At 35.3% G+C, this 72,089-nt stretch overlaps 1 protein-coding gene and 1 pseudogene across 2 annotated transcripts; both read right to left on the bottom strand.

Moving 5' to 3' along the window:
• Positions 1 to 15,314: 15,314 nt before the first annotated feature.
• LOC117090434 lies at positions 15,315 to 16,705 on the bottom strand (annotated as a pseudogene). Its single transcript, XR_004440004.1, has one exon. The product of XR_004440004.1 is annotated as an elongation factor 1-alpha 1-like (transcript).
• A 741-nt stretch (positions 16,706 to 17,446) lies between these two features.
• On the bottom strand, positions 17,447 to 18,288 carry LOC117090435 (S-phase kinase-associated protein 1-like). The gene is made up of 2 exons (XM_033222747.1): positions 17,792 to 18,288; positions 17,447 to 17,493 (listed from the first exon to the last, which is right to left on the bottom strand). Exons 1-2 carry the CDS (start codon positions 18,219 to 18,221, stop codon positions 17,447 to 17,449), a joined length of 477 nt encoding a protein of 158 aa, XP_033078638.1. The 5' UTR covers positions 18,222 to 18,288.
• Positions 18,289 to 72,089: the final 53,801 nt, after the last annotated feature.

Raw genomic sequence — 72,089 nt, forward strand, 5'->3', positions numbered from 1 at the left:
AGATATTGAAAGTTATTGTAATTCTAAAGAAATTAGAGGTGATTCATACTGAGTCAGAACAGGTAAAACTAACTATGGAACATGATAGAAAATTCTGGAAGAGAGTCACAGAAATACTCTACAGAAACTGGTGTAAGTTATAGAGTGGTATAAAAAATGAGGAACAAAAACACAGACATTTTGGAAGCCCTTAAATACTCATTCAGGAAAAACATAGACTTATGAATAAATTGAAATTGCTGTATCTATGAAAAGTAAACAAATGAATAAATAAATTAGATTATTATCACAAATAGTTACAAATAGCAATATTACACACAGTTCTAATTAAACCTATCTAGAAATAAATTAAAGATAGATGTGGAGAACAGGAAAAAGAATAAATGAAATTAAGAAAATTCTTTTTATGGGATAGGATTGCTCATTTTAAAAAATCCATAAAAGAAAAATTGATTATATAAATTTTAAATTTTTGAATGACAAGCATATGAGAATATGTAAAAATTTACCATACACTGAGTTCATTAATGAAGCATATAATCCACAGAGGAATAGTACTCAGGATACACCATTAGTAAAATCAAAGCAAATAACAGCCAAATGAGCAAGTGATTTGCCTTGGCAATTCATCACAGGTGAACATGGATGGTCTATAAATATGTGGAGATAATTACAAATTTATTAGAACTTAAAAATACAAATGGAAACAACAATGAAGACTTTTAACACCCATTGGGTTAGCAAAGTTGAAAGTCTCCTGATGTCAACAGTCCAAAGGGATATGAAGAAATGGAAATGCTCTGAGTAAGTAAATTGTTAAAAATCTATAGAGATCCATTATGCAATATTTATTAAAGCTAAAAATGTATAAAAACCTGAAACTCAGGAAGCACATTTCTAGATATATAATCTAGGAAAAGATCTTGCTATATACAAGAATGTTTGTTGGTTTTAATGGTGAAATCATGAAACTGACTTAACAGAATTATAGGGAAATGACATATTCACACAACTGAATACAATACACTTAACAAAAATGCAGTAGATTTACATTAATCAACAAGATAGATACTTATTGAAAAATCCTAAGCAAATAATCTTTAGGTAATTTTAAAGCATATATAGTAAAAATATGAAAACATAAGTTCAGATGATGGCTTCTGCCCAAGAGAAACAGTGGGAAATCAGAGAACGGGGAATAAATGTATGTTTTAATTTGATCTATTGTACTTCGTTATGGAAGGAAGAAATGAAGGAAAGCAGAGACAGTGGAATGAAGCAGAAGAAAATTATTTGTGTCATAGATACAGGAGTGCATATAATATTTTTTACATGTCTGAAGTATATCATTACTTTAAAAATTCTTATACATAAGCCCTGTGTTTGCAGTATTCACATACTAAAAGTGTAGTTAAGACAAGAATGCAATAAACTGATACAAGTATTGGGGCTCAGAAAACAACATACCAAATGAAGGACTCAAAAACGTAAGTTTTTCTCTGAACTTCTCCTGTCCCACTGTCTCTGTCACATTCCTTCTCAAGGCTAATCATAGAAACTGGAATCTTTCTTGCCCAATACAGGTCATAGAAACCAGAACTCATTTTCCCCAAAGCCAGCCATAAATCCTAAAACTGTAACATTTCTATTTTCTATTTTTTCCTCCACCTTTCTATGTAATAACAGGCCATTAAAACTTATCTGACCAACTTTGTTTGACTGTAGGTCAAAAAAACCCATTCTGGAGAGGGTCCTGCCTCATATCCAGAAGAAAGAAATGCTGCACAGACAGGCCAAGAGGAATCTAGACAGACAGGTCTCAACGGAGTTTCCCCATTCCCTCTATTGCTTTAGATCACACCCTTTTATTCCAATCATCTTTCTACATGGCTGTTCACATTTCGTTGAACTTAAGCATACAAATGAACAATTTCCCTTATATCTTTGAATCTTCATTCTGAAGGCTCCCGTGCATGCAAATTGAATAAATTCATATATCTTTTCTCCAATTAATCTGCCTTTTGCAACTTGATTTTTCAGTGAAACTTTGGAGGGTCAAGGGGAACTTCCACTTTCCCCCTACACGAGTGTATATTCAACATACCTACAAACGTGCCGGGAACGACAATATCAACCCAGACTGGAGACTGGTCCAGGCTTATTCCGGAATAAGAGCAAGAAGATCACAGGTTTTTCTCTAGGTTTTAAGGAAGTAAAAAAGTTTAAGTTGGTAGTAGAAAGATGTTTGTCCTATAAATATTCAGATCAAAATGTCTAGCTTGGAAGATTGATTATGGACAAACTATTAAGAGACCCACTGTAATAAAGGACTTAATCGTATTGTAATGTGTAGGTATTTATAAATGAAATGTGCTAGAAAATGTGTTAGAAGCTTTTAGCTTACCATAAATTTAGATTTTTTTCCTAGTAAATTTTAAAGAGCTCAAATCCTATTGCCAAGTGAATAGTATATTAAAAGTAGTTGTTACACTTTTTCTGTGTATTTTGAAACAAAGTAAAGAACTTGCATTATATGTAATTGGCATAGCTTATTACAAAAATATGCTTTACCTCTCAGGTAGTATCACTATTCAATCGTTTATTTAAAACTTTATATTCTTTTTGTAGTATTTTTTATTCACATTACCATACTTTCTAACATTAAAATATTTTGAAATAAGTATCATTCCTACATTATCTGGAAATTTTGGATTCTGCAAAAGTAGGTCTTTTCAAGTGAACAATTATTTATGTTACATTGGTATGGATACCACAAATCTTGCATTTATGATTATTCTGTGTATGGCTTAAATTATAAGCTTTATCTCAATAAAATTTTGCTAAAAATGTGATTCATATTTTTATTTGTCTTAATTCTAACGTATAAAGGAGAAAAGTTTTCCAAAGTTCTGAGTGAACTGGTTATTTTTAACAATTGTGTAACCTGTATAAAGCTTTTAGTTATTAAACTACCTAGGTGTATAATCCATTCTAATAAATGTTTAATGACAAGATTTTCAAAAAAATCATATTATATCTACAATTATTATTATAAAAATATATCTATATATAATATCTCTATGTTTTATATATATGTCATGCTATACACACACACGTGCTTAAATATACATATATACATTTATGTATATGCTTTATAACAAATATTAGTAATATTAAGAAATTATAAATAGCAATGTATATACACAATATATCTGCCTTAAATTCCATATAGAAAATTAATTCTCATAGAATGTTTTCATCATTTTTCCTGAACTTTCATATGACTAACCAGCCTATAATTGCAACTGATAAATATTGACTAATGTTGTTGTTTACATTCATGAGTAAGACAAACATGAATTAATAAAGGCATATGTCAAAACTACACTTTTGTCAATGACGTCAACAATTTCTTTGCTGAATCAGGTAACAATTTCAAATGCTGGAAGAATATTTACTCAGTTTTTTGTGTTGTTGATAATGGAATGGCTATATCCACAACACACTTTTAAATTTACTCTACATTATTCACATTTTCCTCAATATTTTAAGTTTAGTCCGTCAACAAAACTATTCCCCTAGTTTAGCCTTTGCCTGTTTCCATGATGTATTTGTATTCTGTCCAGTTTCAAGCTATCAACTCAACTATATTGAAAATGGAGTTAGAGAGGGGTGGAGCAAGATGGCCGAATAGGAACAGCTCCAGTCTCCAACTCCCAGCGCGAGTAACACAGAAGACGGTAATTTCTGCATTTTCAACTGAGGTACTGGGGTCATCTCTCTAGGGAGTGCTGGACAATCGGTGCTGGTCAGCTGCTGCAGCCTGACCAGCGTGAGCTGAAGCAGGGCGAGGCATCGCCTCACCTGGAAGCGCAAGGGGGAAGGAAATCCGTTTTCCTAGCCAGGGGAACTGAGACACATAACACCTGGAAAATCGCGTAACTCCCACCCCAATACTGCGCTTTAAGGAAACAGGCACACCAGGAGAATATATCCCACACCTGGCCGGGAGGGTCCCACGCCCACGGAGCCTCCCTCACTGCTAACACAGCCGTCTGCGGCGATCTATCCGCAAGGCAGCAGCGAGGCTGGGGGAGGGGCGCCCGCCATTGCTGAGGCTTAAGTAGGTAAACAAAGCCGCTGGGAAGCTCGAACTGGGTGGAGCTCACAGCAGCTCAAGGAAACCTGCCTGTCTCTGTAGACTCCACCTCTGGGGACAGCCCACAGCTGAGGTCCAATAGGGAAAGCAGCGGGGGCGGTGCAGAGGCGAACGACTCTGTCTGACAGCTTTGGGGAGAGCCGTGGATCTCCCAACGCGGAGGTTGAGATCCGAGAACGGACAGACTGCCTGCTCAGGTGGGTCCCTGACCCCTGAGTAGCCTAGCTGGGAGACATCCCCCACTAGGGGCAGTCTGACACCCCACACCTCACAGGGTGGAGTCATCCCTGAGAGGAAACTTCCAAAGGAAGAATCAGACAGGTACACTCGCTGCTCAGCAATATTCTATCTTGGCAACCTCTGCTGCTGATACCCAGGCAAACAGGGTCTGGAGTGGACCTCAAGCAATCTCCAACAGACCAACAGACAGTCCTTCTGACTGTCAGACGGAAAACTATCAAACAGGAAGGACACCTATACCAAAACCCCATCAGTACGTCACCATCATCAAAGACCAGAGACAGATAAAACCACAAAGATGGGGAAAAAGCAGGGCAGAAAAGCTGGAAATTCAAAAAATAAGAGCGCATCTCCCCCTGCAAAGGAGCGCAGCCCATCGCCAGCAACGGATCAAAGCTGGTCAGAGAATGACTTTGACGAGATGAGAGAAGAAGGCTTCAGTCCATCAAACTTCTCAGAGCTAAAGGAGGAATTACGTACCCAGCGCAAAGAAACTAAAAATCTTGAAAAAAAGTGGAAGAATTGACAGCTAGACTAATTAATGCAGAGAAGATCATAAACGAAATGACAGAGATGAAAACCATGACACGAGAAATACGTGACAAATGCACAAGCTTCAGTAACCGACTCGATCAACTGGAAGAAAGAGTATCAGCGATTGAGGATCAAATGAATGAAATGAAGCGAGAAGAGAAACCAAAAGAAAAAAGAAGAAAAAGAAATGAACAAAGCCTGCAAGAAGTATGGGATTATGTAAAAAGACCAAATCTACGTCTGATTGGGGTGCCTGAAAGTGAGGGGGAAAATGGAACCAAGTTGGAAAACACTCTTCAGGATATCATCCAGGAGAACTTCCCCAACCTAGTAGGGCAGGCCAACATTCAAATTCAGGAAATACAGAGAACGCCACAAAGATACTCCTCCAGAAGAGCAACTCCAAGACACATAATTGCCAGATTCACCAAAGTTGAAATGAAGGAAAAAATCTTAAGGGCAGCCAGAGAGAAAGGTCGGGTTACCCACAAAGGGAAGCCCATCAGACTAACAGCAGATCTCTCGGCAGAAACTCTACAAGCCAGAAGAGAGTGGGGGCCAATATTCAACGTTCTTAAAGAAAAGAATTTTCAACCCAGAATTTCATATCCAGCCAAACTAAGTTTCATCAGTGAAGGAGAAATAAAATCCTTTACAGATAAGCAAATGCTTAGAGATTTTGTCACCACCAGGCCTGCCTTACAAGAGACCCTGAAGGAAGCCCTAAACATGGAAAGGAACAACCGGTACCAGCCATTGCAAAAACATGCCAAAATGTAAAGACCATCGAGGCTAGGAAGAAACTGCATCAACTAATGAGCAAAATAACCAGTTAATATCATAATGACAGGATCAAGTTCACACATAACAATATTAACCTTAAATGTAAATGGACTAAATGCTCCAATTAAAAGACACAGACTGGCAAACTGGATAAAGAGTCAAGACCCATCAGTCTGCTGTATTCAGGAGACCCATCTCACATGCAGAGACATACATAGGCTCAAAATAAAGGGATGGAGAAAGATCTACCAAGCAAATGGAGAACAAAAAAAAGCAGGGGTTGCAATCCTAGTCTCTGATAAAACAGACTTTAAACCATCAAAGATCAAAAGAGACAAAGAAGGCCATTACATAATGGTAAAGGGATCAATTCAACAGGAAGAGCTAACTCTCCTAAATATATATGCACCCAATACAGGAGCACCCAGATTCATAAAGCAAGTCCTTAGAGACCTACAAAGAGACTTAGACTCCCATACAATAATAATGGGAGATTTCAACACTCCACTGTCAACATTAGACAGATCAACGAGACAGAAAGTTAACAAGGATATCCAGGAATTGAACTCATCTCTGCACCAAGCGGACCTAATAGACATCTATAGAACTCTCCACCCCAAATCAACAGAATATACATTCTTCTCAGCACCACATCGCACTTATTCCAAAATTGACCACATAATTGGAAGTAAAGCACTCCTCAGCAAATGTACAAGAACAGAAATTATAACAAACTGTCTCTCAGACCACAGTGCAATCAAACTAGAACTCAGGACTAAGAAACTCAATCAAAACCGCTCAACTACATGGAAACTGAATAACCTGCTCCTGAATGACTACTGGGTACATAACGAAATGAAAGCAGAAATAAAGATGTTCTTTGAAACCAATGAGAACAAAGATACAACATACCAGAATCTCTGGGACACATTTAAAGCAGTGTGTAGAGGGAAATTTATAGCACTAAATGCCCACAAGAGAAAGCAGGAAAGATCTAAAATTGACACTCTAACATCACAATTAAAAGAACTAGAGAGGCAAGAGCAAACACATTCAAAAGCTAGCAGAAGGCAAGAAATAACTAAGATCAGAGCAGAACTGAAGGAGATAGAGTCACAAAAAACCCTCCAAAAAATCAATGAATCCAGGAGTTGGTTTTTTGAAAAGATCAACAAAATTGACAGACCGCTAGCAAGACTAATAAAGAAGAAAAGAGAGAGGAATCAAATAGACGCAATAAAAAATGATAAAGGGGATATCACCACCGACCCCACAGAAATACAAACAACCATCAGAGAATACTATAAATGCCTCTACGCAAATCGACTAGAAAATCTAGAAGAAATGGATAATTTCCTGGACACTTACACTCTCCCAAGACTGAACCAGGAAGAAGTTGAATCCCTGAATAGACCAATAACAGGCTCTGAAATTGAGGCAACAATTAATAGCCTACCCACGAAAAAAAGTCCAGGACCAGATGGATTCACAGCTGAATTCTACCAGAGGTACAAGGAGGAGCTGGTACCATTCCTTCTGAAACTATTCCAATCAATAGAAAAAGAGGGAATCCTCCCTAACTCATTTTATGAGGCCAACATCATCCTGATACCAAAGCCTGGCAGAGACACAACAAAAAAAGAGAATTTTAGACCAATATCCCTGATGAACATCGATGCAAAAATTCTCAATAAAATACTGGCAAACCGGATTCAGCAGCACATCAAAAAGCTTATCCACCATGATCAAGTGGGCTTCATCCCTGGGATGCAAGGCTGGTTCAACATTCGCAAATCAATAAACGTAATCCAGCATATAAACAGAACCAAAGACAAGAACCACATGATTATCTCAATAGATGCAGAAAAGGCTTTTGACAAAATTCAACAGCCCTTTATGCTAAAAACGCTCAATAAATTCGGTATTGATGGAACGTACCTCAAAATAATAAGAGCTATTTACGACAAACCCACAGCTAATATCATACTGAATGGGCAAAAACTGGAAAAATTCCCTTTGAAAACTGGCACAAGACAGGGATGCCCTCTCTCACCACTCCTATTCAACATAGTGTTGGAAGTTCTGGCTAGGGCAATCAGGCAAGAGAAAGAAATCAAGGGTATCCAGTTAGGAAAAGAAGAAGTCAAATTGTCCCTGTTTGCAGATGACATGATTGTATATTTAGAAAACCCCATTGTCTCAGCCCAAAATCTCCTTAAGCTGATAAGCAACTTCAGCAAAGTCTCAGGATACAAAATTAATGTGCAAAAATCACAAGCATTCTTATACACCAGTAACAGACAAGCAGAGAGCCAAATCAGGAATGAACTTCCATTCACAATTGCTTCAAAGAGAATAAAATACCTAGGAATCCAGCTTACAAGGGATGTAAAGGACCTCTTCAAGGAGAACTACAAACCACTGCTCAGTGAAATCAAAGAGGACACAAACAAATGGAAGAACATACCATGCTCATGGATAGGAAGAATCAATATCGTGAAAATGGCCATACTGCCCAAGGTTATTTATAGATTCAATGCCATCCCCATCAAGCTACCAATGAGTTTCTTCACAGAATTGGAAAAAACTGCTTTAAAGTTCATATGGAACCAAAAAAGAGCCCGCATTGCCAAGACAATCCTAGGTCAAAAGGACAAAGCTGGAGGCGTCACGCTACCTGACTTCAAACTATACTACAAGGCTACAGTAACCAAAACAGCATGGTACTGGTACCACAACAGAGAAATAGACCAGTGGAACAGAACAGAGTCCTCAGAAATAATACCACACATCTACAGCCATCTGATCTTTGACAAACCTGACAAAAACAAGAAATGGGGAAAGGATTCCCTATTTAATAAATGGTGCTGGGAAAATTGGCTAGCCACAAGTAGAAAGCTGAAACTGGATCCTTTCCTTACCCCTTATACGAAAATTAATTCAAGATGGATTAGAGACTTAAATGTTAGACCTAATACCATAAAAACCCTAGAAGAAAATCTAGGTAGTACCATTCAGGACATAGGCATGGGCAAGGACTTCATGTCTAAAACACCAAAAGCAACGGCAGCAAAAGCCAAAATTGACAAATGGGATCTCATTAAACTAAAGAGCTTTTGCACAGCAAAAGAAACTACCATCAGAGTGAACAGGCAACCTACAGAATGGGAGAAAATTTTTGCAACCTACTCATCTGACAAAGGGCTAATATCCAGAATCTACAAAGAACTCAAACAAATATACAAGAAAAAAACAAACAACCCCATCAAAAAGTGGGGAAGGATATGAACAGACATTTCTCAAAAGAAGACATCCATACAGCCAACAGACACATGAAAAAATGCTCGTCATCACTCGCCATCAGAGAAATGCAAATCAAAACCACAATGAGATACCATCTCACACCAGTTAGAATGGCAATCATTAAGAAGTCAGGAAACAATAGATGTTGGAGAGGATGTGGAGAAATAGGAACACTTTTACACTGTTGGTGGGATTGTAAACTAGTTCAACCATTATGGAAAACAGTATGGCGATTCCTCAAGGATCTAGAACTAGATGTACCATATGACCCAGCCATCCCACTACTGGGTATATACCCAAAGGATTATAAATTACTCTACTACAAAGACACATGCACACGTATGTTTATTGCGGCACTATTCACAATAGCAAAGACTTGGAATCAACCCAAATGTCCATCTGTGACAGACTGGATTAAGAAAATGTGGCACATATACACCATGGAATACTATGCAGCCATCAAAAAGGATGAGTTTGCGTCCTTTGTAGGGACATGGATGCAGCTGGAAACCATCATTCTTAGCAAACTATCACAAGAAGAGAAACCAAACACCGCATGTTCTCACTCATAGGTGGGAACTGAACAATGAGATCACTTGGACTCGGGAAGGGGAACATCACACACTGGGGCCTATCATGGGGAGGGGGGAGGAGGGAGGGATTGCATTGGGGAGTTATACATGATATAAACGTTATGCACATGTACCCTAGAACTTAAAGTATAATAAAAAATAAAAAATAAAAAATAATAAATAAAATAAATAAATAAAAAAAAAAAATAAAAAAAGCAAATGGTCACAGGAAAAAAAAAAAAAAAAGAAAATGGAGTTAGAAAGACGTATGCCTTACTATTCCATAGTATTCCTATAATGCAATAAACAAATATTTAAAAAAATCAAGAGCATAGATAATCGTAAAATGTAGTAAAACAATTAAGAAGTCATTTTGAGTACTTGTAATTATTTTGTTTTTAATTTATTTAATTAAAAACTTGTATGGTTTCATTTTTAATTGTATCTGAGTTTAATAACCACATTGCCAAATTCCTAAATACTTACCGATGAGTTCTTGCTAGCTGGTATAACTTGGCTTTGTGTGTACACACACACACACACACACATTCATGTATGTTTGCAGGGGCCTACAAACACACATACAATATTGTGCTCATATAATATCATAGTCAGTATTTACTGCTTCAATTTGTCTAAAATGTTATATTGATATTGTCTTATTGGTATTTCAATGTGTTTGCTAACCAGGTTTGCAATGACATGGGCAAATTAATTCATGAAAAAATTGAATTGTCAGTTATCCCAGTTTGATTCGGGTTGATATGGACAAATTAGAGGATGTAGACTTTATTTCATTATATATCATTAGTTAGGTCATCTGTAAGATATCCTCAAACACTGCTTTTCCCCCTTGCAATCTGCCGAAACCTTAGACATAAAGGAATTACCCCCACTGGAAAGGTAAGTTTCCCTACAGAGATATGTCCTCTGTCTGAAGTTTCAAATTGTGCCCTGCTGAACTGAATATTCTATGAACTATTAAGCACACCGTTATGATAAAAGAGCAATAGTCATTAAGGTCATTGCACTTGAGGCTTCCATTTGAACTTCTTTTGGGTTCAAGGCAAACAAAAATCTTTTGTTTTACCTACTTTCTTCCCCAGCCCAGAGGCAATGTAAGGGAGGATGAGAAATAAAACCCTTTCTCCCTAGATTTTTGAAAACTTTAAAATCTAATGATGGAAAAGGGCTGCAGTTTAAAACATGAAAGGTCAAGGTAGCCTACTAGAGACTCAGAGAATATATAACTTCTTATGGGAATCTTCCAGGCGTGAGATTATTCTGAGATTTCAATCTTATAGTTAAATAGTAATATATCAAAAAGATGGTGAAAATAGTTGCTTTATAAAATGTTGAGGAGTCAGTCATTTACCTCTCACAAAATGTCAGCAGCTTTATTCACAGACCTTATACTTAGGAAACTTAAGATATGAGTATTTAAGAAAACACCCTTCAAAAATAGGCAAACCTCCCTTTAAGATTAACTTGGAATGAAACATTAACTGAGTAATTTTCACAAAGCAACCATTTGTCTATTTTTAACCTCTGATAGAATCTATACAGAAACAAATGGGTTGTCATATTCATGCATCTGCCATCAGACAGTTACGTGTGTACAGTCTCAGGGGATATAATAAGAAATTCATCAGAGATTCTGAGAAGTTGAACTACAAACTAAAGTGTCCTGGATTCCATTCATCAATCAGCCCTGAGCCCTTGGCATCACTATTGATGTCTGATGTATCTGATGGTCTGGCCCACTATCAGGCAACCCTGGACACTTTTGTGCAGGTTCTACTCACTTTTCGCTAACAATGTTTTCCCTCAACTCTTGGCATCTTAGCTTTCTGCACTGAAGTCTTTTTACACACACTTCAATAGCTTATAAGTGTGGGGGAATTGATGAGATGGCCCTCAACCAGTGCTGAACTTGAGCTCTGCCTCCTGTCCTTTGGGTGGACAATTCTAAAAGGCATGCTATACTCTTCTTAGACTGAGCTCAATCACCAGCTGTCCACACTGGTCAACTTGATGAACTTTTCTTCCTTCCTTTATTCTCATCTCTCTTTTGACTCTCACTCCTGCTCTTTAGTGTTACTTCTAAATGCCATCTGGAAATAAATCAGACTCTGCTTTCAGGGGAACTCAAACTAAAATACAGTCAAACCATCATATATGTATTTGTTGCACAAGGTTTATCTCCAAGGGAATTCATTTTTTTTTTTTTTTCTGCACTCTCACCCTCATTGAAGAATAAAACCATCCTTACTTTGGTACTATATGTCATTTCTTTTTCTTCAGTAGTTGTACAGATTTCAGCTACTATTATGTTGGCCCCAATCTATCCATGTATGAAACTATGGAACCATCTCAACTTGCCCTATTAAGAATGCACTTCATCCTTCAAACTTTTTTGACTACTCTCCCCATCCAAGTTTTTCAAGTCTGTGTCCCTGGCCCTAGAAACTTTATTTGTATATGACAGCACGCAGATAAAGAAGTAGAATCACAGGAGATAAAACTAGACCACTGGTACTATCAAAAGTATCAGTTACATTCTGAGGGCAATGACCTTTTCTTTATGTCAAACATAAAGGAGAAATTCTAGTAGTGGCAATATGCTAAATCTTGTAAAATTTACTTAATCATTAACTCCGGAGAATAAATTGATCCCAGTGGCAAAACTAAAACATAAATTAACTGTAGAAAACTACAAAATATTTACCAGTAGTAACCTATTTTTGCTTTTCTTAAGAGAAACTGGCAACACATTTTTTAGTGACTCGAAGCTTCTTTTCTCTCGGTGATGCTGTATTCCACATATGTCCTTCTTTTTAAGAAAATATTTATTACCATATTGATAATTAATTTTTTATTATATATTATTTGCTGGAGTTTTTCTGTCTTTTAGGCTATTTTCTTTAGAATGTTATTATTCAGTTAACAAATATTAGTTGAGTGTCAACTAGGCACTAGTGACTGTATTATGTATTGGAAAACGCATATGAAAATAAATTTTGGATCTCAAGTCCTTCGTACTTTGGTAGGGGAGGCACATAGCAAACAGGAAATTTATATGTAACGTCTAAGGCCTCTATAATGTATAATGGAACCACGTGTAAGGATAACACAGCTGTGAGTTAAGCCACTCTACCTCTTTTTTCACTCTGCCTTTTGAGAGAGACGTTCTATCTAATAACTAGTAGCCATTAGTTATTTTTCCGGATTCTCCCTCCTCCCACCCTCCACCTTCTGAAAGGCGCTACCATGTGTGGTTCCCCTCTATGTGTCCATACGTTCTCATCATTTCGCTTCCACTTATAAGTAAAAATACGCGGTATTTGGTTTTCTGTTTCTGTCTTAGTTGTTCCTTTTTCAGAAAAAGAAATTTACATATTTCTACACTATACTAAAACACTGTTTCTTTTTCATTTTGTTTACATTTGAGATATCAACTCAACTCTGCATACATAGTTCTACTCTTAAATGCAATGAGGTAGACAAGAATACACATCTCCAATAAGGTAACATTTTTCCTAATATAGAGGAACTATATTTCTGTTAAGCAATTATTAGAAAAGATCCTCATTAAGTACTTATGTACAAACATGGAAATATATGTGCATTTTAACTCTTTAATTCTTATGCCAAACTGCTTGTTTATTTAGATGTATGAAAGTAGGTATGTTTTATTACCAAATATTATTTATTCAACACAATACATTTCTAAGTATAAAATGAAGATAATAGGACTAAAATATTTTTGAGAATATAATTTCAATGTTGGTGTAACTCAAAGCAATCTAATATACACCCTCGCACTGCATGTAATTGACTTTGGATTTGGGATGGGGAGAGACAGTTTCTTAAAATCGCAATAACTTTTAATAATTTTAATGCATTTTGAAAGGAGGAAATAGTATTTTTATAATGGTGAAAAATTGGATAATTTTTAGGAAAAAGAACTCTCCTTAATGTTTTTGCCACTGTGAACATCTTTAAAGGTGAGGAGATAGAGAGAGAGAGATGTTTAGAGAGACTCAGCAAATCTTACACAATAGTGCTGCAAATTTCTGAAAGAAGATGGTTGTAGTATCAGGTGTGCTTTGGGGGTTGGAAAAGTTACTTTCTTGTTTCTTGCAACCCGTTCCAACTACCGATTGTTCTTTTAAGACAATTTATAAAGGTAAACTGATATTTAATATTCCATATGTAAGAAATCTGAAACACTGAGAATTTTGCACAGAACATTCATGGCTAAAAGTCAGACGTCATCTGCTGCAGACTTAATGGGTAGTGATCTCACATGCATACACATATTTTATCTTCACATTTATTTTCTAATAGGCAGTCAAAGTGGAAAAATGGAAAACCAAATTAAAGAAAATTTATCTTCTACTATTCCAATAAGATAATTAAAACATTTACATTAAGGCAACGAAAGACACAGTTCATTGCTTCATTAGCGACTCAACAGAAATCATAATGATAATGATTATTTTGATACATATTCTTGATATAGATGAGCAGAATAAATATTTACCATCTATTTTTCTATTTATTCTGTTTATATGTTGATGTAGGCATATATTTTCTTGTTTAAGTAATTGTTCTCTGTCTTGTATTGGACTGTAGTGAACACTTAATTACGGAAGAAGGTATTTTTTTGTTGTTTGTTTGGACCAAAGACAGAAGTCAATTTTCCTTAAAAAGAAGAAACATTTAAAAATTTCACCGTCTTGGCATATGTAGAAAATATTAACAGCAAAGGGAGGGATAAGAAAGAAATCAAGAGTAAGCTGGGACAAGTAAGAGTAAAGATAATATTTGGTGGTAAGCAGATAGCTGAATGCATTACAGGCAATCAGTATCTTTCAAATAGTTAATAACTTCTCAAATAAAATATGAGTGTTGAGATATTACAGACAGATAATAGTAAAAATTGACCTAATTTGAACAATTACCCTTTATACCAAGAAAGGATTAGTAGACATATGGTGAGAGAGGGAGTCAGAGGAGAGAGAGGGAGAAAGAGAGGGAGAGAGAGAAAGAAACAGACTGATTAAAAATAGAGAATTAATTTTGAAGTCCATAAGCAAATCTTGTTAGTTCTGATTTCTTTTTTTTTTTTCTCATTAAACTTTGTTCTAATGGGTCTCAAAATTCTGTGACAGATTTTTGGTCAAGTTATTTCCATTAAAAAAGTACTGATTTTAGGCCAGGCATGGTGGCTCATGCCTGTAATCCTGGCAATTTGGGAGGCCGAGGTGGGTAGATCACCTGAGATCAGGAGTTCAAGATCAGCCTTGGCAACACGATGAAACCCCATCTCTACAAAAATACAAAAATTAGCTGGGCATGACAGCAGGTACCTGTAATCCCAGCTACTCAGGAGGCTGAGGTAGGAGAATCACTTGAACCCGGGAGGTGGAGGTTGCAGTGAGCTGAGATCATGCCTTTACACTCCAGTCTGGGCAACAGAGTGAGACTCTGTCTCAAAAAAAAAAAAAGTACTGAATTTAAAAACTAATAACTTAAAACTGCCACACACACACACACACACACACACGTGGTCCACAAAACATTCTGCTCTCCTTCTGAAGGTTTTACGATGCATTGTAATCATTAACCATTCTTTTACTATTAAACTTAAATGGCCAACGGAAACAAAAAGTTCTGAGATAGTTCTTTCACCACTGATTAAAACTGGGGTTGCAGGTACTAGGGATAATATTCACTAGCCTTCTGAGCTTTCTGGGCAGACTTGGTGACCTTGCCAGCTCCAGCAGCCTTCTTGTTCACTGCTTTCATGATACCCATGGCAACTGTCTGTCTCATATGACCAACAGCAAAGTGACTCAGAGGTGGATAGTCTGAGAAGCTCTCTACACACATGGACTTGCCAGGAACCATGTAAACTATGGCAGCATCACCAGACTTCAAGAATTTAGGGCCATCTTCCAGCTTTTTACCAGAACGGCAATCAATCTTTTCCTTCAGCTCAGCAAACTTGCATGCAATGTGAGCCGTGTGGCAATCCAGTACAGGGGCATAGCCAGCACTTATTTGGCCTGGATGGTTCAGGATAATCACCTGAGCAGTGAAGCCAGCTGCTTCCATTGGTGGGTCAGTTTTGCTGTCACCAGCATCGTTGCCACGACGAACATTCTTGACAGACACATTCTTGACATTGAAGCCCACAATGTCCCCAGGAAGAGCTTCACTCAAAGCTTCATGGTATATTTCAACAGACTACTTCAGTTGTCACATTGACTGGAGCACCATACCAGGTTTGAGAACACCAGTCTCTACTCAGCCAACAGAAACAGTACCAATACCACCACTTTTGGTAGACATCCTGGAGAGGCAGGCGAAGGGGCTTGGTAGTTGGATGAGTTGGTGGTAGGATGCAGTCCAGAGCGCCAAGCAGCATGGTTCCACTGGTATTGCCATCCCTACGGGTGGTTTTCCATCCCTTGAACCAAGGCATGTTAGCACTTGGCTCCAGCATGTTGTCACCATTCCAACAAGAAATTGGCACAAATGCTACTGTGTCAAGGTTGCAGCCAATTTTCATAACATTAAGTGCTAACTTCCTTAACGATTTCCTCATATCTCTTCTGGCCGTAGGGTGGCTCAGTGGAATCCATTTTGTTAACAATAACAATGAGTTGTTTCACCCCCAGTGTGTAAGCCAGAAGGGCATGCTCCTAGGTCTGTCCTTCTTGGAGATACCGGCTTCAAATTCACCAACACCAGCAGCAACAATCAGGACAGCACAGTCAGCCTGAGATGTCCCTGTAATCATGTTTTTGATGAAGTCTCTGTGTCCTGGGCCATCAGTGATACTCATGTGGTACTTACTGGTCTCAGATTTCTACAGGGAGATACCGATGGTGATATCACATTCACACTCAGCTTTCAGTTTATCTAAGACCCAAGCCTACTTGGAGGAGCACTTTCCCATCTCAGCAGCCTCCTTCTCAAATATTTGAATGGTTCTTTTGTCGATGCCAATACATTTGTAGATCAGATGGCCAGAAGTGGTGGACTTGCCTGAACCTAAGTGTCTAATTATGAGAGCATTGATATTAGTCTTTTCCTTTCCCATTTTGGCGTTTAGAGGTAGTTTTCTCTCCTCTCTCTCTCTTTTTTTCTCATGGGTTAAGTGTCTTTTTAACTGAAAAGCCAACAAACTGTCTAGTTACATTTCTCCCAAAAACCAGTAAACTGGGTAGTAACTGAGTCTCTAGGCAATATATTGAAAGCTAAGAGGATTCAAAATAAAATTAAAGAAAAAGAAAACAAGTCCTCAGATGCAATGAAGTGAGCCCTGCTACAAACACGTTAATCAGTACAGTGGTACTCCTTGACTGCAGGAGGCTGGAAGTCATTCTAGTAACTCCACTCAGAACATTTACTTCAAGAAGCCCTTTTCCAGTTTTCAACTCACGAATAAAGATAACATTTTGTTAATTCTAGTATAGAAAATTTTGTTTGCAAGTTGATTTATTTATAGTGCCAACTTTTAAAAGGTAGGCAGACATTGCTTTACAAAAAAAGAGGGAAAGGCCAAAATTCCACCTATAGAGAACCTACAGTTCAGTTTTATTCAGAACAAAGGAAAAAGAAACTTTTGATCATACTAGAAGAAACTCAGCCATAGGTTTGGAATCTGTACTCAAACTACACATGCAATTTGGACAATATTCTGCTAATACAATTGACTTGCAGCTGCATTTGTCTACTGTTTGTCTAATATTAACAATTATCAACAGAACAGGGCAACTAGTATTTGGAACAATCCTTACAGTGTTACAGAGTCAGGCATAATATTCCACTTCTCTTCACATCACTGATTCTCTTTGCGTACCTGGGCTCCCCCCTCTTCAGTAAAGTAATTTTTTTTTTAGACGGAGTCTTGCTCTGTCGCCCAGGCTGGCTGGAGTGCAGTGGCGCGATCTCGGCTCACTGCAAGCTCCACGTCCCGGGTTCACGCCATTCTCCTGTCTCAGCCTCTGGAGTAGCTGGGACTACAGGCGCCTGCCAGCACGCCCGGCTAATTTTTTTGTATTTTTTTAGTAGAGACGGAGTTTCACCGTGTTAGCTAGATCTCCTGACCTCGTGATCCGCCTGTCTCGGCGTCCCAAAGTGCTGGGATTACAAGCATGAGCCACCGCACAGGGCCCAGGAAGGTCATTTTTGATATTGAAGGTCTTGCAAATCTCTTCAGGAGTTTTTCTCTTGACCATATTGGCAACACTCTTGCAAGTAACATCAAGCAAACCTTTGAAGTCTAAGTAGTTTGCAGCCAGAATGAGTTCAAAAAGTGTTCCTTGGTCAACTTTCAGGAATTCTTGGTCCCAAACAGAGATATCGTCTGTTCGCTTTTCTTTGTCCTCATCATTTTCGGGAGGAGGAGGGTTATCCTTGTGCTGGGTGCGCCACTGAATGACCTTTTCAAATATTGCTGCATTAGCATTCGGTAGAGGAACCGGGTCATCATCTCCTTCATCATGCATTCCCAAATCTTCCAACATGGTCTTGATAGTCACAGATTGCTTGACAATTTCCACATCAACTTCAAATATCTCTCCACCAGAACTCTGCAACTTAATTGAAGGCATGGTGTTCTGTGTTAAGGAGATGGCCGGCGGGAGGCTGACGAGAGTTGGGAGGCGACAGCGAAGGAAGAGAAAGGCGGAGGAAGAAGCCACTACAGTGGCCCGACGCAGCATCTTTAGAGGTAGTTTTCAAGACACTTGCGCTCTGCCAGCAACCTGTTGCGAAAAAGTTAGTTCTGTTTTCGTATCTCACCGTTCTAGTCTTACCAGTTTTTCTTTCCAAGAATATTGCAATAGCATCCTAACTGGTCTGGTTGATTTATCACTTATTCTCCTGTGGTCTTTTATTTTCATTGTAACCAAAGGAATCTACTTACAACATAAATATATTGGCTACATCTAAATGCAAGGGAGGCTGAATATTAATGAGCATTGGTATTCTCATTCCCTGTTCTCTCTTATCTCCTGGGAAATTATTTTGGGTTCTACGTACCCATTCTTACAGCTTCTGTGTGCTTTGCACTTAGGACCTTCTTCAGAGGACTACCTTGTGTTCAGAAGTGCCAGCGCCTGACTACTGCAAAAGTGTGAATGTCCAGCTCTCTTACCTTAAAGCGGTACAGACTTTGCAATGTAATTTATATTACAGAACACGCAAAGAATTAGGATGAGGCGTTGATTTCACCTGAACTTGCACTTTTGTTTAGGTTTTCTGCTTCCCCCTCCTCCTTATCAGCTTCTTAATAAATCAGCTGCACAAGAATCCACAGCTCAGGTGAGTCGGACCTAAAGATGCACCCGTCTTTCCCCTCTGTTCCTGATACACGAGTTTCTCTGCTCTTCCTTGAACCTGCACCATGCCCCAACTTCCAGGACTTGTAGATGGTTTTCTTTCTGTCTGGAATGCCATTTTCCCACATGTCCACGCAGTTCACATCTTTACTTCCTTCGTGTCTCCACTCAAATATCACTTTTTCAGGGATGTCTTTCATGACCACTCTATGTTTGCTACCCTATCCCAGTCCATACATTTATCCCCACTTACCATTCTCCACAACATTCATCTTCATTTATTTATGTTTGCGAACTAAGTGTTTTCCACACGTGGGCATACATCCCATGTGTCTTCATTCCCCAGCTGCATTCTAGCACACAGAGCAAGAGCCTGATTACATAAAAGGCATTCAGCACATGTTTTAAAATGAAATGTACAAATGAGTAACTATGCAAAACTTAACTACACAGTAAACTGAATAAAATTTTTATTCTATAATTAAGCATTATGTTGCCTGTCTAATGTCCAAAATTAAAGAAATCCTAAATGAATGATTACAGATAAATATCTGGACTAGTTGTGCCTCAACAATTTATTGCAGAAATAATTGTCATCTTCATTGTAGACCTGATGAGCACCACATGCTATAGAATGTTACCTTAACCAAGCTGACATGGGAGCTGTGATAAATGTACTGCATAACAGTTTATGAAATCACAACTTCCGAAAATAGTACTGAACATTAGTTAAATACTCTGCCTGAAACATGCCAGAAAGTTGAATATATTTGCTGAAGATAAAATACATGGTACAGGGGTCCTCTCACAGAGCTTTGCACTGTTAAGAGAATAAAAACCTTTGTGACATAAAATAACCTTCAGAATTAAATTACAATACAAGGAATTGAAAGACAGTAAAACTTTCTCAATAGTTTTATGGGAATGAGCAAGCTTGGAAGAGAACGAGCTGTAAAGATAATGCTGAAGTAGTAAACGCATTAATAAATTAAAAGAGAAAGAGAATCAAAACATGAAATCAAGAGTGAATTTTAAAGGTAACTTGATCAGAACATGAGGAAAGGCCGCTGGAGACAGGAAGCTGCTAGAGAATGCTCTGCAGTCAGACTGCAGCTCTGGGTATATATTATCCTTTCTCTCTATTTTTTTTGTCCTGAAGAGACAGACGTCCTTTGTTACTGGTTTGACTGGCTCTGGGGAACACTAAAAACTGTATGGTAACCTGCAGTAAAGTTAAGTCAAGTTCTCTCTGAGAGACACAGAGTTACATGGAGTCAGGCTGTCTGTCCATTATTATCCACAATGTGAGTGCCTAAGTTTAATCTGAACAAGGGACTTATGACTGAACATATATCACTATATTGGCGTATCATATTGACTTTCTGATAATGTTCTAAAGCCAGTTGAGTAAGAGAGAGAAAATGCCACTGGGTACAAATTGTGGCATCAATTCTCTGCCAGACTGATCAATTGGATTTATATATTACCTCCAGCTACAATCTTAAAATCTATAGTTTTACTCTCTCTTCAGTGCACAGCTCACAGTTTAAATAATTGCAGATTCAAATGAATTTTAAAAGGATCGAACAGTCTTAAATTAAAAATGTGTGAACATTGTTGTTTTAACCACTCTTAATTATTTACTAATTTAACTCAATGGATTCACCTTTTCTCTCTTTCTCTCTCTCTCTTCACTGTTATTTCTTCCTTTCATTCTCTAAATCCTCTAAGAGCAAAGACTCCGTGGTCATCCTTCAAATAATTTATAATAATTTTAATCAATAAAACTAATATAATATATACATAGATTTACAGATACCTTCAACTGGCTTATCAAAAACTATCAGAAGTTCTGAATTACAAGTTCTTTGCCCTCAGACCTAACTGCCTCTCTCTTGTAATTATAATATTTGAAAATCCATTCATTAGATATCAATGTTGTATAAGAAAAATTAAAAATACATTTACTGAAAAATGCTTCCAGCAGAATAGAACACTGTAGCCCTTTTTTGAATGAAATCTTTGTACAAAATTGCAAAGCTCAGACAGTAACCCAAAATGTAATGCCACTTGCAGGAAATTCAACATGTGTTAGAAAAATTAGGCAAAAGCAAATAACATAAAGGTGATTTTAATGTGTCTCAGAATTTTTCTCCACATTTTGGATGTTAAGAAACATTACATGAGAAACAATCTTTTGTTAGAAAAAATATAAAATGTGAATAATTTCAAATTGCTTCAAATGCTGAGTTTTGGTAGCTTCATATGTCATAATTTAAACAGATGTTTTTTAGAATTATATTAATGATTCATATTTACTGAATATTTATGATTCACCAGAAAATATGCTAAGTCGTTAATATATGTTAATATAAACTGCTTTCATGAACATCCAGTACATTAGGGGTTCTTATCACCATTTTCCAGATCTATAAACATAGACCTAAAGAGATTAAATAGATTTCTACACTATAAGGGACATTGGACTAACATGGAAGACTCTACTCCCTAATAAATACTTAGAAATCCACAATTTTCAGAAACTGAACAGAATCTCACTAATGCCATGAGTCAATGCTGAAGCAAAAACAGCTCAATGGAGTCAATGGCTCTGTGTTTATGAAATAGATTTCCTCTTCATTAGAGATTTAGGATGAAATCCCTAAGGTCTCTGTCCAGTCAGAGATACAGACATAAAGGCTATTTTAATGTGTCTTAAAATTTTTCTCCACATTTTGGACATTAAGAAGCATTACATGAGAAACAATTTTTAGTTAGAAGATTGTTCCTCTATATCTAGTCAGAGCCAGATACAGACCTTAGGGATTTCATCCTAAATCTCTAATGAGGAGGAAATCTATGTCATAAACCTGTAGGATTATGAGCTCAATCTATTTACATTCAGTAGGTAATTATGAAGAGCTATGTTATTCATAAAAGGAGAACTAGGAAAATTAAAAGAAAAATACCTGTCAATTTCCTTTGGCCAAATATAAGTTGACAAAATAGAAATCTATTTCATAAACCTGTAGGATTATAAACTCAATCTATTTACATTAAGTAGATCATTACGAAGGCCTACCTTATTCATAAAAGGAGAACTAGGAAAATTAAAAGAAAAATATCTGCCAATTTCCTTTGGCAATGAAAATATAAACAGGCAAAAATGAAGAAATAAAATAGAACCCTCAGGTTAGTCCACTTCCTGTGTGGAATCCAAATTTACAACAGACACATACTGCCTAGCGATAAAGCAGGAAGGACAGTGAAGCCTCCCAGAATGAGTGCTTCCTAACCCAAGAAATGCAGGTTTCCTAAACCAAAACCAAAACCAAAACAAAATCTTCACAAGATAAACTCATAGCAATAACGCATACAAAGAAATGAACCATTATGAGAGAAAGTAAAATGATAAAAGAATCATAATATTTTCACACAAAGAATAGAAATAACAATAAAAAGGGATCAAAACATCATGTAGAAAACACAGGACAATGTCAAATTAGACTAGAATGATTTATAAAAGAAGCAAAAAATAGTCATAGAAATTACATAGTTTATTAGTCTGCTCAGGTTACCATAACAAAATACTACTGAATGGGTAGCTTAAGCAACACACATCTACTTTATTGCAGTTATAGGTGCTGCCCATCTAAGACTATGTTGCCAACATGGTTGGTTTCTGGTGAGACCTCTCTTTTCAGCTTTCAAATGGCACCTCCCATCTGTCATCACATGACATTTTCTCTGTGTTTGTGTCCAGAGAGAGAGCACCCACTCTGGTTTCTCTTCCTCTTCTTCTTTTTTTAAAAATAACTTTGTAGTATTTTATTATTTCGTTGTACAATAATTTAGGTAAACATGATTATATGATTTTTATGTGATTTCTAATTTTGTGATTTCAGATCATATTATAATTAATATTTTTAATTTTTAAAATGAATCCATAAATTTTACCTTAGGATAAAAATCCTACAATTGGGATTTCTAGGCTAAATGGTAAGAAAAAAGTTTGAATATATTGATATGCATTTGCCAAATTATCCCGAAAAATGTTTAACTCTTCCCAACAACGAACCTGTCTGACTGCTTTCCCTCACCCCATGCTCACAAAGGTCTTATCATTAAGAGCAAAAAAAAGTGTTTAGATTTAATACATTAAAAAATGTTATTTTATTGTGCTGTACTTTGTTTTAGCTTTTCATTTTCTCTCTCTCTTTTTATTGTTATACGTTATGTTCTAGGGCACATGTGCACAACGTGCAGGTTTGTTACATATGTACACATCTGCCATGTTGGTGTGTTGCACCCATTAACTTGTCATTTACATTAGGTATATCTCCTAATGCTATCCCTCCCCTCTCCCCCCCACCCCACAAAAGGCCCCGGTGTGTGATGTCTCCCTTCCTGTGTCCAAGTGATCTCATTGTTCAATTCCCACCTGAGAGTGAGAACATGTGATGTTTGGTTCTCTGTTCTTGCCATAGTTTGCTGAGAATGATGGTTTCTGGCTTCATCCATGTCCATACAAAGGACATGAACTCATCCTTTTTTATGGCTGCATAGTATTCCATGGTCTATATGTGACACATTTTCTTAATCCAGTCTGTCATTGATGGACATTTGGGTTGGTTCCAAGTCTTTGCTATTGCGAATAGTGTGGCAATAAACATACATGTGCATATGTCTTTATAGAAGCATGATTTATAATCCTTTGGGTATATACCCAGTAATGGGATGACTGGGTCAAATGGTACTTCTCGTTCTAGATCCTTGAGGAATCACCACACTGTATTCTACAATGGTTGAACTGGTTTACAGTCCCACCAGAAGTGTAAAAGTGTTCCCATTTCTCCACATCCTCTCCAGCACCTGTTGTTTCCTGACTTTTTAAAGATTGCCATTCTAACTGGTGTGAGATGATATCTCATTGTGGTTTTGATTTGCACTTCTCTGATGGACAGTGATAATGAGCATTTTTTCACTTGTCTGTTGGCTGCATAAATGTCGTCTTTTGAGAAGTGTCTGTTCATAGCCATTGCACACTTTTTGATGGGGTTGTTCGTTTTTTTCTTGTAAACTTGTTTGAGTTCTTTGTGGGTTCTGGATATTAGCCCATTGTCAGAGGAGTAGATTGTAAAATTTTTCTCTCATTCTGTAGGCTGCCTGTTCACTCTGATGGTAGTTTCTTTTGCTGTGCAGAAACTCTTTAGTTTAATTAGATCCCATTTGTGAATTTTGGCTTTTGTTGCCATTGCTTTTGGTGTTTTAGACATGAAGTCCTTGCACATGCCTGTGTCCTGAATGTTACTGCCTAGGATTTCTACTGGGGTTTTTATGGTTTTAGGTCAAGCATTTAAGTCTCTAATCAATATTGAATCAATTTTTGTGTAAGGTGTAAGAAAGGGATCCAGTTTCAGCTTTCTACTTATGGCTAGCCAGTTTTCCCAGCACCATGTATTAAATAGGGAATCCTTTCCCCGTTTCTTATTTTTGTCAGGTTTGTCAAAAATCAGATGGTTATAGATGTGTGGTATTATTTCTGAGGACTCTGTTCTGTTCCATTGGTCTATATCTCTGTTTTGATATCAGTACCATGCTGTTTTGGTTACTGTAGTATAGTTTGAAGTCAGGTAGCATGATGCCTCCAGCTTTGTTCTTTTGGCTTAGGATTGTCTTGGCAATGCGGGCTGTTTTTTGGTTCCATTTGAACTTTAAAGTAGTTTTTTCCAATTCTGTGAAGAAAGTCATTGGTAGCTTAATGGGGATGGCATTGAATCTATAAATTACCTTGGGCAGTATGGCCATTTTCACGATATTGATTCTTCCTATCCATGAGCATGGAATGTTCTTCCATTTGTTTGTGTCCTCTTTTATTTCATTGAGCAGTGGTTTGTAGTTCTTGAAGAGGTCCTTCACATCCCTTGTAAGTTGGATTCCTAGGTATTTTATTTTCTTTGAAGCAATTGTGAATGGGAGTTCACTCATGATTTGGCTCTCTGTCTGTTATTGGTGTATAAGAATGCTTGTGATTTTTGCACATTGATTTTGTATCCTGAGACTTTGCTGAAGTTGCTTATCAGCTTAAGGAGATTTTGGGCTGAGATGGTGGGGTTTTCTAAATATACAATCATGTCATCTGCAAACAGGGACAATTTGACTTCCTCTTTTTCTAATCGAATAAGCTTTATTTCTTTCTCTTGCCTGATTGCTCTGGCTAGAACTTCCAACACTATGTTGAATAGGAGGGGTGAGAGAGGGCATCCCTGTCTTGTGCCAGTTTTCAAAGGGAATGCTTCCACTTTTTGCCCATTGAGTATGATATTAGCTGTGGGTTTGTCATAAATAGCTCTTATTATTTTGAGATATATCCCATCAATACTTAGTTTGTTGAGAGTTTTTAGCATGAAGGGCTGTTGAATTTTGTTGAAGGCCTTTTCTGCATCTATTGAGATAATCATATGATTTTTGTCTTTGGTTCTGTTTATATGCTGGATTACGTTTATTGATTTGTGTATGTTGAACCAGCCTTGCATCCCAGGGATGAAGCCCACTTGATCGTGGTGGATAAGCTTTTTGATGTGCTGATGGATTCATTTGCCAGTATTTTATTGAGGATTTTTGCATCGATGTTCTTCAGGGATATTGGTCTAAAATTATCTTTTTTGTTGTGTCTCTGCCAGGCTTTGGTATCAGGATGATGTTGGCCTCATAAAATGAGTTAGGGAGGATTCCCTCTTTTTCTATTCATTGGAATAGTTTCAGAAGGGATGGTACTACCTCCTCCTTGTACCTCTGGTAGAATTTGGCTGTGAATCTGTCTGGTCTTGCACATTTTTTGGTTGATAGGCTATTAATTATTGCCTCAATTTCAGAGCCTGTTATTGGTATATTTGGGGATTCAACTTCTTCCTGGTTTAGTCTTGGGAGAGTGTATGTGTCCAGGAATTTATCCATTTCCTCTAGGTTTTCTAGTTTATTTGCGTACATGTGTTTATAGTATTCTCTGATGGTAGTTTGTATTTCTGTGGGGTCAGTGGTAATATCACCTTTATCATTTTTTATTGTGTCTATTTGATTCTTCCCTCTTTTCTTCTTTATTAGTCTTGCTAACCATCTATCAATTTTGTTGATCTTTTCAAAAAACCAGCTCCTGGATTCATTGATTTTTTTGAAGAATTTTTTGTGTCTCTATCTCCTTCAGTTCTGCTCTGATCTTAGTTATTTCTCGCCTTCTGCTAGCTTTTGAATGTGTTTGCTCTTGCTTCTGTAGTTCTTTTAATTGTGATGTTAGGGTGTCAATTTCAGATCTTTCCTGCTTTCTCTTGTGGGCATTTAGTGCTGTAAATTTCCCTCCACACACTGCTTTAAATGTATTCCAGAGATTCTGCTATGTTGTATCTATGTTTTCATTGGTTTCAAAGAACATCTTTATTTCTGCCTTCATTTCCTTATGTACCCAGTAGTCATTCAGGAGCAGGTTGTTCAGTTTCCATGTAGTTGAGTGGTTTCGAGTGAGTTTCTTAATCCTGAGTTCCAGTTTGATTGCACTGTGGTCTGAGAGACAGTTTGTTATAATTTCTGTTCTTTTACATTTGCTGAGCAATGCTTTACTTCCAACTAAGTGGTCAATTTTGGAATAAGTGCGATGTGATGCTGAGAAGAATGTATATTCTGTTGATTTATGTTGGAGAGTTCTGTAGATGTCTATTAAGTTGGCTTGGTGCATAGTTCCTCTTCTTATAAGGACACCAGACTTATTGAGTTAGAAACCTACCTTCTAACCTCATTTAACATTACTTCCTCACAAGTCCTGTCTCTGAATACGGTTATAATGAGGGGTAAGTCTTCAAGATGAATTCTGAGGGCACGTAATTAAGTTCATAATAGTTCTTAAAATTAAAAACAAATTAAACAAATCTGTGACTTGAAACATAGATCTGAGTAAATCATCAACCATGCAGCATCAAATTATAAATGATAGGTAATACAAAAAGAAGTTGTAAGGAAGACATAAAATTACTCTTAAGATTTTGTTATTCCTTTTTATGTTCTGCATTTCCACTGCTTTGTGAAATCTTTATTTCAAAAGTATCTTTACCTCATTCCCTCCAGTAATTCCTATGAAAATATATTGGTAAAATTATGTCCTCCGGATTTCTTTTTTAAAAGCCAGTTGAAGAAATGTCTGAATAAATAAGTAAATTTGCAGAAATTCATGGTGGACCACGTCTTAGTAGCACAACTAAGCTAGAATCAGAATTAATATTATTACAGTATTGATCTAAAAATGCTTAAAAACCAATACTATTACAATACTGACCAAAAATGCTTAAAAACCAAAAATTATTTTAAAGGAATAAGTTGACCAACAAGTAACTTATTTTCTAAAAAAGAAAATTCAATGTTATACAAAGAAAGACAAAATCTGAATGCATAGTAATGTAATATTCATTATGTATTAGTCCATTTTTGTTTTCCTCTGAAGAAATACCTGAGACTGGGTAATTTATAAAGAAAAAGGGGTTTAATGGACTCACAGATCCACATAGCTGGGGAGGCCTCACAATCATGGCAGAAAGTGAAGGAGGAGCAAAGGCACATCTTATGTGGCAACAGGCAAGACAGCATGTGCAGGGGAACCGCCCTTTAGAAAACCATCAGATCTCATGAGAATTATTTACTATCATGAGAATAGCATGGGAAAAACCCTCCTCCATGATTCAGTTACCTACCACTGGGTCCCTCCCACAAAACGTGGGGATTATGGAAGCTATAATTCAAGATAAGATTTGGGTAGGGACACAGACAAATCATATCACATTACATACAATGTCAAGTCAAAAAATAGTAGAAATAAGAGACGATTCTGTGAATATAGTGGAATTGAAGGTGCCAGTATTCTCTCTCCACTTAGATAACAATTGCATGGCCAGAAGCTCTCTGATTAGACTCTGGAGTCTAATGAAGCTTTGCAACTTCCAGAGGAAGACTTAAATGATAAATCTCCATTACTTTTGGTTAAATTCACCTCCTTTCTCAGCAGCAGCTTTGCATTCCTCACCCTCCAACCTCTTGGCAGACAGCCCTACATGTGTTCCAGAACAATTTTCACACAGTTAGCAGGAATCAAGGTGAGTGTGATGGTTAATATTATGCGTCAAGTGGATGGGTGATGGAGTATTCAAATATTTGGTCCAGCATTATTCTATGTGCTTCTGTGGAATATTTGGAATTAGATTAACAATTAAGCTGGTAAAATAAGTAAAGCAGATTTCCCTCTTTAATGTGGTTGAGTCTTATTCAATAAGATTAGGGCTTAAGTACAACAGAAAGGCTGATGCTACTCCAGTGAGAAAGAACTGTACCTGTCTTACCGTCTTCAAAGTAAAACACTGGACCTTCCTGGGTCTTGAACTTGCTGACTCACCCTTCAGATGTTAGGACTTGTCAGACTCTATAACTGTGAGCCAATTATATAGATAGATAGATAGACAGATTATATATATATATACACACACCACACATACATACACACACCATAATATATTACTTTAATATATACTATATATTATATATGTATTCTAACCTCATGTCTGTATTCTAACCTCATGTTTCTGATCGTGGAGGTACAGATGCAGAAGCAGGCAGCCATTTTGTACCCCATATCCTTGTTGTAAGCCTCTCCCCTTAAGCTGAAGTAATTTTCAGGGATTTGAAAGGCTAATGCATTATCCACTCTTTTTCAGTTTTTTGTTTCTCTTTTCTTCTTTTGGGGATCAGTCATTTAATACTACGATATTAAAAGAAAAACAGCATATAGGGAAAATTAGAAGGTCTCCATGAATGTCCAGGGAAAGGTGCAGGCTCAGAAAACACCTCAGAAGATTTCAGGTTTACACTTCAGGTTGATCCTCAGTATAAAGACAGTCGATAACAATAAAAACATACTACAAAGAAAACAAAACCAAACAAAAAACATGAGAAAGGGGAAAAAATCTGACTACCAGAGTTACATTATTAGATGGAATGTACTATTTTTATCAGAAATATTACAGAGCATGCAAAAAAATGAGAAACTAAGGCCCATTCAAAGGAAAAATACAAACCTACAGAAACTGTACCTTAGAAAGACCAGCTGGCAGAACTACAAGATAGACTTTAAGATAAATGTCTTAAAGATGCTCAAAGGTCTAAAGGATAATTCAGAGAAAGTTAAGAAAATTATGTATGAACAAAATGAAAATATAGATAAAAATATTGGAAAACTTAAAGAAAATCAAAGAGAAATTTCAGAGTTGAAATATAGAAGTACTGAAATGAAAAATTCACTAGAGGGATTCAAGGGCATATATGAGCAGAAGAAAGAATCAGTGAACTTGAAGATAGGACAATTGGAAATATAGTCTTAAGAACAGAAAGAAAAATAACTGAATAAAAGTGAACAATACCTAAGCCAACTGAGGACATCATGAAATGGACAAACATCCACAATATAGTAGTTACAGAAAAGAGAAACAGAGAGAAGTAGTGGTGAGATTATTTAAAGAAATAATGCTTAAAAACTTTGCAAGTTTGATGAAAGACATGAATATAAACATTCAAGAAACTTAATTAACTCTAGGTAGAATGAATACAGAGAAACACATGGAGACACATTACAATCAAACTGTTGAAAGACAAAAAAAAAAAAAAAAGAGAGAGAGAGCCTTGAAAGCAAGAAGATGAATGATTTAATAACAAACAAATGATTTTCAATGAGATTATCAGCAGATTTATCACCAGAAATTTTGGAGGATGAAAGGGAGTGGGCTAATATTTTCAAATTGCTGAAACAAAAACCCTATGGACAAAGAATCTTATATCCAGAAAAAATGTCTTTCAAAATTGACAAAAGAAAAACCACTAAGAAAGTTTGCTAAAAAAACAGCTATAGAATTTAGCTAAAGAAGTTTGTTACCACTACATGTGTCCTGCGAGAAATGCTAAAGGGATTACTGAAGGTTTAAATAAAAATAATGCTAAACAGTAACTCAGTCATGTGAAGAAATAAAGATCTCAGTAAAGGCAAATGCATAGGGAATTACAAAAGCTAACATTATTTTAACAATGGTTTATAACTCAATCTTTTTGGTATGTGATTTAAGAGACTAATACATTTTAAAAATTATTAGTCTAAAAGCTAGTATTATTTTACCTTTGGTTTTCAATACCACATTTTGTTTTCCACATAATTTAGGAGAGTAATGCACTAAAAATGGCAGTTTCTGTTTCTGGACACACAGTATATGAGGATGTAATATTGTGACATTAATAACTCAAAGGGGTGAGGAAAGGGCTGTGAAGCAGAAGAAAATTTGTATGTTATTGAAGTTAAATTGGTATACATTCAAATTAGAGTGCTTTAACTTTATGATAATAAATGTCTCCATGGCAACCACAAAAAAAAATCCTTATACAACATACACAAAAGGCAATGAGGAGGAAATTAAAATCTTTTGCTATGAAAAATCAATCAAGCAAACACAAAAGAAGATAGTAATGCAGAAGATGCAGGACAAAAAGCTATATAGCATACAAGAAATAAACAGCACAATAACAGCAGTAAGACCTTTCTTATCAGTAATTACTTTGAATAGAAATAGATTCAACTCTCCAATCAAAAGAAAGCTGATAGAATTGATTTTTTAAAAACATAATCACTAGATGCTACCATATATGATGTCTATAAGTGATTCATTTATTAATTTAATACATTAATTTAAAGTGGAAGGATGTAAAAAGTTATTTCATAACATAGGAACCAAAGGCGAGCAGGTGTGGTCATGCTAATATCAGACAGAATAGGCCTTAAATTTAAAAAGCTACAAGAGACTAAAAAGGATATTATATGTTAATAAAAGATTTAATACAGTAGGAAAATAGAAAAATTATACACACATACATAACTAATAACAGACCATCAAAATATATGAAGAATAATTGAAAAAAATTTGAATGGAGAAACAAACTATTCTAATAAATAGTTCTAATAATAATAGTCAAAGACTTCAATACTCACCCTCTATCGTGGACAGAATAATAATACAGATGAATAACTCAATAAATGAACTATACCTAAGATGTAGAGACATACACAACACTCTGCCAAATAGCAACAGAAAACACATTCTTTTCAGGTGCATAAGGTGTATTTTCTGATCAGATATTAGACCAAAAATTCAGTCTCTATGGATTTTATTTATTTATTTATTTGAGAAAGAATTTCAAAAAAGACAGAGTCTGTCACTCAGGCTGGAGTGCAGTGGCACGATCTTGACTCATTTCAATCTCTGCCTCATGATTACAGTGATTCTCCTGCCTCAGCCACTGTAGTAGCTGGGATTACAGGCTTGAGCCACCACATCAAACCAATTTTTGTATGTTTAATAGAGACAATGTTTTGCCATATTGCCCAGGCTGGTTTCAAACTCCTGACCTCAAATGATCCGCCCGCCTCAGCCTCCCAAACGGTCGGGATTATAGGCGTGAGCCACCGCACCTGGCCTTTATAGATTTTAAAAGATTGATGTTGTGCAAACTATCTACTTTGACAACTATAGGATGAAATTAGAACTGAATAACAGAGGAAAAAATGGAAAATTTACATGTTTAGGGAAATTAAACCATAAATTTTTAAACAATCAATGGATAAAATAAATAATAAGAGAAATGAGAAAATATGTAGATGAATGATATGGATAAAATAAGTAACAAGAGAAATGATAAAAATTTAGATGAATGATAATGAAAACAACATACCAAAATTTATGAGATGCAACACAACCAGTGTTAAAGGGGAAATTTATAGCTATACATGCTTACATTTAAAAAAGAGAGAGATTGCCGACAAACAACCTAATGTTACAACTTAAGGAACTAGGAAAATAATAAAATAATCCAAAGCTAGCAAAAAAAAATGAGATAAAAATGATTAGAGAAAACATAAATTAAATAGAAGATAGAAAAAAAATTGAAGGCAGTCTATTACTAAAATTAGAAATAGAAATATGTAAAATAAAATATTAAAATTGTAAAAATTGGGGCCCGGCATGGTGGCTCATGCCTGTAACCCCAGCACTTTGTGAGGCCAAGGTGGGTGGATCACGAGGTCAGGAGATCGAGACCATCCTGGCTAACACCGTGAAACCCCGTCTCTACTAAAAATACAAAAAATTAGCCGGGCATCGTGGCGGGTGCCTGTAGTCCCAGCTACTTGGAGAATGGTGTGAACCCAGGAGGCGGAGCTTGCAGTGAGCCGAGATCATGCCACTGCAGTCCAGCCTGGGCAAGAGAACAAGGCTCTGACTCAAAAAAAAAAAAAAAAAAAAAAATTGTAAAAATCACTACAAATTCTACTGAAATAAAAAAGTATTATGAAAGAGTACCATAAACAACTTATGATAAAATATTGGATAACTTAGACAAATTAGACAAACTTCTACACATACGAAACCTACAAAAACTGAGCCATGAAGAAATAGAAAGCCTAAAGAGACATACCTAACAGGGAGGTTGAATCTGTAATTTTAAAAAAATGAACAATGAAGAAATTGAAAATCTAAATAGACATACCTAACAGGGAGATTCAATCTGTAATTTTAAAAAATGAACAGTTCTGATAATTTAACTCATGAATCCTATCAAATATTTAAAAATTAAAAATAAGGAAATACTTAGTAATTCATTCCATGAGGCCAACACTATTTACACATGAGAGCCAGACAAGAACACTGCAAGGAAAGAAACAAACACACAAGCAAACAAACACAAAAACAGGCCAATATACCACATTAACATTGATGCAAAATTCCTCAATGAGATACTAAAAAACCAAATTCAGCAGCATATTAAAGCAATTATACATTATAGCCAAGAATGATTTATTCCTGGAATGCCAGATGATTCAATACTGAAAAATCAATTATTCAAATATATCAGATTAACAGGATGAATGGGAAAAACACACAGTGTTCTTAGTTTACACAAGAAAAAAATCAAAATGCTTTCATCATAAAACCTCTCAACAATCTAGGAACAGATGGAAATTACATCCATATAATAAAGTCTCTGTATAAATAAACCACAGTGATCTTCATACTCAATGATTGAAGACCAAATCATTTTCTCTAAAATCAAGAGCAAGGCAAGAATGCCTGCTTTCATCATTTCTATTTAACATATACTGAAAGACTTAGCTAGACCAATAATGCAACGAAAAGAAATAAAAGTCATACAAATTAGAAATAAAGAAGTAAAATTACTTTTATTCACAGATACTATAATATGTAGAAAACCCTAAATATTGCACAAAAAAACTATTAGAACAAAGAAATGAATTCAGCAAAGCAGAGTACAAAGCCCAAATCAATGGCATTTCTACACACTAACAACTAAAAATCTAAACGGAAAATAATTTCATTCATAATCACCTTAAAAAGAATGCAATACTTAGGAATAACCAAGGACATGAAAGACTTGTATAATAAAAACTACAAAACACTGTTGAAAAAAATTTTTTAAATAAAAACTGGAAATACAGCACTTTTTCATAGACTGTAAGGCTTAATATTGTTAGGATGTCAATACTATCCAGTTATCTACAGATACAATGAAATCCCTATCAATATCCCAACAATGTTCTTTAATTCAAAACAATGAAAACAGTGATACCAGCATTACAGACAGATAGACTAATGGATTAGAATAAAGAACCCAAAAATAAGTCCTCACATAATATGGTCAAAGGATTTTTAACAAGAATGCTAAGACCATTCAATGGGTGAAAGGCCAGTTTTTTCAGCTAATGGTGCTAGAAAATTGAATATTATTTTCAAAAAATTAAGTTGAATCCTTACCTGCAACCATATACAAAATTAACTAGAAATGTATTAAATATTTAAATGTAAAAGGTAAAACTAAAAATCCTAGAAAAAAACAGAAAAAATATTTATGATATTAGATGTGGCAGTGATTTCTTGATCACAACACCCAAGGCACAGGCAACAAAAGAAAACAAAAGTTTAAAAAGCTACTTTTGTATATCAAAGAACACATCTATCAACAGACTGAAAAGGCAGCCTACAGAATGGGAGAAAATATTTGCAAACCATGTTTCCAATAAGGAAACAATATCTAGACTATTTAGAGAATTTCTAAAATTCAACAATGAAAAATGAAACAACCCAGTTAAACAAAGAACAAAGGACTTGAATGACATTTCTCCAAAGGTGATATACGATTTTAGTATATGTGCTGCCGAAGCGAGCACCAAAAGGGATATACCTGTAGTCTTTTTGACACAAGAAAATATGCTCAATATCACTAATCATTAGGGAAACACAAATCAATACCATAAGATACCATCTCACAGTTATTAAAATAGCCGGTATTAAAACAAAGAAAGAGAAAATAAATATTGGTGTGGAGGTGGAGAAATTGGAACTCCTGTGCACTGTTAATTGGAAGGTTAATGGCTTAGAAATAACAGATGATGAAATTATCAATATTTTTTATTGATATATTATTATCAATATATCAATATTATTATCAATATCAATAAATTATTGATATTTATTATCAATAATTTTTATCAATATTAAATAAAAAACATGAAACTAACAATTTTAAAGACCTTCAATAATGTAAAGAAAACAAAATATGTGATGAAAAATTAAAGACAAAATATTTAAACTTCAAGAGATTAAAAAACACAAACTCTGAAGTGATCACTTCACTTGACAGACAAGAAGAGATTAGATATTGCAGAAATAAAGATGAACGAAGTTAAAGAATTAATGTTAGAAACTGTTTTAAATAAAGAAGGAAGAGCAAAAAGACTAGGAAAAAAATATCTATCAACTGTGAACAATTTAAGCAATTGCACCAATGTGTAATATGTAGTTTGGAAAAGGGCTAAGGGTCACATATTTGATGATACAATTGCCAAATTGTTTGAAAACCCATATACCTAAGAAGCTCAGCAAACCCCAAGCAGAATAAACAACATTTAGCAACATGCACACGCCGCCTAGGGCTCAAGAACAGGCAACTACTGCCGTGACTTCATCTCTGGAAAAGTCACACCACTGCCTCCATAAACACCTTTGGTCTAGTCCACTAAGGCACTTGCAAGTATCACTGACACTGCTTACAGATGAAAAAATTACACAAAGATTACAGGGTGAAATTACTAATTTAAAAAATAAATACATATAACTTTTTCCCTCTTTTTCTTGATGCTTACACAGAAAGCAGCTGAGAGGAGATGATCCCTTTCCGGAAACATGCATATTAAGTGACCCAAATACATTACTAAGATATATCAAACAGGATTAGTTGAAGGAGGTAGAGATAGATTTTTTTAAAATTCTAATAGGTTAGAAGGTTATTTCAGTGCTTCCCAATATCAGATTCATGTTGATGGTATGAAGTGTGAAAGATCTGTAAAATATCTTAACTATCAGGTAATTGTAAATACCTCTTTAAAAATACCATTGTCAAACAACAATTCATCTAGAAAATAAATGCATAACACAAATTAGTTTTAAGGGCCATAAACATATATCTATTTAGTCTTCTATTTTACTTTATAATATTTTATAGTTTTCGGTAGACACATCTTACACAACTTTGGGTACATTTGTTTCTATGTATTTTATTTTCATTTTTAATGGGATTGGTAAATTTCTTTTTCTAATTGTTCATTGCTAGTATTAACATAAAACTAATTTTTGCATACTGAACTTATATTCCATAAGCTTACTAAATTGACTCATTAGCCAAGAAGATTTTATGTAGATTCCTTATTCCTTAATGTTTGTATGTACATAATCATGTTGCCTGCAAATATGAACAGTTATACTCTTTGCACTACAAACTTTGTACCTCTTATTTCTTTTGTTTGTCTTATTTCACTGGCTAGGATCACTAGTATAATGTTGAGGAGAGGTAATAAACCATTATTATTGTTTTCTCTCTGGTCTTAGGTATACCATTAGGAGAAGAGTGTAATTTTATCTATGGTTTTACGAGATTTTCCCTTTCTATCAACATCCTTCATCAGATTAAGATGTTTTCCTTCTATCCCTATATTCCTATTTTGCTGAGAAGTTATTTTATTATCCTTACTTTCATTTTTAAAATATGAATGGGCAGAGACTTTTATTAAAATATTTATTTGCATATTTTAAAGTCCTCTTAGGGTTTTTCTCTTTTCTCTTTTATTTTATTATGTGATGAATCACATTGTTTGATATCTTGGATTTTAAAGCAGCCTTGCATTGATAGAATAAATCCACTTGTTTATTACGTATTACCTTTTACATATATCATTGACTTACACTGGCTTAAATTTTAAAGTGATTTTCACATCTGTGATGATGAGGGATTTATAGTTCTCTTCTCTTGTTAATTACCTGATTTTAGTATAAGGATATACCAGCCTTGTAAATATAGTTGAAACATGTTTCCTAATCATAGTTTATTTTTTTGAGGGGGGAGGTGTTTGTATTGGTAATGCTCTCCCTTGAAAGTTTGATAGAATTCACCTGTTAATCTATATAGCTTTTTCTTTGTGAAAACTATACTTTCAATTTCCTTAATTAGGAAAGGAGTTTTCAAGTTTTAAATTTTTTATTGGTCATATTTGGTAATTTGTGTGTTTCAAGAAATTTATCAGTTTTAATTTTGCTGTCTAATTCATTGCAATAAAGTTGGTTTATATGTCTTCGTTTTGATATTAAAGTCTGTAGAATCTGTAATATGACCACTCATTTTGTCCTGGTATTGGTAATTTATACTTCCTCCTGTATTCTTGGCAATCTACCTACAGGCATATACATTTTATTAATCTTTTCTAAGAGCCTGCTTTAGGGTCCATTGATTGTCTTTATATTGAACATTTTTAATCTCATTGAATTATATTCATCTTCATTATTTTCTTTCTTCTACTTCCTTTGAACTTAGATTCTTTTCTAATTTCTTAAGGAAGAGTTGTAATCGTTGATTTTAAATTGTTCTTATTATTTTATTTCATGTAACAATATGTCTTGTCCTCTAGGTACTTCTTTAGCTGTATCTCAAAAATTCCTGTGTGCTGTATCCTCATTATCATTTTGTTCCCATCTTTTAAAATTTTCATATCATTCCATATTCAGCTACTACATTTTTAGAAGTGTGATGTTTAATTTTCAAATATTTTGGGATTTATGGTTATATTATTGTTATTGATTTCTAATTTATTTCTGGTGATTCTGAAAGTTATCTTTCTTTGCTGTTTCCATTTTATGATTGTTCTCTGCAGGTGGTAATCTTAAAAGGTCTGCACATCGAATGGAAATTATTACACTGAGTGGAAGTTATGAGATATTTTTAAAGAAAATAATCATGTAGATAGTGAAAACTAAATGTCAAAAATATGAAAAGTTTTAAATCTAAAAATATTAATAGAAAGTCATTCATATGTTTTTCATATTATAAACTTCAGATCACTAATCCAAATATACCAGATAATAAAGGTTATTATTGAACTTTGGTGCCTTAATTAATTAATTAATTTATTTATTTATTTTGAGATGGAGTCTTGCTCTGTTGCTCAAGCTGGAGTGCAGTGGCATGATCTCGGCTCACTGCAAACTCCACCTTCCTGATTCACACCATTCTCCTGTCTCAGCCTTCCGAGTAGCTGGAACTACAGGCGCCCACCACCACACCCAGCTAATTTTTTGTATTTTTAGTAGAGATGGGGTTTCACCATGTTAGCCAGGATGGTCTCAATCTCCTGACCTCGTGATCCACCCACCTCGGCCTCCCAAAGTGCTGGGATTACAGACATGAGCCACCTGGTTCGGCCTGGTGTCTGTCTTAAAGGTACTATAAATTTATTATGGAAAGTTTTCTATTAATTATTAGAAAGACTGAGAAAGATCAAAGATAGATTAAAATTTAGAAAATATAGGGCCAGGTGCAGTGGTTCATGCCTGCAATCCCAGCACTTTGGGAGACCAAGGCGACAGATCACCTGAGGTCAGGACTTTAAGACCAGCCTGGCTAACACTGTGAAATTCCGTCTCTACTAAAAATACAAAAATTAGCCTGGCATGGTGGCATGCACCTGTAATCCCAGCTACTTCGGAGGCTGAGGCAGGAGAGTCGCTTGAACCCAGGAGGCGAGAGTTGCAGTGAGCCAAGATCACACCACTGCACTCTAGTCTGGGTGACAGAATGAAAGTCTAAAAGAAAAAATAAGAAAATATCTCTTCCTCTTTTGTATTTCATGTTACTGTCCGTAAATCAAATATATTCAGCTCTCCACATCTGTGGGTGTTGCACCCACAGATTCAACCAACTGCAGATTGAAAACTTTTTTTTAAATGCGGGGTTGTATCCGTACTAAACGTGCACAGACATTTTTCTTATCATTATTCCCTAAAGAATACCATGAAACAACTATTTACATAGCATTTACATTGTATTAGGTACTAGAAGTAATTTAGAGATGACAAAGCATATGGGAAGGTATGCATAGGTCTTGTGCAATTACTGTGCCATTTTATATAAGAGACTTGAGCATTTGCAGATATTTGTATCTGTGGGGTTATTATCTCTGATAATTGTGTTTTTCACCTTCTGCAACTAAATAAAACCGATTCGGAGTTAAGAATCTTAAAAAAGAAAAACAACTCGGTGCAGGGTGATTTTGTGGCTTTTCTTTGTTTGATTTCCATTATCTGTATCCCATTACTGATTCCATAGGGTGTGCTTCTGACATTTAAAATACTAAAGTATTAAGATAAAAGAGCCACTTTTGGCTTGAATATTAGTGCCATGAACTAATTCATGGCACTTGAATTACAACTTGAATATTAGTGCCATGAACCAAAATACAATTTTAGTTTCTACTAGTAGTCAAATTGTGTGTAAGCAATTTTTGAAATGTCTCTTTTCTGTCTTAATTAATATAGTATAATAAATGTGCCTTTTATGATTTAAGAACTTTGTGTTCTTGAGAACATATTATGAACAAAAATGTTTGTGTCCTGCTTTATTATAAAAATAGAAATATACCGGATTTCTCTTTCTATTTTATAAAGTGTTATATATTTTTTTAACTTTTATTTTAAGTTTAGCGGTACAAGTGCAGATTTGTTACATAGGTAAACTTGTGTCATGGGGGTTTGTTGTACAGATTACTTCATCGCCCAGGTATTAAACCTAGTACCCGTTAGGTGTTTTTCCTCATCCTCTCCTTCCTCCCACCCTCTAGCCTCTGAAAGACCCCACTGCGTGTTGTTCCTCTCTATGTGTCCATGTTTTCTCATCATTTAGCTCCCACTTATAAGTGAGAACATGTGGTATTTAGTTTTTTGTGTCTGTGTTAGTTTACGAAGGATCATGGCCTCCAACTCCATCCGCGTCCCTGCAAAGGACATAATCTCGTTCTTTTTCATGGCTGCCTAGTATTCTCTGGTGTATACATAACACATTTTCTTTATCCAGTCTATCACTGATGGGGATTTAGGTTGATTCCATGCCTTTGCAATTGTGGATAGTGCTGCAGTGAACATACATGTGCATGGAACTTTAGAATAGAATGGTTTATATTCCTTTGGGCATATACCCAGCAATGGGATTGCTGGGACAAATGGTATTTCTGTCTTTAGGTCTTTAAGGAATTGCCACACTGTCTTCCACGATGTTTAAACTAGTTTACACTCCCACCAACAGTGTGAAAGTGTTCTTTTTTCTCCACAACCTTGCCAGCAATTGTTATTTGTTTACTTTTTAATAGTAGCCATTCTGACTGGTGTTAGATGGAATCTCATTGTGATTTTGATTTGCATTTCTCTAGTGATAAGTGATATCGAGCTTTTTTTTCACATGATTCTTGGCCACATGTATGTCTTCTTTTGAAAAGTGTCTGTTCAAGAATTGCCCCTGAAAACCAGCACAAGACAAGGATGCCTTCTCTCACCACTCCTATTCCTTTAGTATTGGAAGTTCTGGCCAGGGCAGTCAGGCAAAAGAAAGAAAGAAAGGGCATCCAAATAGGAAGAAAAGAATTCAAACTATCCCTGTTTGCAGGTGACTTTATCTTATATCTAGAAAACCCCAATTGTCTGAGCCCAAAAGCTTCTTCAGCTGATAAGTAACTTCATCAAAGTCTCAGGATACAAAATCAATGTGGAAAAATCGTGAGCATACCTATGTACCCACAACAGGCAAGAGGAACGCCAGATCATGAATAAACTCCCATTCACAATTGCCACAAAAGAATAAAATACCTAGGAATACAGCTAAATGGGGAGGCAAAAGATCTCTATAAGGAGAGCTACAAACCACTGCTGAAAAAAATCAGAGATGACACAAATAAATGGAAAAAACATTTTATACTCATGGATAGGAAGAATATCGTTAAAATAGCCATACCGCCCAAAGCAATGTGTAGATGCAATGCTAGTCCCATTAAACTACCACTGACTTTCATCAGAGAACTAAAAAAAAAAAAACTATCTTAAAATTCATATGGAACCAAAAATAAGCCTGAATATCCAAGGCAATCCTAAGCAAAAAGAACAAAGCTGCAGGCATCATGCTACCTGACTTCAAACTATACTACAAGGCTACAGTAACCAAAACAACATGGTACTAGTACAAAAATAGGCACATACACCAATGGAATAGAGAATGCAGAAATAACACCACATGTCTATAACTACCTGATCTTTAACAAAGATCAAAACCTGACAGAAATAAGCAATGGGTAAACGATTCCCTATTCAATGAATGGCACTGAGATAACTGGTTAGCCACATGCAGAAGATTGAAACTGGACCCCTTCCTTACACTATATACAAAAACTAACTCAAGATAGATTAAAGACTTAAATGTAAAACCCCAAACTATGAAAACCCTGGAAGACAACCTAGGCAATACCATTTAGGACATAGGCATGTGCAAAGATTTCATGATGAAGATACCAAAAGCAATTGGAACAAAAGCAAAACTTGATGAGTGGAATCTAATTAAACTAAAGAGTTTTTGCACATCAAAAGAAACTATCAACAGAATAAACGGATAACCTATAGATGGGAGAAAATTTTTCAAACTATGCATCTGACCAGGGTTTAATATCCAGAATCTATAAGGAACTTAAATTTACAAGAAAAAAAAACTTATACAATATTTTTTACATATTTTATTATATTATTGGCTTTCTTTTAGCATGAAATACATAAAATTTTGTTTATCACCTATGGTTAACACAGTGCTCAAGTGGCAGTAATTTTGTCTTTCAGGGGACATTTGGCAATGTCAAGACACTTGGTTGTCACAACTGGCAAAGTGCTACTGACTGCTAGTGGCTAGAAGTTATGAACGCTGCTAAACGTTTTACAATGTGTAGGAGCACTCCTCCCACAAATTATTGCCCAAAATGTCAATAGTGCTGCTAATGAGAAACAAGTGAATTCTAGTTGTTATTATTTCTAACATAAGACATGTTATGATGTGAAAATTGCTGGTGTAAAATGGACCTCCTGTGATATATGAGTAAACAAAATTATTTCAAAAATTTAATCATTTTCCTAGTTTTAATGTGAGGGTATTAAAATACTGATTAAATTTACTAATCAGATTATAATTATATATTATGAAACAACAATATTTTCATCATCAAAAAGATAAAGAAATATTTACATTTACAATGACAACTTCATTATCTGCCTTAGCTGACTTAGGGACACAATTCTCAGTAAATAAATTTTAATAATATTACAAAAAATATAGGGGTTCTTTTTTACATGTAGTATTTTCAATACCTGATTCGTGAACATATGGTTGCTTTTACATTATTTTTACAGCAAAATCATTCATTTATAGAAGGTTGTAGTATTTCATTAGTCTATTATCTAAAATGATACTGAAGAAATAGAAACCTTGCTGATTAAAGGACAGAAAATAATGTCACAAAAGTAAATGGTTCCTTGAAGTTCATGAGGTACTTCAACTCTCATAACAGATTATTACACAATTACTACAAGTTTCTAGATGTGTCTTATTTGTAAATTTGGGAGCTGTCTTTCCTCCATCTTCTTTTATTCCTCTAACGCCCATACTTTCATACGCCGCTTTGAAATCTATACATTTTATATTCCAAGCCCATCAACAAAGCTTTTTGTAGCTATCAGAATTAATTTTTATTCATATTTCCTGAACTGAAATATGAATATTTTATTCATATTTCCTGAACTGATCGTCTGAAGCTTACTTCTGTCAACTCATCATGTATTTCCTGAACTATATATAAAAATATTTAATGAGTAATAGTGGACCATCATATCTAATAATTTAAAATCTTAATGATGGAATTGATAGAATTTTGGTAAACATACAAATTTTAACTAGAATTTTACATTTAGAGTTTTATTTTCTTTAGCTTGGTGACCCACTTTGGATAGGATAATTGAAATGTTTGACTGCTTTCCCCATAGAAATTTTAAAAAATTATATTTGTTTGCAATTAAATTTGAGTATTCAATGTGGAAGATTCTGAGGATGCTGACATTTCAGTAATTATATATTATAGGACATCCTTGTAGATTTACTTTAATTATAGGCTTTCAGATTTAGTTAATAATAAGTCATTTGACCATAAGAACATCAAACTTATAATTAACTATATACTAATTAAGATGAATGCCTCTTGACACAAGACTTTGGAAAACATTAATTCAGATTATTTTATATGAATAAAATTTTGTTCATAAAAATTCATATTTTATGTGATTAATATTTTGTTATATTCAAATTTAATGGCAAGAAATAAGCCAATAATATGTTCTTTTCATGTTGATTTTTCCATAGAATGATACAGTGAGTATAGTTTTTGCTTCAAAAATTGATAATATGTATTTTATTTATCTACTTTTGTACCTGAAATATTTTTCCAGATATATTATTTCTAACAATAATGATTTTATAAATCCTGTTTTTAGAGAAATTTGGATATTTTACTCTTCCACAGAAATTAACTATAATTTCAAATTATGCTTTGGGAGACATGAACTCCTATATATATATATATATATAATATATATATATATATATATATATATACACACACACACACATATATATACATATATATATACATATATATCAAACTGTTCAATATAGTAAACATTAATCATCAGTATATATAACCCCCTTTCATAGTGTCCAGTTCAAACAAGTTAATCTATAATATATGAAAAAAATCCGTGAAATAGTAAGAATAATTGTTTCATGGGTATTTCAAAGTGAAAACAATGAATCACTAGCAAAAATTCTGCATGAACAAATAGCATTTGCTGTTCTTTATGAAGTAAAAAGTCTTAATAACTACGAAAAATATGGGCACTAAAGTCAATTTTTTTTTTAAAGCAAGCAATTTAAATCTTTCATAGTTAATCCACGTAGCAGGAAAGGTTCGTGCTTAGGGAGGGGCCATCTGGTCTTCCTACAAATGGGAAGGTTTGTACATATGGGCTATAACGTATGCGTAGCTAGCTGAACCAACCCCTGCAACTAAATAGTAATTAGCCTGGGGCAGGTTTTTATGGCTACTAACACACTAGCAAGTCCTTCCTGACCTACATCCAACTGGACATATGATTTCATAAAATGGGTAGTTTCTCTCTCAAGCATTTATTTATGTGTAAAAATGTAGGATTTGTTTAACTGCCGCCAACTAAAGAACTGAGACCCATATGGTACCCCATAAACTTACCGGTTAGCAATTTGTTATAAGCAAGATGCAAATATTATGGTAAACATTCAGAACATTTATTCAGTGAACCTTATGTTGTAAATGGAAACAACAGTATGTCGGAAAATTTTGTAATCACAATTTCACCACTGGTCCCATTTTATGTGTAATTCAATGTTTCTGAATTCTGCAATTTTCAATTCAAGATATAAAGGTCAACAGAGTTATAAATACACAGTAATACATGATCCAAATTTTGGGGAGGTGCATAAATGGTAAAAAATATTCTGAGAGTCCGAGTGTACAATTTTAAGCAGTTCACAGTAGAAGTACTAGGTACAGCAGACAAAATACATTCTTGAATATGTGGTCAGCTTTTGTTTGGATCTGCAAGGGATGTAATGAGGCACTAACATACAGGTGAGCTTTAGACTATAGGCAGGACAGAGAATTGTAGAACGTAATATTAAATCAAAGGTTTAACAATGTGTATGTATCTAAAAGTAGTTAATTTAGGCGACAATATTTTACAGGTGTAATTTGAATCTCTCTATTTTATTCTAGGTGCAAAGATACGAAAAGATGGATCACTTTGAAGTTTTTAAGAGTTTAATTTTGCCAACACAAACCGCAGATTTAGAACGAATAATTGGAAATTGTACAACGTAATAGGAGTTTAAACACTGAAGTTTATTATAATTTTGAGTGGTTAAATTCTAGTTTGATGAATTGTTCCTCTTGCTTATAAATAGTCAAAAGAAATTTCCAATGCTTTTCACTCAATTTCACATGTGAAAATGAAAATAATATATAGTTGATTTCTAAATATATTATTCCATGAATAATGTTATTTTTATATTATTATAGATATTAACACAAATAATATGGATTAACTTTTCTCATTAACTCAGACATCAACAAGATGTTGATCATTTTCATATTTATCTTAAAACTTAAAAAATGTTTCTGCAGAAATTAAGATTCTTTCACTTACAAGTGTTAGAAAACCTAGTTTTTAATAGCCTAAAAATGAAATTTCCTGACTCACATATCTTCTTCCAGCTTTAGCCACAGCTTAATTAGGAATATCAGAAAATGCCATAAGTTTTTCTTTTTTGGTTTGTCTGTTTTCACTTGAATGTTTTAGCTCTATCTTCTTCCATATTTTCCTTATTGCTGGGCTAGCTCCTTACATGGTTGTAAGATGGCTGATGAAGCTCCAGTCTTCACATCTCAACACTTTAAACTCCAGTGCAAGAACCTCTCTTACTCATATACTCCATCAAACATCACCTTTTACCTTGCAAGCTCTTATCACCCTTGGGGAAAGAGATAGGGCTTTTTTTCGTCTACCATTCATTTCTATATCTTCTGATTGTGTAACACCGCCCGGCACCTGTAAATCACTCAGTAATTCTTAAATGAGTGAATAAATTGTGTCCAAAGAGCATGGCTAAGAATAGGGATGGATGACATCCCAAAGAACATTTTGCTCTATTTTTAGAACTAGTGGAAATGAATACAGAAGTCAAATCAGCAAATACTAGACATCCAGTCTAATATGTCCAATCTGTAGTTTGTAAAATCTGCCTTTCCTGGGTTATATTTGAAATTAACTCTATGTTTGTAAAACTTTATTTTATTATTGCTATAGTGGTCACTGGCAATGTTTCTTGGAAAAAAATTATTGATTCAATTTTTAAGAGAAAACGTGAAATGCTAAATTTTCAATCTATTAAAACATGGGAATATTTTATGCCAAAACACTAAAAAATGAAGTTTCTTTTATTTTATTCCACTTTCCTAGGATTATACTTCCATATGCCTGATATAAATAATTTTGCAGCTATGTATTATGCAAACAACACATGGCTGGAGTTCTTAACCTACATCTGTATTTAGCTGATCTTCATGTTTGTTCCTAAAAGCATTCTATGAAATTCATTGATAAAATATTTTTGAACTATTGATGGCTCTATCAAGGTATTATGGATTACATGGAGCTTCAGAGATCAATTCAAGTACAGAGTTCATGAATCTGTCCCTGCTACCAAAGCAAAAGACCCTATTTACTCTGTTATATTAAATAAGTGAGCACTTTATACAAACATCTGATGCATAAATTAGCTTTAGAGCCTACCACAGTGAAACCTGAGTAGAGTTATACTGACATTTTTGAAATAAGTAAATAAGACCTTGAACCTGATCAAGGGAATTTGATTTTCTTTTAAGTTTCTCTTATGTAATGATTACAGACACTAGAAATCTATAAACATATTCACCCTTCACTTAGAAGAAATTGTACTATATATGCTTGTAATTTCAAGAAGAAAAAAACCCTTTGCATAAATGTTTGTGAGATGTGTCTGGTTATTTTTAGAATATATGGAAACGCTTAGAATAATTGTTGTTACATAGAAAATGATGAATAATTGATGACCATGTGAATATATATTATTATTGTGATGTGACAAATATTATTTCTAGAAAGGGGAATATAGCTTGTTTCAACTTACAGAGAAAATTATCAGTGCAATCTACTGGCCCAAAATATTTAATACATCTCACCAAAGGAAGACCTTTTTGCTATTCTACTTGAAGGAGTAGACATCTGTCAATAAAGTTTTTGATTGCCATCAACATGACATCTATGCCAATAGTCTGAAAGTCAAGACTACAATGGTATTTTAGCAATCTCAATTTCTCATGCTAATAAAAAAAAATTACCCCTATAATATTTGTATTATATTTATGAGTGCTATTGCCTATATTCTATTTTAAGGAAGAAAAAAACTTTACCCATCTATGAAGTGGTTCATACTTGTTCTGGTCACATATTTAATTTAGCAACCATCAATATTATGAAAATGTTGTCTTTGCTTGTGCTGCTATAATAAAATATTAATACCGTAGACTGGGTATTAATAACTGGGTAAATTACTGACGTGTATTTCTCACAGTTCTGGAGGCTGGGAGGTCCAAGATCAAGTTGCTAGCAAATTTGGGTTCTTGTGAAGGCCCGTCTGACTTGCAGACAGCCATCTTCTTACTGTGTACTCACTGGCACGGCCTGTCCTTGGTCCATGTAGATACACAGAGTGATCTCAGATTTCTTCTTCTTTTGATAAGGGCATTAATCTAATCATAAGGGCTTCACTCTCATAATCTAATCTAATCCTATTTACCTCCCGAAGGCCTCACTTCCAAATCACACTGGGGATGAGGACTTCAACATACAAAATTTGGGGAATGCAAACACCCAGTCCATAGTAGGTATTCAGAAATTAGCAGACTTCAATAATGAAAAAAGATAATGTTGGAAGAAGGAAACAAGGAAGTAAAGAAGGCAGGAAGGCAGGAAAGAAGGAAGGAAGGGAGGGAGGGAGGAAGGGAGGGAGGAAGGAGGGAGGGAGGGAGGGAGGGAGGGAGGGAGAAGGGAGGGAGGAAGGAAGGGAGGGAGGAAGGGAGGGAGGGAGGGAGGAAGGCAGGAAGGCAGGAAAGAAGGAAGGGAGGGAGGAGGGAGGGAGGGAGGAAGGGAGGGAGGGAGGAAGGAGGGAGGGAGGAAGGAAGGGAGGGAGGGAGGGAGGAAGGGAGGGAGGAGGGAGGGAGGAAGGGAGGAGGGAGGGAGGGAGGGAGGGAGGAAGGAGGGAGGGAGGGAGGAGGGAGGGAGGGAGGAAGGAAGGGAGGAAGGGAGGGAGGAAGGGAGGAGGGCAAGAGGAAGGAAAGGGAAAGAAAAGTGGAAAGAAAGAGAAAAAAGGAGGGAGATAAGAGAGAAGGAGAGAGGTGGGGAAAGATAGAAGCAGATAAATAAAGAAAAAGGAGGCCGGGCACGGTGGCTCACACATGTAATCCCAGCACTTTAGGAGGCCGAGGCAGGCAGACCATGAGGTCAGGAATTCGAGACCAGCCTGGTCAACATAGTGAAACCTCGTCTCTTCTAAAAATACAAAAATTAGCCAGGTGTGGCGGCACATGCCTGTAGTCCCAGCTACTCACACGGCTGAGGCAGAAGAGCTCGAACCCAGGAGATGGAGGTTGCAGTGAGCCCAGACTGTGCCATTGCACTCCAGCCTGGACAACAGAGCGAGACTGTCTAAAAAAAAAAAAAAAAGAAAGAAAGAAAAGAAAAAAAAGAAACAGGAAGACGGAAGGAAAGAAAGAAATGAAGGAAGTGAAAAAGGAAGGAAGGAAAGGGTGGGCTGCTCAACTACATACTGTACTAGGGGAGTAAGGGTACAAAACCCTTCACAATTATGATGATTTTTAAAGTGTCATCATTTTTATAACTAAAGAATGTCTCATAGTATCATTTCCCATATATAAAATAGTGGTTTTAAAAAGTCTTGCATGAAATAAAATTGTGTTTTATTTCTATTTATTATCTTATTATTGGAATTACTTCTGACTATGGTTCTCTACCCCTGCTTTTGGTAAGCATGACATTGGTTTGAATTTGAGCCATCATATCACAGGGTTGCTACCTGCCTGCCTGCAAGCAGTGTCTCTTTTCCTGTTTGTTGAAAATGTTAATCACAAAATGGCTAGCAAACCACTAAAAGAATGTAAGCTCGTAAATGCAATTTACATTAATGGACATAATACAGTTTAAAAGCAAAGATTCAAGGTTTTCAGACAAATCTCATTCTTGAGCACAGACTATTACTTTTCAGAAAAAAAAAATTTGTGATATAATTCAGCAAAATGCAATAAATGCATTTGGGTTTTGGAATAGCTTTTTTTTTTTACATTGTACTCTAACCAGATTATTTTTTCTCATCTGAGTCTGCAGAAATCTACAGCACCCTTTTCCATCTACCGCTTCCCTTTTCCACCATGTGGGAGAGTGTTTGTACTTAAAAGAAACCATATCGTAAAGAACATATTTCATTTTCAGTTCCTGCTTGCTTGGATTTGTGCATTAGTGTTTAGGAATATAGGTAAACGTGAGAATAAGAGAAAAGTATATGCTAACAACACAGTGAGGTAGAAGTAGAAAGTCTAGTGGTAAAGTGATGAAAACTATAATCAGAAAAGCAAAGAACTAGTTAAATTAGCCTTACCTTTGGTGATTCCAGAAAATGGGGACTGCAGAAACATGAATTATGTTTAGTAATATGAAAACGAGAAAACAAAAGAAAGATGATATCTGGTCTTAGATCAGGATGAATTCAGGAACTCTATCTTAGTTACTCCTAATTAAAGAGTGCCTATAGATTTTATTCCATATGATGAAATTATTTGTCCTTAAAGTACATATTTTTAAACTTGGTATAATTTCTTTTAGAATATGGGCTTCAATTTTTTTCTAATTTTCTTAACTCTCATTTACTACTGAACCCACTCTGATTATGACGTTTTCTTCTCAACTTATTTTCTTCTCTACTTATTTTCTTCTATATATCAGCACTTACTCACTAAAACTATGCTTAAAATGGTCCAAAATAATATACTATTATTAATCTGATAAGTAATTTTACGTCCATATTTTATTTGGAGTCCTGTATCATTTAGGTTCTGTCTACTTTCTCAGGGACCAGTCTCCTGTGGTTTTCCTACTCTCGGATGCTCCTTTTCAGTCTCCTTTGTAATTTCTTTTATCCTTACTTAGTCAGGTAATGTTGGAATTACTAAACACTTCTTACTTCATAAGTAAGTATGACTCACCCTCCCTAGACAATCTTATTCACCCTGTAGTTTTCAGTCACTATCTTTATAGATCGACTCTGAAACATATACCCGTGTCAACACACATACATAGCTCCTCAATGATTAACAGCCTCCACCAAAGTGGTACCTTTGTTACAATTCATGAACCTACAATGACACATCATCATCTAGAGTGACACAGTTTACAACAGAGGTCACTCTTGATATTGTACATTTTATAGGTTTGTGCAAATGTATAATGACATATATTTACCACTATAATATCATACAGAGTAGTTCCACTGCCCTAAAATTTCTCTGTGCTCAACCTATTCGTCCTTCCCATACTTCCCACTAACACTTGACACTCACTGATCTTTTTACTGTATTCATAGATTTGCTTTTCCCAGGTTGCCATATAGTTGGAATCATGTAGTATGTAGCCTTTAGAGTTTGCCCTCTTTAAATTAGTAATATGCATTTATGTTTCCTCTGTGTGTTTTCCTGGCTTGATAGATCATTTCTTTATAGCACTGAATAACATGCCATTCTCTGCATGTGCCACCACAGTTTATCCATTCTCTTACTGAAGAACATCTAGGTTGCTTTTATGTTTTGACAACTATAAATAACACTGTAAATAATGTGTGCAGGTTTTTGTGTGGGCATACGTTTTCAACTTTTGGAGGTAAATACCAAGAAGCACCATTGCTGGATGTTACGGTAACAGTACACTTACTTTTGTAAGAAACTGCCAAACTGTCCTGTTGGACATAAAATTGGTTGTATCATTTTGTTTTCCCATAAGCAATGAATCAAAGCAATTGTTTCTGCCCATCCTCACTAGCATTCGGTGTTGTCAGTGTTCTGATTTTGGCCATTCTAATAAGTATATGGTAGTATCTCATTTTGTTTTTATTTACATTTCCCTGATGACATATGATCTGGAGTATCTTTTCATATGCCTATTTGCCATCTTTACATCTTCTTTGGTGAGGTATCTATTAAGGTGTTTGGCCTACATTTTAATCAAGTTATTTTCTTATTGTTGAGTTTTAAGAATGTTTTTCTACATTGCGAATACTAGTCGTTACTCAGGTAGGTCTTTTGTAAATATTTTCCATCAGAGTGTGGCTTGTCTTTATTAGCTTGGCAGTGTCTTTCACAGAGTAGAAAATTTTAGTTTTTAATAAAGTCCAGCTTCTCATTTTTTGGGGTCATGGATTAATGCAAGGATGCCCAATCTTTTGGCTTCCCTGGGTCACATGGGAAGAAGAACTGTCTTGGGCCACACGTAAAATACACTAACAATAGCTGATGATCAAAAAACAATCACAAAAAATCTCATAATGTTTTAATAAAGTTTACGAATTTGTGCTGGGCTGCAGCCAAAGTTCTCCTGGGTTGCCTGTGGCCCATGGGCCACAGGTTGGATAAGCTTGTATTAATACCTTTGGTGTCACATCTAAAAAGTCATCACCAAACCCAAGGTCATCCAGGTTTTTTGCTTATGTGATCTTCTAGGAGTTTTACAGGTATTTATTTATTTAGGTCTGTAATACACTTTGAGTTAATTTTCGTGAAGGAGGTAAGGTCTGTGTTTAGATTCATTTTCTTAATGTGGATGTTCAATTGTTTCAGCACCAGTTGTTGAAAAATCTATCTTTTCTCCATTGTATTGCCTTTGCTTCTTTGTCAAAGGTCATGTGATTATATTTATGTGGATTTATTACTGGGCTCTGTATTTTGCTCTAATTATCTGTTTCCATTCTTTGACTAACACTACCTTGACTGCTATGACTACGGTAAATCTGGAAATCTGGTAGTGTCATTCCTTCAACTTTGTCCTAATTTTTCAATATCGTGTTGGCTATTCCATATGTTTTGCTTCTCCATACAAACTTTAGGATCATTTTGTTGCTATTTACAAAATAACTTGTTGGTATTGTAGTTTTAATTTCAAATCCCCTTTGTTCATTTTTGGTATATCAGAAAGCAATCGGTTTTTGTATATTAACTTTGTATCCTGCAACCCTGCTATAATTACTCATTCAGATTTCCTCTTTTGAGATTTAGACTTACATATAACTATAAACTGCTTACTGAATGTTTTGAATGGTATTACACAAAGACTTCAAACTTAACCAATCTAAGACATAATTATTATCACACCCACATATTTTTGCCCAACACACCTTTTTTCCTACCTTTTCCTGATTCAGCAATGTAAATAACTACCCACTTATATAGTCCATATTTTAAAAAACCTAAAAGTCTTGTTTGCTCTCTGTAGCAGACACTGTCAGTGCTCTGCTGAGATCTTTAAATCAGTTTCCTGGCTATGTTTCTTTGTGTCCTACTCCAGGATCTTTGTACTTTTGTTTCCAATGGCCCACACCCCAATTCTTAAGAGAACTGTCCTTGGACTACTAAAGCTATTTTGCCCGAAATTTAGAGTTACCTGGGAATAATTCTGGGCCTATAGTCAATGTACCTCACAGTTCTCTTTTGACAGTACTGTCACAAGTATTTGTGCAATGGCTTTCCCTCACTTCCTTCCTTGATTTCTTCCCTCCTTCTTTCCTTCTTTCCTTCCTTCCTTCCTTCCTTCCTTCCTTCCTTCCTTCCTTCCTCTCTCCTTCTCTCTTTCTTTTTCTCTCTTTCTCTGTCTCTCTCTTTCTCTCTTTCTTTCTTCCTTTCTTTCCTTTTTTGATGGAATCTCGCTCTGTTGCCCAGACTGGAGTGCAGTGCCACCATCTCAGCTCACTGCAAACTCCGCCTTCCGGATTCAACCAATTCCCCTGCCTCAGGCTTCTGAGTAGCTGGAATTATAGCCACGCACCACCACGGCTGGCTACTTTTTTGTATTTTAGCAGAGACAAGGCCATTCTGGCCAGGATGGTCTATCTGCCCGCTTTGGCCTGCCAAAGTGCTGGGATTACAGGCGTGAGCCACCGCACCTGGCCGCAATGGCTTTCTTTTTCATTAGACTCTGACTCCATGAGGGCGGGAAACATGTGTGTGTGTTTTCTTTTTCATCTTTGTGGTCTCACCAAGTGACATAATATCTGACATATAATAGGTGCTTTATAAATATTTGTTCAATTAATAAGTTAAGAATTCCTTCAACTATCAACTATTGAAGGATTTTCTGAGAGATATCTAAATTGGACAGGTACAATTGGAATAAATAATCATATTCCTTTTTTGGCAGGTTCATATAATTCTGTATAGGTGGGGGTATGTATGCACATGTACACAAATATCTAGTCATCAGATACGCTGTATTCTATTTTATATACATATAAATGAAATAGTTCTAGACAGATGGTTTATAAAATACCAAATGGCACTAAGCATTGTCTTGTGTAATTTTATAAAGAAAACCCTAAATTTGAAGCATTTAAAAGTATGATATTACATATGTCACTTCTTCCCATGTGTCTTACTTCCACAATCTTTCCCAACAAAAACAACAACAACTCAATTCAAATCACACTCATTTTTAATTTAGCAAACACACAACCTTCTACCTCTAACACATTTCAAAAAACATAATGTTAGGTTATAAAAGAAAACTATCATACGTTAACTATACTAGATGTCTTTTAGAGTTTTATCATGTGGTCATAAAAACCACAAAGAAGTAATATTGTTTCTATAATCTTTTTTTCTAAAAGATTTAACATCTTTGAAACTTTCCTGAAAATATATTCATTGTTTTTAGCATTGCTTGTTTGATTTCATACCAAACTTATGTTTATCACATGATTGCTCACCCAATTATACAACAAAATAAAAAGCATCATCAAATAGTTTAATAGGAATAGGAAAATGTAGTTTGGTTCATCAAATGATGCAGAAAATAATGTAACAACAAAAAAATCTTATTGCAAATAAGATGTTAGTTGCACTAGAATCTGTATCCCCACACTTGCTCAAAAAAGAAAGTACTGGGCCTTGAGAATATAGAGAGACTAGAAGTGCAGGGACACAGTGAAATCAAGTTTTTTTTAAAAAACACAATGGAAACATAAAGTATTAATGGCGAAATGTTTAATATGACATATTCTAGGTCATATGAAGAGAAGACTATACCTTGTTCATATTGGTGTTTATGATATCACCTTGTGGAATTTTGTGTTCATATTAATTTCTACATGATTTTAAGGAAAAAATTGGTGCATAAGGAGAGGAAATAACCAATCTAAGATCACTGCCTTCCAAAAAAAATAAATAAATAAGAAAAATGTGTCTTCACATCTGTATGAATATGTATGTATGCATACATGTATCTAAAATTTCTGCAAAGTTTCTGATTCTGAACTTCCATCTAATAAATCCGGTCCCTAAATTATTTTGTTAGTATTTATCATTTAAACCACATAGTTATAACATGATTTTTTAAACAATCTAGACATCCCCAGCTGAATCTTTCAAACAAAATTTAACATATTTTCTTATATGCTGTTTCTTGGTGAACTTGAAGCACATGCTTTCAAAAATAGGATCAGAAATCTTTACTTTTTCTCTTCTATTTATGGAGTCAAGCAGGCCAGCAAACTATCCCTCAGTCTAATTAGTTATCTTTAAGGCAAGACAAAATGCAAACTGTGGGAAGGGTGAATACCAAGGATGGCACAGACCCTCCAAGCAGCTGGGCTGGCCCAGGCAAACAGCGATAGGCCTCTAAGAAGCACAGCAAACTGACATTATGTCCGCGGGTTACCATTATCATCTTTTTTTTTTTTTTTTAAACAAAACAAAACAAAACAAACAAAAAAACCAAACCTGATCGGTCCCTCCGTACCGCAATGATGCTTCAGGGCATGTCTCTCACTGCTGGGGAGTGACTGACCATCGGGTATCATTAAAGATGGTAGGTAGAAAGGAAGTGGGGAGAGGAGAGTTTGGGGGGATGGGGGGAGGGAGACCAAAGGCAGGGTCGGAGGCAGCCACAAGCTCTAGCTCCTCCTAGTGTCTTTTTCTTCCTCCTGGACTCTACTGACCTTTCACTCCAGAGCCAGCTGGAGCTGAGAGAGATTTAATTGAATGGAATCCTCAGATGTGTTTGGAGTATGGGTGATGAAGAAAGGAGGAGGAGGGAAGGAAGGCTGGATACTGTGGTGAAAAGAGAGAATGGGGGAGGGAACTTACCATGACCTTCAAAGGCTAATTGCCTGGCTCTTCCTAGGCCCTTATTGGAGCTAGACTTGCACAGAGCTCCCGTTGTCTGTTTTAGCCAAAGCTCTCCAGCCCCCCTCCCTGAACCCCAGCTTCAGAAATGCAGCAGTACTCCCCCGTGACCTCCAGTCCAATCAATAGCAGGCCAGCCAAAGTGGCTGCGGCTCCCCTCTGCCCCTCTTGGGCAGAGCTACATTAATAGGCTCTGCTCATCCTAGTTTACAAAACCTCCCTCATTAATCTGAGCCCGAGAAAAATACAACAACAGCAAAAAACAACAGAGGGGTACAGATTGACCACAAGCACTGATGTATGTGTTTGTGTGTATATGTGTGGTTGTTTTGGTCTTCTTCAGTGTTAGTGTAATGGAATAAAATCAAATCCAGCAAGAGAAATCAAACCTCTCCTCTGGCACTCTCTCTCTTTCTTGTTTCCGTTGTTTGTTTCTGAAATTATAAATCACACGCAGTAACCAGATTAAGAGTTTATCCACGAACACCGTCCCTCCCTACTTCTCCCAGCTCTCTAAACCCTGTCTTTATGGGGCTTCTGTGTGTGTGTGCATATGAGTTTTTTTTTTTTTTTTTTGAACATAAGTAAAAAGGAGTCAGTGAATGTCAGCTGAGTTAAATGGGTGACAAGGGAGATGGAAAGAAGAAAATTCATCCCTTCTTATCTTTGAGAGCAATTTAATTAGGCCTGAGCCCCCTGTGACTGGGTAAGAAAAGGCTGGGGGTGGCTTGTCTAGGCTTCCCCTAAAGGGAAAAGCGGCCTTGGACGCTGCATAGGTGCCTGTACACACACACACAAAGGGTTTTTAAAGGATCATGTAAGAAGATCAACTGATAAGCAGCTAATTTTGTGTACTTAGGGAGCAAACGAGCGGGCACACTCCCACTGGAATACCTAGGGTAATGGGATTAAAAAAAAAGAGAGAGAGAAGGGAGGAAAGATCTTAAGTATTTTACTATGCATGCTGATCACTAAAATTAAAGATTTATACCACATGACAGGGTGGCTGGCTGTAGCTATTGGGAAGCCTGTGTGTGTGTGTGTGTGTGTGTATGTAAGTGCATGTATGGGGCATGTATATATGAGTTGATACAGTCAAATACATAAAAATATAAAGTTGTTTTTCATGAACTACTCAGTTATTTTGAAATTTTTCATCAGAAACCACTTTTAAACTAATTGGAGTCTGCAGAAAAGAAACCTCATTTTTGGTTCAAATGAATTTTCTGAAATGTCATTTGATTCGGGAAATATGACTGATCTGCCTGATTTTTTGATAAGAAATGAAATGAGCCGTTGTCCTTCAGGATATCATAGACTTGAAATGGGGGATTTTATGGTTAATGCCATCAGATAGAAGTGTCCTACTTTGAAAGGAGAAGTCCATCAGCCCCAGGGAAAGGCTGAAGTCTGAATTCATCTTTAAATCCGCGACTGCAGTTAAAGCAGTAGGGAGCAATAATAGAGATTTTTTTTCTTAAGTAATTATTGCAAAATAAATGGCAATAAATAATGAGATGGTTGGTAGCAAAAAGTTAATCGTTTTGTACTTTCACATTTTCTATTCCACTTTTAGATCCTAATGTTGGTGCCTGATTTGGAAGTTAGGAGTGAACATATAGGCGAAATTAATATATTTGGGCCACAATATAAGATATTAAATTTTTAGTGGTATGATTAATATAGTCATGCTTATCAAATGCTAATGTCAACAATGGAGAGGGCAAACAATAAGAGAATAAAATTGGTTACCATATACATGAAAAAGTACACATAGCCAGAAGCAAGGAGAAGAATATCTGGGTCATTGACCTCAGGCACAGATGAACAAAAACGTTATGTAGCCATGCTTAAGAAAAAGAAAGCAATGGAATAGACAGTCATCCCCCATTGAGATGGGTGTTTTAAATCGATCACAACAGACAGGAGGAAACCATTGCAATAAATTTATCCCATATGAAGAAAATGCCTTGTGAACAAAGCTTATATCTAATAGCTCACAAAACTACTGACCAATATCTTTACTTTTACCAATCCCACCCTGCACTCCTGGACTGGGTATTGATATCTTCTCTATATATGCTTATACAGAGAGACTGGATACCATAGACAGGTATATTTAGAGTTCAGCAACAAATAGATTCCCATGAAACTTAGTCAAAATGCAACAGAAAAGGGCTGTGAGAAAGAGAAGATAAAATATAAGATAAGAACAAGATCTATTTCAAAGTAGTGTACTTCAATGCAGAGGGAAAGAGTGGGGGAGATAAGAGAAGAAAAAAAGTAAAGAGAGCCAGTAGGGATGGGAAATGAAAGAGTAAAGAGAATGAAAGCAGCTAAATACACTTGAGAGAAAGGAGAGTGGGGATGAGGATAATGTATTTAACATGTTTTACATTACCTAACTCTTTATTTTTTAAAAATACTAGCCTAATTTCAATTACCACCCAGAAATGTGAAAACTTCACTCTGAAAATCATGTATCGATGTGTTGATGCTAGTCAGTATTTGCTTACATGTGAAAAACAAAATGCTTTACATTTTATCAATAAAATTGAAATGCACATAGTTATGATATCAAATTTTATGCATTGACTATTTGTAAATGCTCGCATGTCACAGTTTTCTCATCACTTTCTTAGATATAAAATCTACTTCATTAAAGGAAAATCACTTTTGGAAACTCAAAACTTCCTTGAAAACAGGCAATCAAAATTCTCAAATATTTAGGAGAATCACTTACAGTCTAATCCTATATAAACCTAGAATAAGAGTTTTGCAGTTGGTTTGCTGATTAACATGTGGCTATTCCACAAAATCAAAATATAGGCAAAATTTCAGCACCTCTACGATGGCTTGATTCTTTTTTAAATGCAATCCCTCTTTTTCTGACTAGTAATTTGTATATAGTTAAGACTTAACTACATCTGAGGGGGTTTTTTGTAATATTTATTCCCTGGCATGTATTTTTATGCCAAAAGCATACATATAAAAGAATACTAGAAAAGAATAGTACACAGGTGATTAGTAAATGATTTATTGTGGAAACAAGATGATTTTCCATTTTAAAATGCTTAATGTGAATAAGAAGGTGTTAACTGCATGCATTTCAATTCCTTAAGCGAAATCAGCTAAGTATATCTAAAAATAATAGGAGTGAATTTATTTGCCCTAATTTAAACCAGCCAAAAATGAAAATTGCATTTAGGACTTATACGTAAAGAGACATGCTGTACATTTTCTTTTGTTAACTCTTGGTAAATACATATGACATACAGTAGTCTTAGAGCATGACATACATTTATTTTGTCCCCCATTTTGTACAGCAACCATTGAATAAAGAGTAGCCCAGAAAGAATTACATTCTCATAGGCACTGATATAGCAGTGCTAAGAAGAGATGACATAACTCAGCTTTAGATTGCACCCTCAAGAAATCATGTTGAATTTCACAACAGGTAAGCATCTTGACAAATCCTTCTGAGTATGATGAAAGCAGCTTGCAAAAATAGCATGAGAGTACATCCTGGATAACATCTCAGATACATCAATTTTGTTCCAGGGACCTTTACAGCCCTGCACTTAACTGGAGGTACAGCAAGGTACTTCTTCAACCACATCATTGATCCTACTAAGCCCAGACAAATAATCTTTTTTATGCCCAATTTAACAATTGTTTAAAGGTTTAATATTATACTTTTTTACTTTGGAAATTTTGTCAACTGTATATTGATTTACATAGAAACATTATTCTGACTTTCACAAATACTATAAACTATAGAGGCTCCTTAGAGAGAAACTATTTTTAAATTTAGATATTCTATATGGTTATTCTTCAAAGTATAATTATTTAAGTGTGCTTATTTGGAGCAGAACAGAAACTTGTTTTATTCCACAAATACCATTATCAAATCTTCTAAAGTCTACATTGTGTTATTCATTTATTTCTTTTTTCCATTCAATATCTATTAGGTGAACCTTCTCTATATGCCTAATTGTGTGTACTTTCTTCACTATTACATTACCAGTAGTTAGCATAATCCCTGACATATCCTAGGCACATAGCAAATGTATCAAATGATTGATTAAAATTTTGGGTACTGTTAAGTAATAGCAGCACAAGTTGTATTTAAAAAACTAAAATTCTGTATGTTCCTTTTTTTTACTTTTCTGTTTGTACAAATTTATAGGATACATGTGCAATTTTGTTACATGTATAGATTTCATAGTAGTTAAGTCAGGGCTTTTAGATAAAAAATCCATATGTGTTTCTTCTCTGAATTCTAACAGGAAATTATCACTCAAGCAAAGATACAATTATGTGGATAATAAGCACATATATTTACCATACACTGGATGAAAATGTATATTATCCTGTTGCTGAACTAAGCCTCAAGTAGACAAAATTATATATAATAGGGTTTAAAAATACAGCAAAATCCCAGATGTAACCCAGATCAAGAGATTACTCCATCGTTTTACAAAGAGTAGGGGAAGAAAATTAAAGAGTCTTGGTCAGAGAGAATGGCAGAGAGTAGAAAAGAAGGTGCTAAGGACAGAGGCAGCACTGTTTGCTAAGCAAAGATCCTCTTATAGATGGAAGAAACAACTTTGGAGAACCACTAGGAGATACGAAATACTAACAACAGGCAAGTAGCTCATTAATTTCTACATCCTATGTCCTTGGATTAGGAAACAGTGATTAAAGAATTCAACTGAGATGGCCCCCTCCATATATGTGCTGTTCAAATCTGCTGGTGTCAGAGTGTCCACACTTATCAGAAGTACTCTCTGCACAAACCATCAGTATCTATCATAAAGGAATAGCCAATTGAATCTGTAACATAGACAGTGTTTGTTGACATTTCTACTACCATAGCTCAGTCTTGACACAACCTCTGACCACTACAAATTCATGGTTAGAAATAAGGAAGTTTAAGGAAATTAAGGTAACTAGAAGGCCATATCACCCCCAAATGTTTCAACATTCTCTGAAACTGATGAAGGCAGAAATCAGATTTATCCATGTAGATAAAAGAGGGAGAAATAGACCTTTACATTCTTTTCACTATTTTCAAATTATGGAGGCTACAATGATCATTTAAGACACTAACTGATTAAGGTGAAAAAAAAAGATGTGATATAATTTAAATTCATAGAAATTGTATTGTTCTTACATTTTTCTGTAGGACTATATACAAAAATAGTAGTTGGAAAAATGAATATGTAAGTGAATGAATATGAATAAAAATACATCTATTTATAAAAGACATTTTTGTGAAAAAACAAATTACTATTGAATGCTAAATATATTATTTTCTATAACACTACATATTTCGTAAGTTTAAAATTCTAATGTGATGATCCCTATACGTACGCTAATACTTTCTAAAATCAGAGTGAGAATAGTTACTGACCAGAGAACTTTTAACGTCTCAAACTACAACTTTAAGAGACTCTTCACAATTTATTGATTACATAAATTAGGCTTTTAAATCATTAGAAAATGTACTGCACAAGACACTCCAAATAACTTGTGACCGTAAGTTGCAAAAACAAGTTATTTGTAGTTATTTGCATAAGTGTTACACTCCCTAGATAAATCTGGCAGCACTAATATAACCTAAGAATGTTACATCTAGTATAAATATTACAATCATTTGTTCTTTTTATTGTGAATAATGTACAGGAAAAATAAACCTGAAAAATTATAAAAAATACATTCAAAATTATTTGTGGCTTCTGCTTCTAAATATGATAGAGTAACAGACTGAATTTATTTTCCCATCTTCAACACCTAGAAAATAAAAGAAAATATATCAAATGATAATTTTCAAATGCTGGAAATAAAGAGAATGAGATTGAGATAAGAAAAACAAATAGGTTGAACCTTCTTATTGTGCCAGTGTATTTCCTGAAAGCAATTTCCAATCTAAGGGGTAGGAAAGGAGATTCCAAACAGCCCAGGACCCTTTGTGTTGTTGAGATAGAATGGAATTTGGGAAGACCAAAGTCACTGTAATTTGTAACAATAATGAAGAATATATACTGAGAGAGAAAGAGAGAGAGAGAGAATGTCCAGAAAGGTTCAGTTTAATCCTTCCCTGGACATTTATTAGAAAAATCAAGAATTTATCTAAAGTTGAAAAAAAAAAAAGAAAACTACTGGAAAAAGGGGGCTGAACAATTATTAGAGTTCACGGAAGCCTATATATTTGTTTCCTCTCCAGCCAGAGAGAAAGACCTATAATACAAGCAGCAGGAGTAGAGATTTTTAAAAGGTAACGCATAAGCAGTGAGGCTAAAATAGTCCTAGATTAAAGGGTGCTCTGCACTTGTCATAAAAAACCTTAAGGGCAAGCCTCTAAAGAATGTATTAGATTTCTCATTCCACGACCAAATCGAACAATGTTTAAAGGAATACAACAAAATCTATTACCATGCAATATAAAATACATATTGTACTCATTCAGTAAAAAATCAAATGTTCTACTAAATTGCATGGTTAAAATTTGCTTAAATGTTCTCAATCTAAAACAAAACAAAAAGGGTACTAGGTGAGGAAACAGATATTTTAACTAACTTCATAGTGATAATCATTTCACACAATATATGCATATATTAAATTACCATATTCCCCTTAAAATCATACAATTTATCAGTTATACTTCAATAACGCTAATTTTTAAAATTCAGTTTTCAATACTGCTTTCTGAGCAATTCAAAGAGCAATTAGAAAATCAGTAAGGTATAAAAGAATCCAATAACACAATATTCTTGACCAAATACATTGATATTTATGGAACACTACACCAATTAGCAGCAGGTATGGATTACATTCAAGTGCAAATGCAACATACACGTAGTCTAAGCAATAAAAGTACCCACAAATTTAAAAGCAAAAGAAAAAAAAATCTATGCAAAGTATATTAGCTGATCCCAGTAAAATTAAACTAGAATCAACAGCAAATATCTGAAAATCAAATATTTAGAAATTAAACAATGTATTTCTAAATAATACACAGGTCAATAACAAAATCACAAGGGAAATGAGACAATACAATTGAATATAAATTAGTACATAACATATTATTATGTTATCTCTACTTAGAAAGTTAATTGTTATCTCAATTTAAAAAAGTTATCTCAATTAAAAAAAGACTGGAGAAAAAGAATAATTAATAAAAAAATAAACAGAAGGAAGAAATAACCAATTATAACAGTGAGAATAAATGAAATAGAAAACAGAAAAATAAGCCCAGGAAGCTCAAAATTGCTCTTTTTAAAGTTCAATGAAATTGGTAAACATCAAAGAGGATGGCCCCCTCCATATACATGCTGTTCAAACTTGCTGATGCCAGAATGTTCACACTTATCAGGAGTACTTTCTGCACATACCATCAATATCTACCATCAAGAAACAGCTAAACTGTTGAGAAGAAATAAAGGGAAGACACAGATGACCAATCAGAATTTTAAAATAAAACAACACTGCAGAACTCACAATATTTACATGATGAGAGAATATAATGAGCAATTTACTCAAATTAAACAAACCACCAAAGCTCACTCATTAAAAAACAACAAAAACCCCTAAATATTCCTATATTTAAAAGTAATTACATTTGCAGCAAAACTTTTCACAAAGCAGCTCTAAGCCCATAATATTGTACTGGTAAATTCTAGCAAACACTTAAAAAAATACAAGTCTAGACAAGCTCTTCTGGAAAATAAAAGAAGAGCGTGCACATATCCACTCCTTGTAGGATGGAGTAATAATAAGATGCTAAGATTAGAATGGCTATTGCAACAAAACTACAAATAAATTACAAATATCTGTAAACATGGATTCAAAAATAATATCTCAAATTTAGCATTTTGAAGTTAGCCATATATAAAAAGGTAATACATCATAATCAGGTTGAATTTATCCTGGAGATACAAGGATGGTTAAACGTTCATAAATCAATCATTGTAATTCACTCTAGTAAGAGATTAAAATATAAAAATATATAAACATCCCAATAGATTCAGAATAGATTTGTAAATGGCAAAGATTACAATTCAACACACATATTTCTGAAAAAGAAAACATTTCTTATCCAACTACATAAAGATTAAGTCTATAACTTCCATCACATGTACAGGTGAATGACTAATTATTTTTCCCTAAGATCTTAAATACAGCACAATAATATCCATTATTCCCACTTCTAGGAAATATTTTAGTGGCAATCTTCATCGGAAAAATAAGAGAAGAGAAGAGAAGAAAAAAGTAAAACTATAAGAAGGAAATAAAATATCTTGATTCAAATGACTGACTAGATATAGCCACAATACATCTCTTCCAGGGAGAGCAACCAAAATATCAAGTATACCTCACAATTTGAACAGATCTTTTGAGCAAAAACATTGAAATCTGATAGGAAATGAAAGACACTGTGGTTGAAAAGGGAGGAAGCAGGGCAGCCTGTTTGGAGTCTTCAGGTGCCAGAACTGGCCCCCAGAGCAGGACTGGACCCAAGGAACAGATAAATGAAGAAATCCAGGGAACTACATTCCCACCATGGACCTCTGAGATCACAGCTACAGGAGTTCCCATGAACCCTGCACACCTCTGGACTGGCAAGAGGAACTGCCTGGAGAACACGCAGAGGTACTGCTTGAACTTGGTGGAGCCTAAAAGGCTTGGCTGTGAGAGGCAGCTGCAACAAAACATGACTCTGGGCCCTCATCCCCCAGGGCCCTACATCCTGCACTGAGTGGTTGCAGCTCCTGCTGTTTTCCTTGCCAGGAAAGAGTCCTGGTCAGAGAGAATGGCATGCTCAGATGCCCCAGACAGGACCTACAGCAATTGCCATGGGATCAAGGTGCATATGAACCAGGCTCACCTTTCCCTGCCAACTCCTACCAAGGCTGCCTGCCTGGCTGTTCCTACAGGGGTGGGGGCACCGAATACCCTTCACTGTCCCATCTGAGTGGCCTGGGAGCAGCTTCCCCCTATCAAAGCTGGTGCTTGACCCTGACGGACAAAAGGACAAAATCGCTGGCCTGGTTCCAGTTCCTTAGGACTGGAGCACACCATCCAGGGGTATAGAGATGAGTTGTGTGGCCTAATCTTCAGCGAAGAAGAAGCTCCTACTGTTAGGACACAGAGAATAATGTGACATGGGTTTGTGTGGTGGCATGGGAGCTGGGTGCCTTTCCATTAGTGAGATCAGACTGTGGACGTTGTGGTTTGACAGTCCTTGCTTCTCCCCCGGGGAATCCCATGGTCCAGAATGCCTGAAGTGGCTTAGTGATCTGGATGCAGACAATTTGGGACAAGCCTAGCTGGTTGGGCCTGTTGCTGGGGCCAGAGGCTTGGAGAGAGACCCCTGGTACAGGAACTGAGCTTATCACACTTCATGGCCAACATTTAGGTTAAAAATCCCCAGGTTGCCACCCCTCTACTAAGTTAGATATGTGGCAAAGAAAGAGCAACTTTGCGCCTCCTTGGAGGGTTGTTCCAGTCACCCGAGAGCTGCTGCTAAATTCCCAGCAAGAACAGTGCTTGCACCAGTCTTGGAGAGCCTAGTCATGAGCTTATCCAACCCAGCCCCACCCAATTTTGCCCCATTCAGTCACCATGATGCCAGACTGTGAAACAGTAATTCTGGAATCCTCATGTCCTACTCATTCCCAGGAACACCCAGGTATTTCCCCTAATCAACAAAGGTCAAGTAAATATTCCAATGCCGATATTGCAATTGCATCTTGCCTGCAAGCAACACCTACTGGCTGAGACGTTTAACCTGCAGAGTCTGTGACAACTTCTGACGTATTTGTACAGCACTCAGCCAGCTCTCACCCACAATTGCCGCCTACTGTCCAGTAGCATGTACTGCACAACCAAATATAATTGCTGATAGATACAACACTGGGAAAAGACACAAGCCTCCAGAGACCTCCAACACCTTTTTCCTGTAAAAGACAATGAGCCTGACCACAAACTCACCCCACCACCACTACAACCACAAACAATTGACATTTAAGAAAGCCACTACACTATAGCTCTCTATAACCAAGGAATTCCTACAGATCCTTAGCCTCTAGAATGGTCTGTAGGAATTCCTAGAAGCAAAGCCAAAAGACCCTTTGTAATATACACAATAGTTACATCCTCAAGGGTTGGGGAAGTGAATCCTACTCAAACAAAAATAAATAAAAAAAGAAGAAGTGACGGTTTCCACAGGTGAGAAGAGACCAGCACAAGAATTCCAGCACCATGAAGAAACAAAATGTTGTGAAACCCACAAACAACTACACTAATTCTCTAGTAATGGATGATAACCAAAATGAAAACTTCGAAATGACACATAAAGAATTGAAAATATGAATTGTAAGGAGCTCAAAGAGTTCCAAGAGAAAGTTGAAAATCATCACAAAGAAATCAGAAAAGTAACTCAGGAGATGAAAGATGAGATAGCTATATTAAAAAATAGACCAAACAGAACTTGTAAAAATAAAAAACTCACTGAAGAAATTTCAAACACAGTTGAAAGCTTTACCAACAGACTACACCAAGCAGAGGAAAGAATTTCAAAGGTTGTAGCCTGGAATTTAAAGTTAACCCAGTCATACAAAAATGAAGAAAAAGAATTTTTTTAATGAACAAAGCTTTTGAAAAATATGAGATTATGCTAATGACTCAGACTTACAACTTATTGGCATTTCTGAGAAAGAAGAAGGAAATGTAAGCAACTTGGAAAAGATATTTGGGGAAATAATTTAGAAAATGTCCCTAATCTTGCTAGAGAGGTAGACATTCAGATGTAAGAAATTTGGAGAACACCTGTAAGGTACTATACAAAATGAGCATCACCAAAGCATATAGTTATCAGATTATCTAAGTTCAATGCTAAAGAAAAAATCCTAAAGACACCTAAGGAAAAAGAACAAATCACTGAGGAAGGTAATCCCATCAGACTAATAGTAAACTTCTCAGCAGAAACTTTACAAGACAGAAGAGATTGGGGGCCTATTTTTAGCCTTCTTAAAAAAAACTGCCAGACAAAAATTTTATATCCTGCAAAACTAAGCTTCACAAATAAAAGAAAAATAAAATCTTTCCCAGAAAATAAAAACTTAAAGGAAATGAAAGTGCAATACTTTTGTTACCATAAGAAGCATATGTAAACACGTGTGAGTAAAAAGTTAACAGATTCTATAAAGCAATTATACCACTGAAACTACAAAGCAACTAGCTAACAGCACTAGGACAGGAACAAAACCTCACACGTCAATATCAACTTTGAATGTAAATGGACAAAACACTCCATTTAAAGAATATAGTATGGCAAATTGGATTTAAAATATAAGACTCAATCAGGAGCTCGAGACCAGCCTGGCCAACATGGTGAAATCCTGTCTCTACTAAAAATACAAAAATTAGCCAGGCGTGGTGATGCGCATCTGTGGTCCCAGCTACTCAGGAGGCTGAAAGTAGGAGAACTGCTTGAACCTGGGAGACGGAGGTTGAGGTGAGCTGAGATCACACCACTGCACTCCATCCTGGGTGACAGAGTGAAGAGGCTCCACCTCAATAATAATAATAATAATAAATATATATATATACACACACACACACACACATATATATATATGACCCCATCATCTATTGTTCTCAAGAAACTCACCTAACCTGTAATGACACTCACACACTTAAAGAGACAGAGAAAGTTATGTCACACAAATGGAAACCAAAAACAGCAGGTGTTGCTATTCTTGTATCAGATAAAACAGACATTATACCAACAACAGTTTTAAGAAATGACCAAAAGGGCATTATATTATGACAAAGACTTCAATTCAACAAGATTTAACTATTCTAAATACATACACACTCAACACCAGAGCACCCAGATTTATAAAACAGTTACTACTAGACCTAAGGAAAGAGACAGGCAGCTATACAATAATCATGGGGTATTTTAACACCCAACTGACAGCACTAGACAGATGACTGAGGCAGAAAACTAACAAAGAAACTTTCGGTTCAAATTGGACTTTTGACCAAATGGACCTTAGGCATCTACAGCACATTTCACCCAATGATGGCAGAATACACGTTCTTTACGTCTGTGCATGGAGCATTCTCCAAAAGTGACCATATACTTGATCATTAACAAAGTCTCAATAAATTCCAAAATCAAAATCATATCAAGCATCTCCTCACACTGCAGTGGAATAAAATTAGAAATCAACCCAAAGAGGAGCTTTCAAAACCACCCAAATACCTGGAAATTAAACAACCTGCTCCTGAATAACTATGGATATACAACAAAATTAACGCAGAAATCAAAAACAAATTTCAAAATAAATGAAATTTATTTTGCGAAATAGATATACAATACACCAAAACTTCTGGGATACAGCACAAATAGTGTTAAGAGGAAAGCTTACAGTACTAAATGCCTATATCAAAAACCAGAAAGGCTTCTTCCTAACAACTTAATGTTGCACCTTAAGGAACTATGAAAATAAGCACAAACTAAACCAAAAGCTAGCAAAAGAAATGAAATAACAAAGATAAGAGCTAAACTAAATGAAATTGAGACAAAAAATGTCATGCAAAGGATTGAAGAAACAAAAAGTAGTTTATTTGAAAGAATAAGTAGAATTGATGATCTGCTAGCTAGATGAACCAAGAAAATAAGAGAGACTGGTTGGCTGCGGTGGCTCATTCCTGTAACCCTAGCACTTTGAGAGACTGAGGCAGGAAGATCATTTGATCTCAGGAGTTCCAGCCCAGCCTGGGCAACATGTTGAAACCCCATCTCTATAAAAAATACAAACAAAAAAAAAATTAGCTGGGCCTAGTAGTGCACGCCTGTAACCTCAGCTACTTGGGCTGGTGAGACAGGAGGATTGCTTAAACTCAGGAGGTCAAGGCTGCAATGATCTGAGATCATACCACTGCACTCAAGCCTGGGTGACAAAGTGAGACTGTGTCTCAAAAAAAAGGAAATTAAAAAAAGAAAATTCAAATAAGTGCAATCAGAAATGATAAAGGTGATGTGACAAATGATACCACAGAAATACAAAAGATCTTCAGAGACTACTATGAACATCTCTATGATCACAAGCTAGAAAACCTAGAGTAAATAGATGACACATTATTGGAACATGTAATTGCCCCTTATTGAACCAGGAATACATTGAAATACCAAATGGAGTGAATTAAGATTTATGAAATTAAATCAGCAATTAAAAAAACATATCAACCAAAAAATCTAAGACCAGATGGATTCACAGTCATATTCTACCATACATACTACAAATCTTACTGAACCAACTCCAAAAAATCAAGGAGGAGAGATACTCATTTTATGAAATCAGTATCATCCTGATACCAAAATCTGACAAGAACACAACAACAAAAAATACTACAAGTCAATATCTCTGATGGACATAAATGCAAAAGTTTTCAATAAAATACTAACAAACAAAATCTACCAGCACATCAAAGAGATAATTCATCATGGTCAAATATGTTTTATTCCAAGGATGCAATGATGATTCCACACATGCAAATCAACAAATGTGTCACTACCCAAAAAGAATTAGAAATGAAAACCAGACAAGCACAGTGGCTCATGCCTGTAATCCCAGTAATTTGGGAGGCTGAGGTGGGCAAATCACGAGGTCAAGAGATTGAGACTGCCCAAGCCAACATGGTGAAACCACGTCTCTACTAAAAATACAAAAAAATTAGCTGGGCATGGAGGCATGGGTCCCAGCTACTCAGGAAGCTGAGGCAGGAAAGTCGACTCCATTCCCCCAACACCCCCCACACAAAACAAATAAATAAATAAAAAAAAAAAACCCATATGATTATCTCAAAACATGCAAGAAAATAATTCAGTAAAATCCAACATCTCTTCATGATAAAAACCCTCAACAAATTAGACATCAAAGGAACATACCTCAAAATAACAAGAGCCAACTATGACAGACCCATGACCAACATCATACTGAATATGGGGGAAAGATGAAAGCATTTTCTCTAAGAATTAGAATAAGGCAAAGAGATCCATGCTCCTCACTCCTGTTTAACATAGTATTAGAAGTCCTAGCCAGAGTAATCAGGCAAGAGAAAAAAATTAATGAATCCAAATAGGAAAAGAGAAGTCAGATTATCTCTGTTCACTGATTACACAATCTTATACTAAGAAAACCCTAAAGATTCCTTCCAAAGACTCCTAGACCTGAAAAGTGACTTTAATAATGTTTCAAGATACAAAATTAATGCACAAAGATCATTTGCATTTCTTTACACCAACAATACTCAAACTGAGAATCAAATCAGGAACTCAATCACACTTAAAATAGCCACAAAAAGAATAAAATATCTAGGAATACATTTAAACAAGGAGGTGAAAGACTTCTACAAAGAGAACTATAAAGTATTGATGAAAATACCATAGATGACATAAATGAATGCAAAAATATCCCATGCTCATGGACAGGAAGAATTAATATCATTAAAATGACTGTACTGCCCAAGGCAGTCCACAACTTCAACATAATTCCTATCAAAATATCAAAGTCATTTTTCACAGAAGTAGAAAAAAATTATAAAATTTATATGGACTGAAAAAAGAGCCCAAATAGTGAAAACAATAAACAACAACAACAACATAAAGTTGGAGGCATCACATTACCCAACTTTAAACTATATTACAAAGCTATAGCAACCAAAATATGATGGTACTGGTACAAAAATAGATACATAGGTTAATGGAACAGAAAAGAGAACCCAGGAATAAGGCCACACACCTACAAGCAACTGGTGTTTGTCAGAGTTAACAAACATAAACAATGAGGAAAGAACACCCTATCAGTAAATGGTGCTGGGAAAACTGGCTATCAGAAGAGTAAAACTGGACTCCTACTTCTCACTATGTACAAAAATTAATGCGAGATGATTTAAAGGCTTAAAGGTAAGACCTCAAACTATACAACATTATATCCGTTAAGCAACATGTCCTCATATCCCATTCCATCCCTGGTAACCACCAATTTATTGTTTACTTATTTACCTATGACTATTACTTTATAGATGCCTCATTTAAGAGGAATCATTCACTATTTATGCTTCTGTGACTGACTTATTTCACTTAGTATAATACTCACTTTTAATGTACAAACCTTACCCAAATATTAACTCAAGATGGATTAAAGATTTAAACATAAGAACTGAAACTATAAAAATTCTACAAGAAAACCTAGAATAAACTTTTCTGGGCACTGGCCTAGTCAAATTATTTATGACTAAGACCTCAAAAGCAAATACAAGAAAAATAAAAATAGACAAAAGGGACTTATTAAACTAAAGAGCTGCTGCACAGCAAAAGGGACCATCAACAAAGGAAACAGACAGTCTACAAAATGGGACAAAATATTCACAAGCTATGCATCTAACGAAGATCTAACATCCAGGATCTATAAGGCAAAAAACCAACAAGGAAAAAACAAATAACTCCATTAAAAAGTGGGCAAAAGGCATGAACTGACAATTTTCAAAGATGACATATAATTGGCCAAAAAACATATGAAAAACTTCTCATCACTAATCATCAGAGAAATAAAAATTAAACCCACAATGAGATATTAGCCCACACCAGCCAGCTATTATTAAAAAGTCAAAAAATAAAGATGTAAGTTGAGGATGTGGAGAAAATGGAACACTTACACTCTTTTGGGGTGAATGTAAATTAATTCATCCTCTATGGAAAACGGTATGGAGAGTTCACAAAGAACTAAAAATAAAACTGCCATCCAACCCAGCAATCCCACTACTAGGTATCTACCTAAAGCAAATCATTTTATCAAAAATATAAAATTCCTCAGAAATTAACAATGGAACTACTGTATGATTCAGTAATCCCAGTTCTGTGTATATATCCAAAAGTATTGAAATCACCACATCAAAAAGATATCTATTTTCCTATGTTCACTGTAGTATCATTTACAATAGCCAAGATATGAAAACAACACAAATGTCCATTGACAACTAAATGGAGAAAGAAATTATGGTATATGTAAACAATGGAATATTATTCCTCACTTTAAAAAAGAAGGAAATCCCATCACTTGCAACAACATGGATGGACCTGGAATACATTATACTAAGTGAAATAAGTCAGTCACAGGAGAATGAATGGTACATGATTCCTCTTAAACGAGGCAAAAATATAAAGGTATAATCATAGGTATAGAAGTAGACAATAAAATGGTGGTTAACAGGGATGGACATGTTGCTCAATATGTATAAAGTTACAGTTACAAAAAATGAGAAAGTTCCAGAGATCTGCTGTGCAACATGGTTCCTACAGTGAATAAAAAAGCATTTTGTACTTAAACACTTTTCAGAATTGTAGTTCTCATGTTGAAGTGTTCTTACCCCCCAACCCGACCCCCACACACAAGGAGCAATGAGACACAAGGAATCTTTTGGAGATGATGTCTATATTTCTTGACTGGATTGTGCTGACAATAACACAAGTGAATACATATGTCCAAACTCACCATATTGTATACTTTAACTAAGGACAATTATCTGTACATCAATTATATCTCAATAAAGCTGGAAAATTGTACTAATCATCAAAATAAAAATTTCTTCAAAAATAAATAAAAATATACCACATTTGGTGGGATTAAATAATTATGAAATCCTTAGAGATAAATTTTAGTAAAACATGTGCAAGACCAATACACTGAAGAATACTATATATTGCTGATATATATTCAGGGAACCAAATAAACGGAGAGAAATTCTATGCTCCCGTGTTGGAAGATACAATTATCTTAACATGTCAATTATCTCCTATTTAATATTTACATTCAATTAAGTACAATCTGTTCTCGGTATGTTTTTTTTTAATTGGCAAACTGATTCTATAATTTATATGAAAACTTATGGCTCCCAGATTATTTAATAATAACTGTTCCATGAACCACAGATGAATCTCAATATGTTATTCTAATTGAAATAGCTACATATAAAAGAATCGGTATCATTCTTCCATTTATATAAAGTTTTAGAAAAGGGAAAATTATAATGACAGAAATTATATCAGTGGTTTTGAGGCACCAGGATTGAAAGGATGGGATTGATTACCCAGGAATATGAGTGAACCTTTGAGGATATAGTAATGGTGTCTATTATGATTTTGTTGATTCGTCAAAGTTTATCCACTAGAACATATAAAATAGGTACATTTGTACTATATTGATAGATCTCATAAAAAAACAATTAAAATTTTATACAGGAAAACCAATTTTCTCCCTATTCAAGATTCATTCTTAAAATTGATGGTCATATCTACTTTGATACATGATTTAAGAATGTTGTGGTAGTGATTCAAGAAGGTAAATCTAACATAATGCTTCTAAAACTATATGATCCTGGATAAATAAGTTAATAAATGAGTGAACAAATGAATGTAACAATGAATAAAAATT

The sequence above is a fragment of the Trachypithecus francoisi genome, unplaced genomic scaffold, assembly GCF_009764315.1.
Source record: "Trachypithecus francoisi isolate TF-2019V2 unplaced genomic scaffold, Tfra_2.0 Lachesis_group11, whole genome shotgun sequence".
Taxonomy (NCBI): domain Eukaryota; kingdom Metazoa; phylum Chordata; class Mammalia; order Primates; family Cercopithecidae; genus Trachypithecus; species Trachypithecus francoisi.

Bases quoted from the DNA above. Each gene is read 5' to 3' on its own strand.
- LOC117090435 (XM_033222747.1), bottom strand. From the start codon at position 18,221: ATGCCTTCAATTAAGTTGCAGAGTTCTGGTGGAGAGATATTTGAAGTT. The intron at 17,494-17,791 runs ACCTTCCTGGGC...AAAAAAAAAATT, and splicing joins GACCTTCAATATCAAAAATG to ACTTTACTGAAGAGGGGGGA.